A 69,050-nucleotide genomic window follows, 5' to 3' on the forward strand; every position below is an offset into this window, starting at 1 on the left:
CCACTCAGTGGGCCCCTGATGTTAGTAGAAAGCTGCAGAAATTAGAAGGATTTGAGGAAAAATCGCTGTCTGAGTTAATAGAAATTGCCCAGGAGATTTATAACAACAGAGAGGATCCTGGGACTGCCCAGTCTAAAAGATGGCCAAAATTCTTATATCCGCTATGGTAAAACAAAAATATAAAACTGAAAAAGGCAAGAGGCCCAAAAGACCAGAGGGGATACTAGAAGGAAGACCAGCCTAAGCCATGACTAATGTACCTACTGCAAAGAACATGGTTACTGAAAAAATGAATGTCCTCACCAAAAGCAGGTGGCGGCTAAGCCTGTCCTGGTCCTCATGGGGGACATAGACTGACGGGGCCGGGGCTCCATTCTGATAAACCCCCTGGAGCCCAAGGTAACTCTGAGTGTGGGGGACAAACCTGTAGAGTTTGTGAAAGACACTGGAGCCACCAAGGATCAAGCCACATATAAAAGGGCTACTGAGGACTTGCTAACAGAATTAAAACTCAGTCGGGCTACTGTGTTCCGGCTAAAAAGGGTCAGCTTTAGACCCAGACAGCAACCTACCTACAGTATGAACTAAAGAAAGGCAGACAAACCCTCCCCTCCAGTAGAATCAAAGCTGTCCTAAAGATCCCACAGCCCCAAACTAAGAGACAAGTTCGAGAGTTCCTGGGGGCAGTGGGGTATGCAGACTCTGGGTCCCCGAGTTTGCTGAGATAACAAAACCCCTATATGCCAGCATAGGGGGAAAGAGGGACGCTCTGACCTGGGCTGAAAACGAGGCTAAAGCCTTCAAGAGCCTCAAACCGGCGCTTGTGAGTGCCGCTGCGCTGGCCTTGCCCGGTCTGACCGAGCCTTTCCAGTTATATGTTGCTGAAACCGAGGGATGGCCAAAGGGGTCCTAACTCAAAAACTAGGGCCCTGGAACAGACCGGGTGCGTACCTGTCTAAAAGGCTGGACCCTGTAGCATCTGGCTGGCCACGCTGCTTGCGGGCCATTGCCACGACCGCCGTCTTGACAAAAGAAACCTCCAAGCTCATTTTGGGGCAGGACTTGTGTATAATTGCCCCCCAACTCGGTGGGGGCCTTGCTAAAAAGTCCCCCCCGCCCCGGGAGCTGGCCTTCAAACTCCTGCATAACCCAATATCAGGTGCTGGTGCTAGACCCCCCCAGAATCCGGTTCCTAAAGACAGCCTCCCTCAGCCCTGCCACCCTGCTCCCAGAAGATGAGCCGTCGGAGCCACTCCATGGCTGTCTCGAAACGCTCAAGTCTCTCACCAGCCTGCGAGCTGGCCTCACTGACCGCCCGTGGCCGGACCCCGAGGAAGAATTATACACACACGGGAGCAGCTACGTCTCAGAAGGAGCCAGGTGTGCAGGGGCGGCTGTCGTGACTGCAGGCCGGGTTACCCGGGCACAGGCTCTCGGACATGGAACCCCAGCCCAGAAGGCTGAACTCCTAGCCCTGACCCAGCCCCCAGGACGGGGCAGAGCCTTTGCAACGGCACAGGTACGTGGGACACTTCACCAAGAGCGAGGACTGACTCCCCGGTGGCGATAGACAATGCTTTCAGCGACGTGACAGCAAGAAAAGTCACACAAAAACCAGTGGGGACTCTCCTAACTCTCCCTGTTCTGCCAGAACGGCTCCTGCCAAACTCCCCAAACTGCACCAAGGAACAAGTTAAATTAAGAAAAGCCCTGAAGACTGAAACTGATTCAGGAGGTTGGAAAATCCTCCCGGACAATAGGGTCTTAGTCCCTAAACACCTGGGACGAGACCTAATCAGGCAAATACATCAGAGCACCCACCTTGGCAGCACCAAGTTGACCAAACTTCTCCAGAGGGACTACTGCACTCCCCGGCCACATCAGATGGCCCAGCAGGTCACGCCGAGATGTCTCGCCTGCGCACAAGTCAATTCAGGTACAAGGACTAATCCTCCCCCCGGGGACCAGGTCAAGGGGACAAGCCCTGGGGGAACAGTGGAAAGTGGACTGTACAAGAATAAAACTAGACAAATACAGATATCGCTACTTGCTTATAGCCATTGACACCTTCTCTTAGATGGGCAGAAGCTTTTCCTATGACGTCAGAGACGGCACAGGTAGTTGCAAAAAGTTAGTGACTGAAATTGTTCACCGATTTGGCCTCCCACTTGCCCTGGGGTCTGACAATGGCCCGGCGTTCATCGCCCAAACAACTCAATTATTAAATTGCACTGTGCTTATAGGCCTCAGAGTTCAGGACAAACATAAAAGGATAAATAAAATCAAAAAACCATTAAACAAATTAAAGCTGGAGACTGGCGCAGACTGAATAAGCCTCCTTCCCTTTGCCCTACTAAAAACCAGATACACTCCGTATGTTAAAGGCACAACCCCATGTAAAATCATGTTGAGCCGACTAACCCCACTCCCGAGAAAGCTCTACTTCAGGTACAGCCTGGAGACCTCGTCTGGATAAGAAAACTTCCGCCTGCCAGCTTAGAGGCCGGGTGGACTGGACCCCTGCCAGTGGCCCTCACCACACCACAGCCGTGAGGGTTGCCGGAAAGTGCCACTGGATCCACCACACGTGGGTCAAAAGGCGACCCCAGATCAACTCCCCGAGAAACGGATCGCCCGGCCCACCGAGGACCCACTCAAGATAAGACTTTCCAGAGACTCCTCTGGTTCCTCCTAGTTATCTGTTTTAATCCAGCAGAAGACACCCCTCATCAGCCTGTAAACTACACCTAGGTGCTTACAAAGACAATAAATGACACTGTGATAATTAGGCAGGCCCGGAGAGCCTCAGCAAAGGCTGGGCTGGAGCCTGTCCAAGCTCCCGCCCCTCTGCTGCCTCTGAAGACATGTCTCTGAGTGGCCTCCTCCCCCTCTTCTCGGGCTGGGAAAAAAGACTGCCCTTGAAACACAAAATTCCACTCCGTACTTAAAAGATAAATCCCTAGACATTAAGCTAAGCATCTTATTTACTGAAAACATTTATGTGAAGGGCAGGGTGGTGCAGATAGCCAGAAAAAGGTTAAGATAGATTGTGAAATCATTTTTAACAGTATATATTAATATATTTAACAATGCTATAAACACCACAAAAGGGGGGGGGTAAGTTTAAAAGCACTTGTCATCTCTAGCATCCTGTGGAGGACAACACTTTTGTCAGCCATAACAAAACCAGTTATTCCCATTCTGCTGACACCGCTCCTGGGCCCCTGCCTCATTTCTTACGTTAAACAAAGACCTCAAGCTGTCAAATTTATGGGCCTCCAAACCCACTATCAACGTGTCTATGATGTTAATACCAAAGAATCAATGATTTGATTCCTCCTAAAAACCAGTGGGGAATGTTAAAGTCTGAGTTTCGCGCCGAAAAATCAGTAATCTGCCATTCTGCGTCTGTAAACCTGCTTGCTCCTGCTTGCTACCCCCAACGCAGAAATTCCTAAGTGACTAAACACCCATGTTCTGCATAAAATGATTACAGCCCCCACGTTTTGCATGAAGTTATTACGACACTCATGTTTTACGTGAACAAGATATGGCCCAGAGCCCAAACTGCCCAGATCCTGTTACACCACAGATAAGACAATGATATCATGCTTACTCAAGGCTTTTTGTACACGTGCTTGCTGTGTCTTAGTAATTGTCCACCCACAAACTTACAATATAAAACCTTTCTGTTTCGAAGGCTCCCTGCTGCTCTCGGTGCTGCCTTTGGCAGTGCAGAGGGTGGGCGCTGGCCGGCTAATAAAGACTCCTGGTTTGGCTCAACTCGGACTTTAGGTGGTCATTTCTCGCGTCTCAGACCATAACACTGGGTCCATCAGGCACAGGCGGGGCCCTCAGAGTTTCTCGCTGTCGCTATTAGCACTTGGGTGCCGATGACTCTCAGCTGATTTCCTGGCCTCTGACCTTGTCCCAGAGTGACTGCTGCCTCGGTGCCCTTCCGCATGCATAGCTCAGGGTGGCACCTTCTCAACAGGGCACATCCGCAGTGGAGCACCACGCACCCTGTGCTCTCCACGCTGCCGGCTGCACACCTCAGTGATGCCCTCTGTTCTCTGGGGTCCCTGTGCCTTTGGGGGAGACGCTCCAGCAGAGGCCTGTGACACACGCAGCCCTGGTGCCCGTCTCGGCACCAAACGTTCCTGGGAGCTGCAGATGCCAATGACTGAGAACCCACGAGAGCCCCGAGACCCACCTGAACAGACAGCGACTCTGGGCAAAGACTGGTCCTCGGGCTACTATCGCCTCGGGGTGCGGCTGTGAGATCCCCCACCGCAAAGGGCCAGAAACGCCAACTGTGTCAGGCAGGGCTCCTCTCCACGGAGACGCAGCAAAAGGGAGGCAGGGAAGATGTGCAGGGCTCACAGGCAGGGACAGGGAGGAGTGTCTGGGTCCCAGGCACGCAACCGTGTGGCCCGGTGCTTTCCCGTCTCTGGCGGAGGTGAGGGAGCTAGACGCCCACAGGTGCCATTAGCGTGACCGTGCCGTGACACCTCAGGGGAGGACCCCAGGCGCAGCAAGGTGCTTCTCACCACTGCTCGGTCCCCAGGGCCTGCGGGGCGCGGCATATTGTCCGGGCATGTGGGTGCAGGCTCAAGGCAATCCCTCTCTCCAGCAGACAGGATGCTTCTCACTTGCCGGCGTCTGGGAAGCTCGCTGGGCGGTGGTCCAGCCCTCTGCAAGCAGATGCCCGTCTGTATCCGCACGCTGTCCTTGGGACGCCTGTGTGGTCAGACTTCTACAGCCTCGCCACACACAACAGTCACACCCCAGCAGGTAGACAGATGAGGCCGGACTCTCATTAGCAAACGTCCTGTGGAGCCGCCCAGGCCAACCCTCCCCGACTTCTGTGTCCCTGGCAGGTTCTGCCGCCTTTGAGCGTTTCTTGTGAGGAGAAACTCACGTCTGCCTGTCTTCCGTCTGCTTGAATTGTCAGTCATGTCTTTGCTTTTGATCCTAGTTAAATACGGAGGCCACAGGGAAAAGTCTGACTTCACATTCCACACATTATCTGTGCAGCATTCTTACTAAATGACATCTCCCTCTGCTCCTGACTTTCTCTAAACCGTGTCAGACTCCCCGAACTCTCTCAACTGGTCTTTCTCATCCGGCCCAGTTAGGCACCTCACCTGCTCCCAAATGTGAGAGCTGCCCCAGACACGCCTGCTCCCGCCTGCCCTGCCCGTGGCTTCCTGGTGCCACCCCGCTCCGCTCAGCGACGCAGCCCGCAGCCCGCAGACAAACCGCAGTGTCCGCAACGACGCCCGAGTGGAAACCGTGTTTCCTACTCACCGTGGCTGCAGCTAACGTTGGCTTCAGAACTCTCCCGCCAGTTAACTCTGCAGCCCGTGAAATCCCTCGAGAGCCCATCCTGCTCCCAGCTGCTTTCTCTTCTCCAAGGAAACAGCTCTAGGTTCTGCCATCGTCTCTCAAAATATCTCTTGACTCTGAGGGAGCTCCTGGGCTCAGGTGGCCTCTGGGGAGAACGTTCTTCCTTAACAGGAAGGAAATCCTAACACAGGCTACAACATGGACGAACCCCAGGACGTGATGCCAGACACGGAAGAGAAACACCGAGTGCCTCACGCACGAGCGCACCCAGCACGTCAGACTTACGGTCATCGGCGTGGCTGTCGGGGGCTGGGGAGGAAACCGGAGCTGTTATTTACCAGAGCAGAGTTTCGGCTTTGCCAGAGGAGAGGAGACCTGGAGGCGGAGGGTGGGGACGGCTGCACAGCAACGGGAATGTACTTAGTGCCACCGAACCATGCACTTAAAAATGGCTAAAATGAAAAAATTAGTGTTACATCTATTTTACCACAATTTGCAAAAAAAGAAGTAAAAGAAAAAATACTAAGATGCTGGTGTGGAATTTCTCCTCCTTATAACAATGGAGTCAGAGGATGTCACGGCCCAGACTGTGCATGGCCGTGTGGGTGAGCCTGCAGTGGGCCCATCAGTGGTTTGCTTTCGTGGGCTGAGGCTTAGAGGGGCCACAGGAGAAGGAGCGGTTGTCACCCCGTCACCCGTTGACACCTGGCCTGCACAGCCATCGGTTCCGCCCCAGGACAGATGGGCAGGGAGTGGGCTCTGTGCCCTCCTTTCTAGCAAAGCCCTGAAATCCCACGGGCCTGCCAGCCCTGGGCGGGTCGGGTCTGAGCTCACTGTGCACTGGGAATGTACCCAGTGCCTTACATACGTCCTCTGAGTCGGAGCAGTCGTGCAGGGAAACGTGATTGTCCCCACGCATCAGCAGAGCCGCCAGGAAGGCTAAGCAGCTTGGCCAGGCCACCTGCGCCCCCAGGTAGGCGTGTTGGGGAGGAAACTGCGGCCCCCCAACCAGGGCACCCCCCCACCCCCGCCTCTCGTGCATCATCACCCCAGGTGACAGGTGCCTGAGGAAAGGCCGTTTCCTGAAAGGACGCGTCTTGAAAAGGTTGGAAAAAGACCCCACATTTCACGGCATCGTCCACGATAGAATCTAAACATGCTGTGCACTCATTGTTCACCACTGTTTACACGCACCACACTCATTTCAGTCTAGGGGGGGGTCTTATGTTTCTATTGTTATTTTTTCTGTATCCCTCAAGGTTCTGAATCTTGTACGCACTGGGGTTTGCCGCAGCAGGGCTGGGAGAAGACCCCACAGGGGACCCCCCAGGGGACGAGAGTGAGGCCCCCCCTGCAGAGCTCAGATTCCGCGGGTGGACGTTGCAACGGTGGTGCTGGTTTTAACTTAAAAGTTCAACTTTCAATTTCTGCCCTTAGGGAGGGTATGACTGAAGAATAGACTTTTTTTAATCCACAAATGACCTTTTCCTCTGAGAAACCCGCATAAGAATCTGTATTCTTAGCGAGGGAATATTCCCGTGCCATCAATGCTCACGGAGCACCCGACGGATCTCCACCCGCAGACCCCTGGCAGCGCCCGAGGGGCACGATGCTCGTCTACTTCACCGTTTAAGAGCCGGAAAGGCTAACACATGGTGCAAATAGCTCATAAATCAGTGCTTGGAGACACAATAATCTATATGAGCTTCAGAAAAATGAAGCCACGTCACTACCAGCTGCACCCACGGAACAGGAAGCCGCGCGTCTGGGTAGCAGTTGGGGAGCATGGCACTTACCACCGGCAGATGGCCACCAAGGAGAGACCCGCCACGCCGCCGACCAGCAGGGCGCCCAGCGCGATGGACACCCAGGACGCCCGCGGGAGCCGCCCGGAGTCTGGGGCACAGACGAGAGAGACCTGGTCAGTGGAGCCTGTGAGGGCCGCGCCCTGCCTGACTCGGGGACACACCTGCACTGCCCTGTCCGGGTCAACTGAGTAGCTGTGTGACCCTGAGCATGTCGCTCAACCTCTCTGTTCTCCGGTGTCCTCTTCTGTAAAGTGGAGATTAAAACGGTGGTTCCCAGAGAGGCCACACACTGCGGACTCGCGGATGCATGTTTGGACCGCGCCCAGCACACGGCAGGCCCGGCTACGCCGCGGGGAAGCGGGGAACGTTCTGTCTGGAGCCGGGACGGAGGGCTGGAGGGGCTGTCCCGGGGAGGACGGTGTGCGCCCTGGGGACTCCCCCTGGGGCTCCGTTCTGCTGGTTCACCCCGTCGGAGGACGCCCCAAACGCATCTCCGCCCGGAGCCCGAGGAGCAGACGCCCTGCGTCACCCCAGCGGGGGCGTCTTGGGCACCGTCTCTTCCTGCCCCGTCGGGACGGTCATGAACAGGTGACGATCTGCAGCCATTCTGTTCCATTTCACCAAAATCGCCATGGACACCGGGAGGGGGGGCGCCTCACCTACGCAGGTCCTTCCGTCGTCGCCCAGCACGTAGGGGTCGGCGCAGGCGCACCGGAAGCCGCCCTTGGAGTTCCTGCACTGCGCGGAGGGGTGGCAGGGGGGCCGCGCGGGGTCCGCACATTCGTCCACATCTGCAACAAGGCCAGCGCGGCCAGCGAGGGGGCGCTGGGGGCCCGGCAGCCCCCGTCTGTGTGGGGAGCCCCCGCCCGGGAACCAGGCCCGCGTCCGGCCCCCTGTCCTCAGAGAGAGGGGGACGCGCCAGCCGCAAAGCACCGGCCCCGCCGCCCCGCGGTGGCTCTTGGGCCCCAGCCGCCGTCCTCCCCCGGCCACCCCGTCCTCCCGGCCCTGCGTCCCCCCCAGGCCCACCCCGTCCTCCCGGCCCTGCGTCCCCCCCAGGCCCACCCCGTCCTCCCGGCCCTGCGTCCCCCCCAGACCCAGCCCGTCCTCCCGGCCCTGCATCCTCCCCAGGCCCACCCCGTCCTCCCGGCCCTGCGTCCCCCCCAGGCCTCCTGCGTCAAAGTCACTGGCTCCATCTGCGGCCGGGCTCTGACCCCGAGGGCCGCAGCTGCTTTTCCTGCCCAGCTCCAGACAAGCCCTGGGCCTCGCTGGGCTCCACCGGCCTCACTCCGCGCCAGGCCGGGCAGCAGCTCGCGCCCTCAGGGTCTCGGTGGTCCCACCCAGCCCCCCTCAGACCTGGGGTGCCAGCGCCTGCCCAGGAGCCCACACCGCCGGGAGCGAGGGTGGGGGTCCGGCTGCAGCAGCGCGGAGGGACGGAGGCCGCAGGGAGGAGGCGCGGAGGGACGCAGGCCACGGGCGCTCTCGGGGCCAGAACAGGGCTCTTCACTCCGCCCCTCCTCGCAGGGTCCGTCGGGAGCCCGTGGAGTTTGCCGCTGAGGCTGAACGGGCCCAGCTGCGGCTCGATTTTCCGTCCTGGCGCAGCTCATGCGGCCCAGGTGTGCTGAAGGGCTCGCCCCGTGCTCAGGTGAGGACCCCGCCACCTGCCCGGGCCTCCTGACACCTGAAACCTCTGACCTGCTACTTGATTTCTGAGGCTCGTGTTTCCAAATAACTTGCCGCGCAGCTTTTTCTTCAAGCAATGACTATTTTCTGGCCAGTTCAGGACACCAGCCGCAGAATGTCAAAGAAACCAGGCTGCGCATCACTGAACACGTGTTCTATAAACGCAGCGTCCCCATGAAACCCCGTGTGCCGTGCTTTTAGGTGGGCTCTGCCCCCACCACGGGACCCTGGCGTCCCTGTACCCCGAGTCGGAGGGGGGGACTCGCCCAGGGTCTTGGGACAAAGCAAGACTCGGCCCCAGACTCCGGCCCCCAGGGACCCAGGGCACGTGTGACAGGAGCAGCCTCTGTGACCCGTGCGAGTGACACTCGTGGGCCTCGCAGGCCGGCGGGCGGGTCCGCTGCCCACGCTCGTGCTCCCAGGGGGCCGCGTTCCTGGGGTTCCTGCTCCTGAGGGAGGGTCCGCGGCCCGAGCCCCCCACCGGCCCCGCAGGCGCAGATGGGTTTGGCTGTGGGGCTGTGAAGGCCGAGTGACAGCTGAGGACGAGCGCGGGAGAAGGGGCTGCCTGCAGGGTGGGGACGCCGCAGCTGACACGTCACCGTGGCGATGGCAGCGTCACGTGAGAGTGAGTAACGGCGAGGGCACTTCGGGGAGTTGGAGCCGTGTGAGCGTCAGCTGTTGCCAATCTCCTCCCATCACGGCCGTTACTGACACGCCTTGTTCATGGTTAACCGTGTCACGGCCTTTAACAGGCAACGTCTTCCTTCGATGAAACTGGGCCCGGCACCAGCCCGCGTGGGCACAGTGTGAACCAGAGGCTGGAGCTGAGCTGGGGGGAGGAGCCCGCAGCCTGCCCTGGACAGTGGTGCCGTCACCCTCACGCGGAAGAGCCATGTCATCGCCCGTGAAGGCTGCAGCTCTCCTCTTCCTCATGCCCTGGGACGTGAGAGGAGGCCCACGGGGCCCGAGTGGCAGTCCCTGGTCGTAGTGGCCCTGCCACGACCGCTGCTCACGTTTGGTGACACGTCCCTTCCTGGGATTCCCTCCGAGCTCCACCTCACCCCGGCCCTGGAGCTGAGACTCATCCCTCAGAGAGTGTCCTGCGGCTGCCGTGGCAAATCACCGCCCAGCGGTGGCTCGAAACAACGGCAACCTGCCCTTCGCACGCTGGAGGTCTCTAAGCAAATCTGTGCTGACTGCAAACCTCACCTTCCACAGTGACACAAAACATTTATTCACATTCATTCGCTGCACATTCTTGGCAGCAGCTGCTACAAAAGGCCACAGACTCAAGCTTTTCATCTACTTGGAATTCACAACTTCAAAGCTCTCAAATGAGACTTTATTACAATTCATTTGCTAGCTTTGTTTTTTTAATCAGGTTTTTATGTGGATGGATTTTAGAGGATAAGAAGGGTTTGAACAGAGAAAAGAGCAGCAAATCTCATTTGACTTTTGTATTAAAAATTCAGTGAGGCCTGTCGCTTCCTCTCTGACGCTGTGGACGTGTTGATAAGCACATTTCACTGAGGCTCAGCCTGAACACGTGTGTTCACATCAGCTTCGCACGGAAGTGAAGTTTACCCTGATGCTATACTGGCTCTATTTTTTTTCTTGCAATTCTTGATTTAGAAACTTCTAGTGCAGGGAGCAGACACGGCAACAATATTTGTGTACGTAAATGAGTGCATTTATCCCAGCGGCTTTTCCTCACTGAGCTTTTTATCATTTGTTTCTTTTTAAGATATTGTATTTTAACTACAGATGTAGTAAGTCAAAAACTGGAGAGTTGCACAGATGAAAAGTGAATAATCTCGCTCCCTCTGCCCGTCCCACTCCGCCGCGGCAGCGACCGTCCCCGGTCCCAGCACTGCGAGGCCCTCGGGCTCCTGAAGACACTTACAGCTCTAACACGACACATAATACGTTTCACTGCTTTAAAAATCTAAACGATTCTCAGTATACTCAATACGCCGTCACTTGCATCCGTACTTGGTGGCAGGTCACGGACAGTATCCAGGTCAGCGGACAGACCACTCGTCTGTGCAGCGCGAAGGTCCCCAGCGCGGATTCCCAGCCTTGGCCGTGGCTTTCCAGCACCGACTGTGTTAACAACAGGTCTGCGCCTTGTTCTTTGCACTGCACATTAATTACGTAATTTAAATCGGAACACCAATGAGTGACACGTTATTCCCATCCTCATTTTACGTTTGGAAGCACGGATGCGTGCGGAGGCTGCGCATTTGGGGCGGCAGATTAAGGAGCCACTGAGCAGGCCCAGGCACAAGGGCTCGAAGTGGGGAGGCGGAGTTACACGGGGCCCAAGGCGGTCCCGGGCCCTGATGCGCTCGCTGACAGGGTCTCCGGTTGAGTGCTGTCCCGGCTCTGGGGCTGGGGTGGGCTCGAGCGCTGCGGGTCTGACAGGCTCCCAGGTGGCGCTGCCTCTGCCGAGCCCATCCCAGGCTCTCACTCCGGGCGTGGGCCCTGGTGCCCTGGGGAGCACCCAGACTGGCTAGAAATGGTCCTTAGTGCAGCTGATCTTGGCGTTAGGGAGCTGCTGATTTTGGAATGAAAAATCAAGGAAGAAAAAAGACAGGGAGAGGATGGGGGGTGAAAAAAATGTCAGGAAGAGAGAATGACTGTGCTGACATTTGTAAAGTTGAGGAGGCCGGAAGCACACGCCACATTTGGGAGGCCGGGTTGGGCGGTCTCAGTGAGTGAGCACGACAGGTGGGTCTGCACAGACGAACCGCGGGACACGCGGGGTCCCCTCTGCTGGCCCTGTGCAGGTGTCACTCCCCTGCTGCTCGTAGCTGCGGAGCCTCCTGCTTAGAGCCCCGGGGCTGTGAACTCCTGAGACCAGCGGCCACACTGAGGCAGAAGGGATGCAGGTGTGCAAGTGACGTGCACAGCCCAGGGAGGCTCGCGGGACGTAGAGCGTGCAATGTGCCGAACCCGGAGCACACGCCGCCTTTCCCAACCGTGGCCACACGGGAGACCAGGAATCGCGGGGGACGCAGGCCCGTCAGGTGTGCACAGGCCCTAAGCCAAAGCAACACGGAAACTTCCACGTGGTTAGACTCTTGCTATGGAGGGATCAGCTCCAGAGCGGGACAAGCCGGGATAGTAGAGGTGGTGGCTGGATTAATAACAACTATGGACAACAGTGGGGCTCCTGGCACGTGAGGCTTCCGGAAAGTTCTCTGGGAGAAGCGTGCTCTCCGTTGTTCTCTGGGGTGTTGTGTTATCTAACACTGTTCCTTGTCTGTTATCATTCATGACCAAACCCTAAACACAGCTGGAGCAAAAACTAAAAAAGTTCGACGTTCTTTTTATTTCTGCTTGCAAACCAGCTATATTCTTGCCTGAGTTCATCTCTCTCCTCGGACACATCACCTGCTGCCGCTGGTCACGAGTGGCCCAGCCAGGCCCCGAGTCTGACGCCGACCCCTCCTGCAGGCCGCCGTGGGAGGACTGGCCAGCCTTCCGAGTGACTGCTGCCGGAATGTTCCTCTACCACCCCTGCCCCAGGCGGTTCTGGTTCTGCCCTGGGCGTTTTTGAACTAGTTGGCAGACACACACTGCCAGACACCGGGACCTCCCCTTTGGGGGTGTCACCCTGTTTCACAGAGCGGTCCGGTGGGACCCAAGGATGGGGCTCTGCCTCGAGGCCCTGCTGCCTGACACACGTGGCCCCCAGGCGGCCGGGTGACACCCTGGAGGGGAGGGGCTCAGGGCACGTATCTCAGTGTGCCCTGCCAGTGGCCTCCCCCTTCTCCCCTGTCCCCCGAGCATGATGGAGATCCGGAGAGGAGCCCAAGGTCGTGAGGAGGCTGTGGTCACGGGCTTGGAAGTCACCTGCCCGGTGGTGGAGGTGGCCTTACTCAGTGGGTTCCTGTGCCCTCCCCGGGCCTGCAACCCTGTGGGCTGCGATTTGGTGCAATTGTGTCGATGCGTCGTTGTCCAGACAGATGCTCACCTGGGACGTGGCCAACCACGAGGACAGCCCTCTCCCCAGCCCAGAGCACCCTGGGCAGATGACTGGCTCAGAGGCACATTGGTGACAGAGACTCAAGGACATTCATTCTTAATTTATGTCTGAAGCACGCAGACATTCTGTGATTGTCATTAGAACACACACCTGCTGACCGACTGACCTTTGCAGGTGGGGGGCTGGGAGTCCCACCCCCGCTGGGTGCAGGTGATCTGCGCTGGGCCGTGGAGCTGGTACCCGTGGCGGCAGGAGAACACCAGCACGCGCCTCCCGGACTCCTCGCACGGCACGAAGTCCCCGTTGTCCACCTTCCCCGGGAGGCCACACTCGTCTGCGCAACGTGACAGGTCGAAACGCAGTCAGAGCCCCAGAAAGGAAACCATGCACTGGGCGTGGCCAAACTGTCCCCAGAATTCACATTTCCTGCCGACCTCCTGGACCCTGGATTGACTGTGTCCGGAGACGCGGGCTTGGAAGGGGGTTCGCTTGTCCTCTGTCCCCCTGGGCTGCAGTGAGAGTGTGCGAAGGGGTGTGTGTGTAGTGTGTGTATGTGTGTCTGTGTGTACATGTGTGTGTGCTGTGTCTCTGTGTGCCTGTGTGTATGTGTGTACATGTGTGTGTGCTGTGTGTCTCTGTGTGCCTGTGTGCCTGTGTGCCTGTGTGTATGCGTGTGTCTGTGTGTATGTGTGTGTCTGCGTGTACCTGTGTGTGTGCTGTGTCTCTGTGTGCCTGTGTGTGTGTCTGTGTGTACGTGTGTGTCTGTGTGTGCACGTGTGGTGTGCTGTGTGTGTGCCTGTGTGTATGTGTGTCTGTGTGTAGTGTGTGTGTCTGTGTGTGCACATGTGGTGTGCTGTGTGTCTCTGTGTGCCTGTGTGCCTGTGTGTACATGTGTGGTGTGCTGTGTGTCTCTGGGTGCCTATGTGTATGTGTGTGTGTGTGTGTACCTGTGTGTGTGCTGTGTCTGTGTGCCTGTGTGTATGTGTGTCTGTGTGTACCTGTGTGTGTGCTGTGTGTCTCTGTGTGTATGTGTGTGTCTGTGTGTGCACATGTGGTGTGCTGTGTGTCTCTGTGTGCCTGTGTGCCTGTGTGCCTGTGTGTACGTGTGTGTGTCTATGTTAATGTATCAGTACTTGTGAGCGGCCCCCAGCCCCTGGAGAAACGCTGCCCATGAAGAGGACCGTGACTGGCTCTTCAGCTCCTGCGTGGAGCCATCTCACACGCACAGAGCTGGAGCCTGCGTGGTAACAGTGTTTCACTTCGATTGAGATTTGTGAGGTGTAATTCGATCCGCATCGTAAGCACAGAACAAAAATAAAGTCAGAACATCTGCTCTGTTAAACTAAATCCCAAATAACCTTCAAGTTCTGGGTAAGTCGTACCTCTTCCCAGAAGACTTCTTTCCTATAAAACCAAACGCGGGTCCCTGTTTGCAGTTAAAAGCGTGTCATCTCGCCTGCTGCTCCCCCCGGGGCGGCTGCGCAGGGCTGTGCGCGTTTGTGGCGGCCACAGCGCGGCAGGTGCCCTGGATCTGGCTGGACGCCCCACTCCAGCCCCGCCCCCCACGCACAGCGCAGACCCCGCAGCAGGGGGCTGCGGGCTGGAGGCTGGTGCCAGGCTGGGAGTGCACATCCCCCACCCTGAGCACCTGCACGGCAGCACCCAGGTGTCCTTGCCTCGGGGGCCAGGCTGAGTGATGCTCCCCAGACCCCCGATTCCCGCCTCCCTTCAGGAGGACGCAGCCGCAGCCCCCAGAGGACGTGGGCAGGGCGCGGGGGCTCTGTCTGAACAGCCCAGATTTAAAGCCGGTTCCGGGGGAGGTGCACTTCCCTTGTGCGTCCACGCACTGCACTGCCGTGTGAGAAGAGGCGCAAGTCACCTTGAGGAAACGTCTCCCTCCACACGTCCAGGCTCATGCCAGGGATGTTCGCGCAGGACTCAAAGTCCTCGGGGAACTTCCCGACGCGGAAGGCGTCGACGGGCACCCTGGCGAGGCCGGTGTTGTCGCAGATGACCCGCGATAGCGAGTGTTTCCGCAGCTCGCGCCTCTGCGCGTCGGTGAAGACAGGGCCGTGCTCCCACCAGAACCTCCAGAGAGAGGGAGAGAGCAGCGTAGGGGCAGGTGCGCGGGGACCCCCTGGGCGACTCTCTTCCGAGCTCACACTGAACACCCGGCCCCTGCTCTGTGCAGACTCGCCGCCCCTTGGGGGTCGGCCCAGCCGGGGGGCCCCACTGACTACGCGGTGGGGGTGGGTGGTAGAAGGTGCCAGGACACAGAGCAGGCGTGGTGCAGGGCTCCCCAGCGACCGGCCGCGTGCGGGAACAGCGTGGACAGAAGAGGTTCTCGGGCCGTTGTCCTCATGGGCACAGCTGCTGTGCGGCCTCACTGGGCTGCGTGGACAGCGGTGTCAGAAACGGGGAGCGCCGGGGCGCCCACCTGTTCCAGCAGGTGCTGCCCACACTGAAGCCAACGGCCGCCCTGCCCACCCCTGGTGAGGCACAATGATACCAGAGAGAGGCAGAGGGAAAACTGGATGTGTGGGGATTATTAAAAAAGAAAAAGAAAACTTTTTTCCCATAGTTTTTGTCTGTGTGGTTCCCAAATCCCAGCTCGTCACGCGCATGGGCTTCCCCTGCACACGCGGGCAGCGTCAGACAGGGCAGCAGCAGGGAGCAAGGCCAGGGAGCAGGCGGGCCCTGGCGGGCGTCTGTCCCGGACCCCCAGCTGCGGGTCAGTCTCCACCAGGGCGCTGCCAGAGACGGTCTGGAAGCGCAGCTTGTCTTAGTAGCCGCCCGCTTACTCGTGCGATTGGACGGAGGGAAAATCAGCAGTCCTCTCGCTTTTAGGCGCCAAGGCTGTGCTCCGTGCTCTGCGTCCACCGGCCTCTGTAACGGCAGCTGCGCGGCCGAGGAGACTGGCGGAGCCTCCTGCCCGGGTCGCCTGAACGTTGGAACTTGCAGCCAGAATTTGAGCCCAGAGCCGGCCGCTCCTAGCACAACCCGAGTGACAGCCACCCCCACGTAGGAAACGGCAGAGAGCCGGCCCGGGTACCCACCTGTCGCCGTCCCTCAGAGCCTTCATTTGCTTCCCGATGACGCAGGCGAACAGGGGGCCCGTGCGCGCCCCCGGGAGGAAGTTTTCGGCCAGGCCGCCCAGCCAGACGTCGACGTTGTCCGGGTGCTTGTACAGCGCCATTATCTTGTCGGCCACGCTCCCGTCGGCCACGGCCGCGTGCAGGTGGGCGCGGGTCTCCAGCCGGGGCAGCCCGCAGAACTGCCGCCACGCGTTGTAGCCTGCCGGGGAGGAGGCACTGGGGCCGGTCCTTCCCCGAGATCGGGGGTCCAGGCGGCCCCCCGCACTCGCGTCCACCCGAAGCCGCACGTACAGCGCTAGGGTCCCGCGACTCCCCAGCCACGGAGAAGCCACTGCACGGCCCTGTGCCCCGTGGCCTTCACCAGGCTGGAACATTCCGGCAAGACCTCAGGGCTCTTGAAGAGCTTGTTCCTAAACGGGGCGGGAGGGAGGGCAAGATGGCTGCGTCCAGGACGCTAAGGCATCACCGAGCCTGCGCTGGAGTCTCGCCCCGCAGAGCCCCCGTGCCGAGGGGCGTGGCCTGCCGTGCCGAGGGGCGTGGCCTGCCGTGCCGGGGGTGTGGCCTGCCGTGCCGAGGGGCGTGGCCTGCCTCAAGGATGCGCAGGTTCAAGTGCGCTTGCTGGCGGACCCGGTGGGTAACTGGGCTAAGCAGAGCCCTGAGTGAGAGGTTCTCTGAGAAACCGCAGCTGCCGCACAAACCTGCAAGGTGTGGAAAGGGGCCCTGCAGAGCCCTGGAGGACGCGCCTCGCGGCTGTGGGAAGTCCTGGTCACAGCTGGACCTGCCCCCGAGAGGGGTCTAGGACGGCACCGACACTCCGCGGGAAGCACCTTTGAGCTCCAGGACACGGGGACGGGGACCACAGAGCCGCAAGCACGAGCTGAGGAAGCCAGGACAGGTGCTACGGGCTGGCCACACGGTGGACGACTCCGGCGCCCAGAGCAGGGCGGGTGTGAGGCCTTGGGGCAGGGGAGGCAGGGTCGGGGCGAGGGGCTGCCGGCCGAGAAGAGCCGTCGCTCACGCCAGGGGCCAGGCTGGACCGGGGAGCTGGCAGCAGAGTGATCTCCGGGCCCCAGGACAGGGGGCCAGGCGGAGAAGCGGGGGACATTCTACCCACCCCCAGAGCTCCCGGGACACCAGACAGACCTGTCACTGTCTGCCCAGAGGGCTCCTGCTCCCTCCCCGGGGACTGGCTGTTCCTCAGGCCTCTTTATGCCACTGTGTGGTCTAGGGGGGCCGGGCGGCCGCTCGGTTGCGTGAACTACAGTGTTTGGAAGCCCTTTGCTTACAAGCTGGCGGTGGATTTGAGATACGTCGTCCGTTAGGTCTGTCCCTGAACGAACTGGCCGCTCACGGGCCAACGCCCTGCGGACATGGGCCGCGCACGGAAGGGGTCCCCAGACCTGGGAGGGGTCGCCAGACCTGGCAGGCCGTGGTCGCGGCCCCTCTGCAGGTTGATGGACGCCAGGTCCAGGGTGCTGGAGTTGGGCAGCACGAAGAGCCTCTCTGTGAGCTCCTGGTTCATCAGCTGCCCCTGCACCTGCAGCTTGGCCGGGCTTGCGAGGAGGCCTCTCACCAGCGGGTCCAGACCACCTGGAAGACACCACCGGAGGCAAGTGGCTTCCACCGAGCTCTGGAGAGGCAGGAAAGCTACTCCTACAGTGCATTTATCCTTCACAGACGTCTTTGTGTACGTTTGTGAATTCACCCCATGGGACTCCAGTTTCCTGAACATCCTCACTGCCGGTGCTGGTGGACTAACCACCGAGCTGGCTCCATCTAGCGGCTGATGGAGGACGGACCTCGGAACCAAGGGGCCCTTGGAGGGGGGCCGGGAGACACTTGGGGGTTTCATCTTGCTTTTCAGCAGCAGAAACGCTACAGCCAGGGGAACCCTCTGCTGAGCTCTAAGTTCCAGAACAGTAAGAGGAGAGAATCAGCTAAGGGGGGTCAGGGTGCCTGGGAACCCCCGTTCCACCAGCTCCCAAAGTCCTCACAGGAGACGGATCAATTGCCCCTCAGGGGCTGCCCCCCAGGTGGCCTGTGGACCCTCAGTCACGTGCAATGTGACTTAGCCTCAAGGGGCCCCCACGGCACCACCTGGGCAGCACGGCGTGGGGCCCAGTGATGCCAGGCTGAGTCCTGACCTCTCTGACAAGCTCTAGATGGGGCCACAGAGCCCCCTGCCAGCCACTGTGCCCTCACTCGCCACTCCAGAGTCAATCAGCTTTTGAGAGGGGGTCAGAAGCTTCCAGATAGACACACAGAACCAGGAAAAGGAACAGGAAGAAAGCACCAGAGAAGCGTAAGAACAGCCCTTCTGGAAAACGCACCAGGGAATTGGAACGTTTTCTTCCCAACGACTCACTTTGGAAGGTGACCCGACCTCTAACCCTCTAACACTGATGGCGTGGACTGTAGCCACGGAACAAGCATGATGCCTAAAGACACAGCGGTCACGGCAGTGCTTGTCACGCACAGTAACAAACGGAGGTCTCCACGCCCAGGTTTTAGACTTAAGGGTGAAGAGTGAACCTGCACCTGGAATAGTTTACGCAGTGGATTCTGAAGAATTTTAGCAACGTGAGAGAGGGCATTTTTGATGAACAGTTTGGCCTTTTAAAAAGCTCTGAACAAATTTATTTTCCCCACAAGCGTTGATAACGTGGACAGCGCCAGCCCCACGCAGGTGCGCAGAGGGCACACGCACCTGCCCAGCTCCCAGGGCGAGACCGGTCTCGGGAAGGAGGAAGCGTCTGACCACAGACCTGGGGTGCGGCGCTCACCTTCCCGGATGAGTCTCCAGGGGTTGAAGAAGGCGTCCCGCAGGTGCAGCCTGGGGAGGTCGGGGTGCTCCCGGAAGTGAGCGTCGAGCCGCCGCATCAGCGGGTGGACAGCGGCGTGGCCGAAGCGGAAGGCGGCCGTGGAGAACACGTTGGACACGGTGGGGTTCACGGTGGGGTCGTAGCCATCATAGGGACCCACGTGCTGCTCAAAGGCCTCGGGGCCCAGGATCTTGGGGACGTAGTCCCGCAAGGTGATGATCTGTGTGGAAAAGGAGACAGGTGAGCGTCTGAGCGGGGGCAGATTTTCGGCGAAGCCCAGGATGAGGGTTGTGTCACAGCTACAGAGAAGAAGGGACGTCCCTGGGCTGACGTCGCCTCACAGAGGTGTCACAGGAGGGGTCATGCCACCCAGCGAGGGGAACAGGCCAACACGTCCGCGGGCACAGGAACGCCAGCCGGTCCCGGGAAGCCCGGAGCTCTCAGCATTTATGGGACTTGATGGAGCGTGTCAGAGACGGCCCCAGACACCCTCCAGGTGGGGCCTGGGCAGGGCGGGGCGCACCACGTCAGAAACAGAACATTCCCATGACAAACTGTCTTCTCCTCTTCCCCTCCCCCACCTAGGAGCGTTCCACTGACACCCAGACGGAAAACATCCGTAAGAAATCTGGTCACACCAAGGAATCCTGGGCCCAGAGACTCCAGATTGAGACCAACTTGAATCCTAATCCTGCTCCCGTATTTCTTGGCTGTGTGACTAAGAGCTTCATTCGGCCTTCCTGAGCCTCTGTTTTCCTATGTGGAAAAGCCACGTTCAGAGTTTTTGCAGGAATAAAAGACCTGCATAGGTTTGTGTACATAGTCTATTATGCAATATCAGACACGGGTACAGCACAGAGTAAATACACACAGCGTATCAACACGTGGGGTTAGTCGGAGCTGGGAGGCGCCTGCGTGACGGCCCGTGACGTGGCACTAGGCAGGCACATGTGGCCAGTTTGACTGAAGTCTGTGAACGGGGTTTTCTTGCCCTGCAGTGAAGGCCTCGAATTGAACTTCTCGAAAATGTTTTTTGTTCGTTTGTTCCCATAGATACTGAGGAGGTGCGTTTACCAGGCCAGCCACAGACCAGCCCCCGGGACGGGGACGGCTGGTGGCGGAGGTAGCACGTCAGCGGGGACACCTGGGTCCTCCAGGGGCCGGCAACGCTCGCTGGGGCCAGGCGCTGTGTCCCTAGCCGGGTGACCTGCAGCTGGGAGCAGTTTCCTGTCAGTATTATCATATAGCAACAGCGCACTTGATTCCAGGAGCTTTGTGGGGTCAAGTCAGAGCATATGGTGCAGCGTGGAGCTCTGTCAGTGGAAAATCACCGCACAATCAGAGGGTCTTGAAATCACTCTTTGACGCATGGACTCAGGAGAATTGTGTACGAGGATTCGGCTTTTACATTTAACAATGTTTTTTGCAGCCAGAAAAATCAGTGTGAAATTGTTTTGGTGTTTGTGGGGAATATTTTGGTCAATATGCCCCGAGTGAAGTGTAGCAGGAGCGATTCTATCTGGGAATGCGAGTCTTATATTGGCTTCTCAGTTCAGGAAGGCAAGCAGATTGTTTAAAAAATAATGAACGTCATTTATATACTTGTCACACATTCCTTCCAAGTGAGAAAATGCATTTTCTAAGTACATAACTGGGGACTTCTGGGGGACCAAGGTGGCATGAGTTTTTGTTTCCCGGTGTCTGCCTCCAGCTGAGGGGCCCCACCCAGCCCTCATGGTCCCCCCTTCGCCTCTGAGGGCCACACGTGCAGGAGGGGAAGGCTCCATCCAGACGTCCCCAGACTGGACACAGGGGAGGGGAAGGCCCCGTCCAGACGTCCCCAGACTGGACACAGGGGAGGGGAAGGTCCCGTCCAGACGTCCCCAGAGTGGACACACGGGAGGGGAAGGCTCCGTCCAGACGTCCCCAGAGTGGACACATGGGAGGGGAAGGCTCCGTCCAGACGTCCCCAGAGTGGACACAGGGGAGGGGAAGGCCCTGTCCAGACGTCCCCAGAGTGGACACATGGGAGGGGAAGGCCCTGTCCAGACGTCCCCAGAGTGGACACATGGGAGGGGAAGGCTCCGTCCAGACGTTCCCCAGACTGGACACGCGGTAGGGGAAAGCTCTGTCCAGACGTCCCCAGCCTGGCGCTTCAGTCCCCTGTGGGCTCCCCCATGGGTGAGGAGCTCTGCGTCACACACCGGCATTTGCGGAGTTGTGTTCTCAAGGAAGCACCCAGCAACTGGAGGGTCAATGCCAGGTGCGGTGGGGCCACGGGGTGCCCAGAACTCTCTGGCCTGACCGCTGGGTGCCTGGACCTGCAGGCGGGGAGCAGGGGAAGAAGCCTGCTCCACCCACGGCCCTGCGCAAACTCAGGCGAGACTGAACCTCCTCCTCTGTAGAACGGGGTTCGCACCCCCTCCCCCTAGGTCACCATGCACTGAGGGGGGTGTCAGGTGCCCACAGCAGCGGGAACTGTCTGTACAGCCCTCAGTCCTTCATGCGACCCAGTGAGACCAGTAAAGCGGCAACTGTATTTTACAGCTCTAAGTAATTTTCTCCAACATCACGCAGTGAATAAACGGCCAGCTTGAACCCCCATTCAGAATCCTCTGATACAGTATTTAAAGTAGACATAAATGAAGAGAGATTTAAAACAGTCTCTCAGTTTAACTTGCTAATTCAGAAATCTCACATAGAATAAGTACTTTAAAAGTTTTCTCCATTGTTTCCAAAATACACAAATATCAGAATCACTGGTGCCCACTCACCAATGAAGATTGTGGGGATAACTGTTAAATGAGCTAAAATGTGGGAGGCACTTGGAAGGCACGGCTGTGTGGCTGAGCTGCTGTGGCTGCTGCCGGTAGCGTCCTGGATAACCCCGGCCGGCCGGAGAGGCTGGACGGCTTGGACGAGGGGCCCGGGAGGGTCCTCCGGCACCGGGTCAGCCCTCAACCCCAGGAGGGGCCCACGATCCAGCACCCGCCTGTGCAGTGCGCCTAGGCTGACTCTGCGCACCCACAGGGCCCCCGGGGCTTGGCCCGCACCCCCGCGAGCGCGTACCTGATGCAGGGCGCCCACGACCTTGCGCGCCTCCTGGTAGGCGGTGTCCGCGCTCCAGTGCGCGTTGAGGGCCTTGAACGCCGCGGCCAGGCGGTTGTGCTCGCGCAGCCACAGCGTGTGCAGCGCCGTCAGGGAGGGGACCTCGCTGGCGCGGCCTTCCCCGGCCAGGAAGCAGGGAGCGCGGGCAGTGCCGGGGGCGCCGGGCTCTGGCGCGCAGGCCGGGGGCGCAGGGCGCGGCGCGAAGGGCAGGTAGGCGCGGCCCGCGTCCCGGTGGCGCGCGTTGACCCGCAGCAGCCCCTCTGCGCTGGTCCAGTTCCGCAGCTGCCTCTCCGCGGCGGGGGTGCTGCCGTACACCGTGGAGGCGTCGAGGAAGGACGTCAACCCGTTCATCTGCTGTCGCGGGTTTGCCCTGGACAGGTTGCCCAGGAGCGAGCCTTGGTCCCCGGTGCCGCAGGCGGCAGACGAGCGGTAAAAAGGCAGACAGGCGGGGCGTGTCCCCGGGGCGTTCTCGGGGAGCTGTGGGGACAGGGACATCCAGGTCACCTAGGGCTTGCGCCAGAAGGCCATCCCGACCTCTGCGGGGTGGTCCGGCCGCCCCACCCTCCTCGCCTTCTAACCAGGTCTCTTGCCCCTGGGAGGCTGGACCCGGAGCTGGGTGTCCCCTCCTACAGGCCGTCTCCTGCTGGCTCAGACCCTTTCAGACCGACCTCACCTCTTACCCCCGGACCTTCCCTGGCTGCCTGGAATCCCCACACATTTATTTTCTGGCTTTTGGAAGAGCTGACCTCTCCTCCTTCCAACCATCCTGGCTTCCTTTAGGAGCGCAGTGGGCAGAGTTACCGGGTTTGGGGACACTGTCGTTTAGCGGAGAGGCCACTGCGGGGGAGCGCAGAGCCCCTGGTCCCGACCCCCTGGTCCCGACCTAGCTCATCTGCGCTGTGAGAGCTAAATTAAAGCACGTTTGGCTGCATTTCCAGGTTTCCTGTGGCGAGTGAGTCCCACGGGGCTGGGTGTGACCAAGCTCCAGGAATCACAGGGCGCACACGTCCGTCCACCACACCGCCTGACGTGGGTGAGCTCAGGGTGGGCCCTGCCCGGGGCTGGCGCTGGACCTTCCCGTGGGCACCCGTGTCCCACCTATCCTTGTGCCTTTGAGATTTGGGGCGGTAAAGTAGCCTGCCCAAGGTCACAAGGCCATAGTGGTTGGACAGACTCCAGACAAAGGCTCTTGCCTACTGAACAGCACTGTCTTCTCACACGGATACATCATTATTAAGAGTGACGATGAGTAAAACGCTTCTCTGTGAGCAAGACACAGGGCCAGGCACCGAGACCAGTGAGGCAGAGCAGGGGCCCTGGGACAAGTGCGTGGCCACCAGCAGGGTGGGCCACCCACGGCTCCCTGGATCAGACTCCCTGCAGTGCCCCCTGGGTGAGAGGAGCAGAGCTGCTGGTGGGCTCCGTCCACGTGGTGCAGTGAAGGGAACTCGGGCAGAGGCAGAGCAGGCGCCCTCAGCAGTCCAGTTCGGTGAGCGCTAGTCCAGCCGAGGGGGCCCAGGGGGCCGGGGAGGTTTCATTCTATGCTTTTCTGCCTGACCTTTTAAATGGCATTTATTAGTTTCATAAAGAAAATAAACACATTAAAAACTACCTGTATAGGGAAACACGGGTTTTGGTTCTCACAGGTCAGCTGGCAGTCGACTCCCCCCCAGAAGGCGGCTCTGCTGGTGCTCTGAGGCGTGAACGCGACGTCGTGATCAATATACTGTCCCCAGGCCGTCAGCAGATCCGAGTACCGCTCGTCTTCTGTGACAGCCTCATTCGGAGCTTGGATGACTTGTCTGGTCACCTCCCGTACCTGGGTGGGAAGAGACCGTGGGTCAGGACGCAAGAAGGCCGCCTGGCAACAGGAGGTGACACCTGGGACCGCACATTTCTCCGCGTGGGTCACGCGACCGTGGGTGCTCAGAGACCTGTTCCCCGTGGTTACGGTGAGAATAACCTGCCCTTTGGGTCAGACACGCCAGGACCTGGGTCCCTGACCCTGACTCGTGGGATCTGAGGGCCTGTTGGTTAACGGCTCTCAGCCTCAGTTTCCTCATCTGTAAAAGGATATCAAGGTGCTCTCAGGGTTGTGGTGACGAGAAACGGTCCCTGGCGCGGTGGGCAGAGCCCGGCCACGGAGGGTTGTTCTGAGGCCTCCTAACCTAGTGGAGTCTGCCTGGCTGGATTTCCAAGTGGTCTGGGATCAGCAACTCCTATTTTTTCCCCGATTCCTTCCTTTTCCTGGTGGGAAGTAACTGTTATTTCGTGCCCGTCTCACCATCGTGATTTGGGAACAGACAACCGTCTCCTGGTTTCACAGATCCAGGTGGAGAGGAATCTTGTCTAGGAAGGCTCATGCCCGCAGCCTCCCCATCCCTGACTGAGACGATCTCGACAGGGAGCTTGGGTTGGGTTTTGGACACTGAATTGACGCTGTAATGGGGTGGGATTTGGGGGGTGCTTGAGATGGGGTGAATGTGTTTTCATGGGGAACAGATATGAATATTTGGGGATCAGAGGCCCCCAAAGATGTCCGTGCCCTAATACTTGGAGCCTACAGGCGTGATTACATGAAGACTGAGATGGGAGATTACCCTGGACTGCTGGGTGTGTCCGCTCTAATCACAGGGGTCCCTAAGGTTGGAGGCCCTTTCCCGGCTGCGGCCAGGGGAGCTGTGAGTGTGGAGGGGGCAGGAAGATGCCAGGCCGCTGGCTTTAAAGGGGGCCCTGGGCCATGGCGCATGGGCATCTCTAGAAGCGGCAAAGGCACATGGCTCTCCCCAGAGCCGTGGGGGGAGCAAGGCCCTGCCAGCACCCCGATCTGAGCCCAGTGAGACCCACACTAGACTTTGGATCTGCAGAATGGGAAGATGGTAAATTTGTGTTGCTCTAAGCCACTAAATTTGGAGGGATTCGTGGCAGCGGGAGTAGGAAGCTAACACAGTCCACATCGAAAGGTACTTGGGCTATGATTTGTTTAAACAGTTGAATAATCTGAGCAAATATGGGTTTATAGGATCATAGCCTCATAATAGAGTCAAAAAATCTCAGGAGTTGAACTGGTTCGGTGTCCAGCACAAGGTATGAGATGCTATCACCCTGTGTGAGGGACGCTCCGATCAAGGCCACGAACTCGCCGCGTGCTAAGGGCGGCACGGACGGGACCTGACACCAGTCTCCAGCCACACGCCCTGATCCCCACCAGCTCTGGGAGCGCAGGGTCCTCTCGCCAAACAGCCATCTGGGAAGGTTGCCTGAGTGGTGGGTGGAGCTAGTCCAGAACGTTCTTTGGGCTGAACAGAGCCACTGCTTTCTTTCTGGAGAATTCCATTACTAAATACAGGATAAGGGCAAACAGACTGGTTTATCCATCGGAGTGGATGGTCAAGTTGGGACCACATAGACCAGCAGATTGGGTCTGACTGTCTCATAAGAAATTCACCTCTGGGAGTAAAGTGATCATCTTCCCTCTACATAAATGAGCACGTTCGTTATTGATAACTAAAAACGCTCTTTGGCTGCGCCTGGCCTACCTGAGGATACAGGAATTTATCTGAACGTACTGAGTGACCGTCAAGCTCGGAGCTGTGAGAGTTGCATGAAGTGTAGCTGAGTCTACACTGCTCCACTCGCCACGTTCAGCCTCCCGGGGGCTCCTAGGCCGCCGCAGAGACCCCGCCCCACCCCGGGGAGGTGCAGGTCTGGGGGGGGGGGTGCAGAGCACAGCGCGGTGCCCGGCACGTCCACGAGACCTCAGGAAAGGTCGGTTTCCGCCGGCACCAGGATGCGTGTTGGCACACGGGGACCAATTCCAGCGTGTGGCAGCCCGAGGTACCCACCGGCGGCAGCGGGAACCCGCTGTAGAGGAAGCCGCGGTTCCAGCCCCTGGGCTGACTGAAGCCATCTTCGTAGACGGGAGGCAGCCACCGCACCAGGGCCGTGTTGGAGGCGCCCCAGCGGGGGTGCTCTCTGTGGAGACGAACGTGTGCAGGTGTGTGAGCCGGGAGGAGAGGGACGTGGCAAATCCCCGTATGAGCACCATTCTCAGGGGACATAAGCCAGTGGCTTCCCTGAGACCTTAGGCTTGAAGACCACCCACTCTGGGGCAGGTGGACTCAGCTGGTTCCAGGGGACCCCGAGCCGGCACCGTCTGTCTGGGCTGTGCTGCCCCCCGGGGCGCCCCCACGGCCCCCTCCCTGTAGCTCTCTCCCACTTTTTCTTCAAAGCCAGTCTGTCGCCTTTCTAGAATGTACCGGGCACTTCTCTGGAGGAAAGAAACTTCTGAGGCTTCAAACATAGAGAACATTTGAAATATTGTAGTATTTCCACATCCTTTAATCAAAGCACCATAAGCCAGGACGGCTAGTCCTCTCTCCTGGTGCCAGGCACTGTGGACTTTGTGACATTCTGAATTCTAAAGAAAAGGGAAATTCTAAACTTCCAGCTTTGAGGGAGCTTGAGCGTAGAGCTCAGGACTGACGATGGGAGACCCAGGCCGCTGTGTTTGCCAGGCGTGGCTGCCCAGGTAGGGGCACATGGGCGCACTCTTTCAGCTCCTGGGAATCCAGTCCAGCCTCTTCCAGCTGGCCCGTCCGCACTGTGTCTGCCATGAGGGGCTCGCCCGGCAGGTGGCCCTGGGTGGCCGCACCCTCCCCGGCTCCCACCGTCCTGCTCTGGCCCCGCCAGCCCCCAGCCCCGGTGCAGCAGGCAGAGCTGACCTGGCCTCACGCACACGCGGGGAGGGCTGGGCTGGGAACGCGGAGAAGGAAATTGACAACAGGACAAGTGACGGGGAAATCCCAGCAGAGAACGCGGCAGAAGGTGGCAGGTGGGACCCTGTTACCGGGCACTGGGTGGGGCTCTGGTGCAGAGGCTTCGGGGCTGAGATCAGCACTACCAGAGTGGGGTCACCATGAGCCCCTGGGACAGAGCTTCCTGGTGGAGGGGCCAGAAGAACTCAGGCCTGCGGGGCCGGGGGAGCCTGGAGCACCAGTGACAGAGGGGGACCCCGTACGGCAGGGTCAGGCATGAGGCAGAGAGGAGGCCTCGGGACAGCCAAGGGCAGAGCTCGCTCTGGGTGCAACAAGGGCCGGGGGGGGGGGGGCGGTGGGGGGCGGTGGGCCCAGCAGGGAGCGTGACTATCTGGAGGCAGCAGGTAGGTTAGTAGTGGGGGAGGGCTGCGTCACGCAGGGCTGACTCGTGTGACTTCAGCTGAGGTTGGCAGTGCCAGTGGAGAGGATGTGTGTCCAGGGCGGGAATGAGCTGAGCACCTTTGACGCCTCTGAAATGAGTGGGTTGGGGGTGGGGACGGGGAGGACGACGCCTGAGTGTTTGGCCTGAGCGTCCCTCAGATGGACAGTGGGGCCGTTCCGTGGGTTTGCGGGATTGGAGAGGGTGACGGGTGGCGTGGATGGCACAGAGGAGGGTGTTGCTGCTGGGAATGAGAGTTCCGGGAGGGCCACGCTGTGCTCGAGGCGCCCACCAGGGATGAGGGGGGCAAAGCCCGTCCCCCGAGCGGGGAAGGGGCTCCCGGGGGGAGGAGAGGCTCACACAGTGTGGCCCTCGCGACGGCGGCTAAGCGTGCTCCATCCCACGTCCCGAGAAGGCCAGGAAGCCCCAGGCAGTACCTGTTGTTGCAGGCCCCCGTGATGAGCCGGTACCTGCCGGCCAGGCACGAGTCTGGGCACTTTGGCGGCAGCATGTGGGGGAGGCACCCGGACACATTCGCGATGACAGTCAGCAGATCTTCTGAGAAGACGTCTGAGAATGAAATGAAACCATAGACTCTCTCTCTGTGATCACGGATCTCCCAATGAATGTTCCACTCCAGTCTTACAAGTGGCCCCGGCACCTGAATCTGGGGTGTGTGTGACCTAAATCATTCTTTTGCCCAAGTCTCCCTTCTCCCTGTCAATCAACTGCTCTCTAACGTAATTCCCTGAGCTTCCGTATTGCTGGGATGTGGTTTTTACAACTCATTTTTGCTTTGTGATCTTTCAGAAAAGCAACCTCAGCACTGCCATCCCCAGGGGACAGCCCGGCAAGCCGCGTCTCCGAGCCGTCACCGACGCTCACAGGACGCGGCAGGGTTAACTTATCGCAGCTGCGCAGTGAGGCCTCGGAGCCCAGCAAAGGCCCCGGGTCTGCGGAAGGGAGGGAGTGCCCAGTGCCTCCCCCCCACCCCGGGTCAAACCCTGCTTCCTGCCAGACAGGGTGCCGGCACCCGCACAAAGTGTCCACACTGTGCCCATCCTCTACGAAACACTTCGTTTTTCCTTTGTACTGATTTTTGGTTCCCTTCTTGCAAATCTTTCTAGATTAGTCCCCAGAAAATAGTCTCCCTCCTTCATTTATTTATTTTTTTGCCCATTCTGTCACTATTCATATGTTATTCAACAGATCGAAGTGCGGGCAGTGTTGTTGTCCATCAGTAGAAGTAGTTATCAATTACTTCTCCAAGACGGTCTGTGTACGTCTTTGAAGATGACGCCCTACGACTGCGATGACCCAGACGCCAGTGCAATTGAGACGTCCGGCGGGAGAACACCCGGGGAGGAGAGGCGTCCGTGTGCAGGCAGGAGAGAAACAACACAAGCCTCTCAGCGACGAATGTTCACGGAACAACCTCGATGTGCATGACTCTTCAGGAACAGCTCAAGGAACCTCCGGCTGTGACCTGCTCTCAGTTACCAGAGGACAATGCGTGTTCCTCAAACAGGCGAGTAAGCGTGAACCGTCACAACAGGGAAACGCCCAGCAGTGACCACAGCTGCGTAGTGACAAGCCCGTGCTGGAAGCAGCCTGGGCGCAGGTCCTGCTTGGTGCTGAAGCAGTGAGGACTCTGCCCTGTTCCTGTCACTTTCCTTACGTTCTAAATAAACCCTCCAGATGGGCCATGCTCAGGCCAGGCACCAGCCGGGCCCCGCATCCGCGTGTTCTCCCTGAGTGCCTGCACCCCCGGCCTCGGCGGGCAGCACCGCGACCAGGTGGGAGCCGGGAAGACCCCGTCGTCCCCACCGGCAGCGGCCGTTCCACAGGAGTCCCAGCTCGTGCCACGAGGGACAGTGGACCAACAGTCCTCGGAAGCATCGCTCAGCCTCGTGGTTGGAAGCAAAGCCATTTCAAATGAACCTTCGGTTGCTAAAAAATCAATTAAACTTAACTGTTAAGTTTAGGATCTGAGGATTCTGGTTAATCCTGGTTTTGCCAAGTTTGTCTTATTCTGAAAGTGAGGTAAAGAGCACTAATTAACCTAGAGCTAGTTAGAAACAGAACTCAGAGATGGAGTAGCTCATGGCACTGCATGGAAAACACCCTGATAAATTCATTAGGAAGAAACCTGCTCTCTAGCTCCCCGTCACAACACGCCTTGTGCCTGCATTCACCGTCATCGCAGCACCTTACGGCCACAGGGTGCTCTAGACGGAGCAAAACGTGCCCCTTGTTATGTTTTGGTCTTGCGGTTGCTGTCTGAGCAAGCCACCACCGTTACCGTCCTCGCTTTGCAGACAAATCGGGTCTCCAAGACTCCGGGGAACCCCGTAAGGCCGTGGTTCCCCAGCGGGAAGCCGAGACTTGCGTTTGGTCCTCTGCTCCCGCGACACACGTCCCCCATGCAAGCTCACGTCCTGGAAGGGCTCCATGACGGGCTCCCCAAGTTTTAGCCAGGTAGGGGCTATGGGAAAATCCCTAAATTATTTCATAGCATAAAACAGGATGTTTAACTTATCAAGCTGGTTTTCCAGATTTGGTTTGAATAGCAGAGGAGCAGCTATTTTCCAGACTAACAAAATCCAGATACCGCGACTGACTGGGAAGCATCTTACAGAACTGCAGCTTCCGTGCCCTGAGGGAGCTGGAACTACACCCCGCGCGGGGTCAAGTAGGAAGCGTCCCCAAACCAGCCCCCCGAGGGGAGTCGGCAAGTCCTTGCCGGGGCTGCGGCTCCCACGCACGAGGCGCTTACCGGTCGGACGGCGCGACTGCCGGACTCTCATCGCCTGTATCGAGGTTTCCATGATCTCCGCTGCCCGGGAAACGGCGCCGCTCGTGGGCTCAGGCACTTTGGAGAGAGACAGAAGCTGCGCCGGGGAAAGGACTTCCCTTTTTCTGAGGTTTCTGCAGCACAAACAGGAGAAGTAAAGTTAGTTATTTATTCACGGTTGCTTTGGTACTTAATGACTAATTAATTAGGAGGGTTTTATTGAGTAACTACTACGTTGCAGTCTATGTGCCGGGCCCGTGTGGTGTGTGGGGTGGAGCCCACACTGCCCCGTCCACACGGCTGCTGGGCGTGGCAGACGGGGTGGGAAACTGTGAATAATGCTCAGTATTGAACGGGGAAGAAAACGGCTAATATTTGCCCTTGTAAAACTTCCATATCTGAACTCCTTTGGTTTTCACACCAGTTGCTGAGAGAGGCCATCCGTCCCATCCAAACCTGGGCACAATTTCTTTCTGTCCCAGCCGGGGAGACAGGGGACCGGAGCGCACAGCCCCGTCCAGGTCTCACAAGCCCAGGCTGCAGGTGACCCGGCTCAGAACCTCGCCCTTCTGCTCCAACGCAGAGAACCGGCCACAGCAGCGGAGCAACGGCGCTGCCTACAGTAAGAGCCACAAACTCGCCCATGGAACATGATCCTGCCTCACCTGCCGGCGTCCTGTCCTCTCCCACAGGTGCCTGCCTGGCCCTGCTGGATTCTCCGCAGCTCCCCCTGCAGGGAACCGACCTGACTACTAGCATGTGAGGACCTGGGGTCCCTGGACTGGCGGGACAGAGGGGACCTTTGCAACGACACTTCCAGCACCCTCTCGGCTCAGAGCATTGCCTGAGTACCTGCGGCTTGGCCTCACCAAGGACAGAGTCAGCCTCGCCGTCCTCTCCTGAAGGTGCACACCCAAGTCCCAAGGAGGAGTTGGCCACGTTGGGACAGTGAGGTTGCCGTGGGCCAGGCCCAGGCAGAGAGACAGAGTGACCACAGAGGACTGCGCTCTGGGGGCTCCAGATGCTTGCACGGGACACCTGCCCAGGCTGCGTCACCTGCAGGGCGGGGCCTCTCCAGGTGAGGACCATGGCAGGTGTGCCAGTGCGGACCCGGGTACAGTACGAGCCAGCGGGAAAATCCCCTTCCTGATGTGAGTTGGACACGGGGGGTAGAGGGCTCAGAGTGACATCACTGTGGCTTTGGGGAAAAATGACCTCATCGTTCTTTTCAGTTCTGCTAGCTGTAATTAAATGAATTATTTATGTTTCATTTATTATTAATAATCCCAAACACAAAGTGATTACTGAGTGAAAATAGTGTTGGTGCTGTGGTAAGCACTCACCTTTATTCCTCCTGTAGTTGACAATGTTGTATTGTGCATTAAAAATTTGCTAAGAGAGATTTTTACTTGTACCACAAACAAAAGGGCAACTATGGCAGGTGATGAATGTGTGAGTTTTGTCTAACTGTAGTCATCATCCCAACATGCGTATGTAGAAATATATCAGACCATCGTTTGCACACCCGAATACATACAATGAAATACATTTTGAAAACCATTATGAGATAACTGCTACAACTGTGCTCATTTTACAGATGAGGAGATTAGTTAACTAAACGTTAACGAGCCTTGCCAGGCCCCCATGGCCGGGATCCTACCCTGCGCTCGGCCGGGGGCTTCCACCTTCCCTCCTCTCGCCTGCCGCCCCTGCCACCTCCCACCACGGCCCGCCCCCCCACCTGGTTTCTCAGGCGACAGCCCCCGAGATGGCGTGGTCCTCAGGACTCTGCTGACGCCCCCTCACTCGTCCCTCCAGACCAGGTCCCCAGGAGCCCAGCCTGCGGCGCACAGCCTGTGCCAGCATGTGGCCAGGCGCCTGCGTCAGCCTCCGGCGAGAGGCCGCGCTGTTCACCTGCCACCGTCACTCCAAGTTCACCCGACTCGGCATCCCGGGCCGGACCGCAGCTTCCGAACACGAGTAAGGCATTAAGAAATGACAGATGCTCCTATTTGCAGCAAATTATCTGATTTTGAGCTCAAATTTGGGGAACTTTGACTCCAACTGGCTTAGTGTTCTTAGTGTGAAGAGCCAGGGAGGGAGCCGTGCCCAAGATCTGTGTCCCCATCAATGGTCTGAAAGTCTCAGGCTTGAGAACACGCCCCGCAGCATTTGGAGAACACGCCCCCCACCCCACCCCACCCCCCGCGGCGATGGGAGAACACGCCCCGCAGCGATTGGAGAACACGCCCCGCAGCGATTGGAGAACACGCCCCCCGCCCCCCGCAGCGATTGGAGAACACGCCCCACGGCGATGGGAGAACACGCCCCCCGCCCCTCCACCCCCTCCCCCCCCCCCCCCCCCCCCCCCGCAGCTGTGGGAGAACACGCCCCGCAGAGCTGTCTGGGTGAAACAGCGAGGCTCCCACAGCTGTTCAATCCACCCCCCCGGCAGTGTCTGGACCACTTCCACTGGCTGTAAACACACCCACACGGCACCCACTCTAGGTACAGATATTCCGGGTCAAACACATTCTGGAACTCAAGAAAATTGCGAGTACCGGAAACGGCTGCCGAAGGCGGCAAAGGAGCAGAGTCACTGCTGAGCACACGCGCCGGCACCCCTGAGGCTGCTGCGGCTGGACCCTGATTCAGACCAGGGGGGCAGCTGGGCCGGGGTCCCCTCTTCCCCGGGACCCGCCGCCCCTGGTGTGAACGCGCCCGTCCCGGCTGACACGACCAGGGAGAAAGGGAGGGAGACGGCGCGGCCACACCCTGGGCTGAAGTGGGACGTAGCCACTGTGCTCGTTACGCTGCCAGAGAGACAAATCCAGCCACGAAAGAGTCATTACGGTTTAGACTTTGTTGTAAAAGCAGCTCCGTGAAGGTTTGACTCATTTAGGGGTTGGCTCCCCAGTCAAGCAGGGATGGTCGTGGCGAGGCCCGTCAGGGGTGGGGGGCGGCGTGAGGTCGGGGGTCTTTGCTCCCCACGGCAGCTCGGTCCAGCACGCGCATCTGCACCCTCTGCCCCCTGCCCCCGCCCGGGCTCTCCCGGGCCCCGCCTCCTCCATCCACACCTGGCCAGGTGGCCCAGCCAGGACCCACAGGTGATCCTGCCCCCGGGGCCACCCTGGCGGGGTCTGGGTGTCACAGGTGAACCAGAGCCCCACCGCCCCAAACTCTGTCCTGCTGGCCCCGTCCTGCTGGCTACTGTCACCTGTGATCTGTCCTGCCCCTGGGGTGCGAACCCTTAGCCTCCCGTAGGTTTGTGTCTGGGCTCCACTCTCTGCCTCCTGGTGCGATGACAATATCGACCTTGGAGCCCCCAGTCGGCCTCGACCCCTGGCCAGGCTGTAGGAGGACAGAATCTCCCCAGACGGCTCCAGGCCCAGGAGGAGTCTGTGGAGCCGCTACCGTGTCCTGCCGTGGGGGCTTAGCCTGGGCCAAGCGCAAACGTCCCCCCAGAGACGTGAGGAGAAAGTGCCTTTCGGAGGGGACCCTGGTGGGTTGGGAGATTTGTTCACTGGCTGCATCTGGGACTCAGGACAGCTGACACGGCTGAGGTGGCACCGGGTTTACCCCACCTGCTGCCGGGCCGGGTAGGTAGTCGCCGTACCTATCCCCCCTCCCCGTGTCACAGTGTCCCCACCCCTCCTTCCCCCTGTGTCAGTGTCCCCACCCCTCCTTCCCCATGTCACAGTGTCCCCACCCCTCCTTCCCCCTGTATCACGGTGTCCCCACCCCCCTTCCCCCTTTGTCACAGGCAACCCCATCCCCCCTTCCCCATGTCACAGTGTCCCCAACCCCCTTCCCCCTGTGTCACAGTGTCCTCACCCCCCTTCCCCCTGTGTCACGCGTCCCCATCCCTTCCTTCCCCCTGTGTCACGGTGGCCCCACCCCCTCCTTCCCCCTGTGTCACTCGTCCCCACCCCTCCTTCCCCCTGTGTCACGGTGTCCCCACCCCCTCTCACCTCTCCAGCGTGCGGCGGATGGCACCGTCCACCAGGAGCCTGCTCTGCTCCACGACGCTGATGACGTCAGAGTCCTCGGTCTTCCCTGGGGAGGAACACCCCACAGTCACACACTGCTGACACCCCAGTGCTCTGTCACTCTTAGCTCTATCCGCCAGGTCCGGCTTGAGGCCGTGGCAGCCATGGGACTTCGGTGGCTGGCAGACCACGAGGTCCTGGGGAGATTGTTCAACTCCACGCGCCTCCCCGTCCCCGGCACAAGGGGCCTTAGTCCCGCCTGGCAGAGCTGCCTGCGGGCCGGGTGGGGACTCGCCCAGACCCCTTCCGGGGATTCTGGATACTTCTTTTCTGAATATTTTAGTTGCCTAAATTAGTAATAAAGTTCATAATCATATTCACCTATTTGTACATTTAACAAAAGATAAATTATTCAAATATACCAGCGATTTCCAGTGGAAACACTCTGTGTTATTTGTTTTAGTACCTGGAATGTTTAGCAGGTTAAGGTCCCATTTCCAGGTTAAAGTGTGAGTGACAGAAAGTGGCAAGTGCGTCTGTGAGGCCCAGAGTGACTTGAGTTGCTGAACTAACTTCCGTGTAGTCAATACTTCATCAAAGGAAACACACTTATTTCTAAATATAAAGAGAGTGTCAGAATGTTTTTGAGCGTTACACATCTATATAGAAATTAAACTATTTTTAAAAGGTAGGTTTAGTTGTCTTTAGAATCAAGTATCACAGCAAATTCCAGAAAATAAGCTGACGAGTACGCCTGGCATTGCTGGCTGTCTGACAGCCTCTGTGCTACATTTATAACTATTAGTGGTCATTTCACGCGAGCAGGCACAGAGCTCGCCGCACTGTTAGACAGTGGGAGGCCCTGCAGACCCCCAGCCCCCGAGGGCTGAGACCCCAGCAGGCGCCTTGGCCTCCCAGCACCCAGCCTGGCACCCACAGATGTCACCCCGGAGAGGCGCCTGGGGATGTGCAGAGCTTCAGCCCTGAGCGCCTTCGACACCCCTCCCTGCCCCAGCCACCGGCCACACTGTCCCTTCTACTCTAGTATCTCCGCCGTGCTCCAGCGGGTCTTGGCCACCCAGTTTCATAAAGTGCAGTATGACAGAGTGAGGAGAGAATCTGTCACGGGTCATCTCTTGGGGATCTGGGACGAAGCCACTGAGTGCTTGGGGCGGAGGGTCCCCTCCTCAGGCCTGGCAGAGAGGATCAAGGTCGTGTCCCCTGGAGTGAACACCCGTGGGCAAGGGCTGGGAGGGAGCAGCCAGGTGCAGCCTGGGTCCAGCGCCACCACCTGGCGTGGGGTTGCGGTTGGGGTCTGCACCGGGGACCCCGTTCCCACCAGTGTGCGCGGCTCAGGAGAGGGGGGGTGGCAGAGCCATGCGGGGAGAAGGAGCCCGGAGAGGAGGCGAAACCCCGGGCATGGCAGGACCAGCCAGGGAGACGACTCCAGGGACCATCCACCAGGGATGCAGGGGAAAGACCCTCAGACCTCACGCACAGGGAACCCCACCCCCAAACACGAAAGCTCGGGCTCTAACACGCTTGGGATGGTCGTTCATTTCACTCTCATTCCCCTCCAGACGCTTTGCAGCTGCCGAAACAGCCCAACTCACATTTCCTTTCCTGAGGTCAGCCACGGTGCCTTGCTTTCCAAATGTGATCACGACCGTGCGCTTGGACCTCTGGGCGTCACGTGTCCTTGCGTGGCAGAGCGGTCACAGGCCAGGGCGCTGGAGCTAGACCCGCATTCGGTTCCCACCTCTGAAACCACAGCGCTGAGCGACTTGCAAATCACTTAACCTTGCTCCGTTTCTCGCCTCTGAGCACAGTTACTGCCAAGGACTGTTCCAAGGAGAGGTTTGCGCAACGCTTGGCACAGGGTCTAACTAACCCTGCCTGCTCCCGGGATGGCGGGGCTCTCGTCTTCCGCCCGTGCTGGGCTCGGGCCCCCTCCCCTGCGAGCATTGCCCACGTGCGTTCTCGGCTCTCCTGGTCCTTCCTCCTCTCGGCCTGGCCCAGACACATACCGTCAACTCGCACCTTCTCCTGGATGGTCCTGGTCCTCGGGGCCCCGGCCGAGCCTGTGGCCTTAGGTATCGCCGGCAAAGCAGGTCCTCGAGCAGGACACGGCAAGGTTCTCCCCTCGCCTTCCCCGTGGTGGGTCCATCTCCCCGTAAGCCTCTCGGGAAGGGTGAGCGTTACGGCTGCCTGCGTAGAAGGTGGTGCCACGCTGATGGCCACCCCGTCCTTCCCTGCGCTGTCACCGGTGACCTTGCTGAGCCGAAGGTTACTCCTGCCTGTGTCTTTACTGAAGCACCTGAAACTCCTGGCGCCCACGGAGCTTGTCCAGGCGCCGCATACGGAATCTCGACCTTCACAACTTCACCAGGACCTATTTGCATATTTCGGCGGCTCCAGACATCAAGCCCAGTTTCTCTCTCACCTTCTGGGACATTCAACCTCGGAGCTCCAGCTCCCGTCTCCTCCTCGTGAAATCTTCACACTCGTTCTCTGCAGGCACCAGAGGGACGTCAGCCCGCATGTTTGCGGCGCCTGTGCACGCGGACCCGTCACCACGGTTCCCTGGGGCCGGGCGCGTTGTCTCCCTGGTCCTCCCTGCGCTGCTCAGATCAAACGCGGGTTTTTAGCAGATGCTTGGGAATTATTCAAGCACCAACTGATTTAATGTAGAGAAATGTGTTTCTCTCTCCCCAGCGCCCTCGGAAATGGCAATTGCTAAAGAGATCTTGTTATTGACCTATACTGACACTAATATACTGTTATTTAAGCTTAACCGATCACATATTGCCCATTCTCTGGTTCTTGTCTTATTAAAACATTTTACTGAGTTTTAAAAAATAGTTTCATAGACCAGCAGATCATTATAGACTAGAAGATCATTATTCTTTTAAATTTTATGAAGGAAGTACATATATATTTTGTATTGAAAAGTTTCTCCCACAAAAACATAGTTCTCGTCTACGACGGTCTCACATCTCTGCTGGAACTGAGCGGATCTTGGCTGTTGAAGGAAGTTGCTTCTTGGCAGAACAGAGATGGCCGACGTCCACCGTAGGGGAGGAGTCTTCTCTCCTGCCCATCTTAGACGAGCTCTCTGGGCTGTGCACACCCGACTGGCAGAGACAGAGTGGCAGGAGACACCAGGGCAGTTTATTAAGATGTGCGTCGTGCCTAAGACGGGAGCCTGGAGGTGAGTAATTCCAAGGGTGGTTAGAACTGGGACGCCCGTCCCATCTTAACCAAAGGATGACACATTCTAGGCACCGGGCAAGACAGAGAAAAGCACCTTGCGGGCCTGGGGTGACAGCGGGGAGAGGAACACAGGAGGGACCTGGGGAAGACAGGGCTGCGGAGTGCAGTCTGCCGCCCGGTCCCCAGGCTGGGCAGGGCCTGCAGCTCCCTGGCGAGGAGCCCCTGTCCTTCCTGGCCGAGAGAGCAGCGGGCTCTTCTGTCAGTTTGTGTCCTGCTTTTAGGCACACAGGGGAGGGCAGAGAGCGTTTCTTGTATCCGCTTCCTGCCAGCTGCCACAGCTCAAAATGGTTCTCCTGCTCCCGGGGGGTGTCGGGGCCGCAGGTTCTGAACCCGGCACGGCACCCACAGTCCCAAATCACGTTCTTCCTCCCATGGTCTCTGCCATGGTGCAGAGCAGCCCCAGCGGTGGGCGAGAGGCCGTCCGTAGTGGATGCCTCACAGACTCAGAGATTTTGAAACTAACCCTTTTATCTTTTCAGAACTGAAAACTAAACTCTAGAGAGACACGAGCCTCAATCACTTGATCTGGGGACACCCCTGCCCCCAGCTCTCCGTGTGGGGTGTGTCCCCCCAGATGGCTGCAGCTCTGGTAGGGTGCACTGGCCCCCCGGAAGTTCTCCTTCATGCATATTCATATTGCATACAAAAGGGCTGGAATTCAGGGAGGCATTGTGCAAAAAATGCTATATTCAGAAAGAATAAGGAAGTTACCTTGTTCCAAAGAGTGTTACCTTGTTCCCAAAGTGACACACACATGCAGGAAAGCCAGAACCTTCCTTCTCCAAGCCGAGCCCTGCGCGAGGCCCTGCGTTTTGCCGGACCAGCCTGCGCCCTCGGGCTGCGCGCGGACCTGTGCTTTGCTCACTTCGGTGGTCCCTGCTTGCTGAAGCCCAGAGAGCTGGAACGGAGCCTGCCAACTTTCCTTTTTAGACAAATCACTCATAGGCCATCTTCCCAAATTTCCCAGTCTGCAGGCAGAGCCTCTGTCCCTGCTGTTCTCTGGCGTCCTGTTTTCTTTGAATGTTCCTCCAACTCACAGAGCATTTGCCATAAAGATAACTGCACACGAATCTTGATTTTGCACAAACGCTAGATGCACCTCAGCCTGTCGGCGATGGGTACTTGGGGTTCCGTGACAAACAGTCTATGCAGGATTCTTGAGAAGGGATTTATACCACATTTTTCTTACTCCTACAATGGTCATATTTTGGGGGGGAATGAAATATTTTTCCATTTTCAAATATTTTGGTTACAGTAGTTTCAGATGAAGTGTATTTCTCGTTGAGCTTTGGCTCTCGGGGGATCCTACTCTGGAACTTTCTACTGAACAAGAATTTCTCCCGCCCGACACAAGTCTAAGTGTGTGCGGAGGCCTCTCTTTGGTACCCGCACGTTTCTACAACTTTCAGGCTGGTTGGCGAGACCTGAACTGTGCGTCCAGGACCGGTATTTTCCACCGAGTACTTATCCGGATTCAGTACGAGGGCGGCCGTTTCTCTGCCGAGAGCTGGGTGTGAGGTGAGTCTGAGCACAGCTCTGCCCCCCCCACATCTCCCGGCCTCTGCTTTCTGATCTGTACAACAGGCGCCTGGACCTCGCTAAAAACGGGCGCCACGCAGAGGGACCCCCGAGGAGCACCGACCACTTAGCGATCGTCGTGGCCCAGCCCAGCCCGGCCCGGCGCCGGTGGCCGTGTCATTGCCTGTGGGTTTGCTCTGCACGGCAGGTAGGGAATGACCACTGGTTTTGCTTCACAGTCTGTGAGCACAAGTGACACAAATCCAAACACACACAGAATTACTTAGTGTCCGTTTCCAGATGAATTTAAAACTGGAAAAAAAAAAATCTCAAAGAATGTAAAATTGAAACACTGTAGGACAAATAATGTTTTCTTAATAAGTAATTTACAAAGTAAGCAAGTAGTGGGTCAGCTTCAAAATAGTCTAATGAACAGTAAAATGTGTTCCAAAGTGCATTGTTATCAACTGCTGTATTTGCATTACTTATATATTTACTGAAAGTTTAAGCAAAAAAAAAAAAAAAGCAAAAGAAAAGCAAAGACGTTGATATATGATTATTTTAACCACTATATCTCAGTAGCTTTCTTAACCTAATTTCACATGGTAGCACACTGATTCCAGAAATTATATCACAAAGGTTATTTAATAAAAAATGATTTTGTAGGAAAGAAACAAAGATACTCCCATTGAAATTTTTATTTCAAATATATGAGCAGGAACAAATGGACATTTCCTATTGTGTACCCAGAGGAAAATCTGTTCTCTTGCAGAAAGAATTATGCAATATCAGTATTTTACCCCTTCTAAACTTAAGAATTGCAATGTTTCCTTGGGAAACATAACAAAACATACCCTACAGGGTCCTACCTGACTCTCAAAGCTACCACTGGGCTCTCTACTTTGGTAATTTTGAAAGGTAAATTTATAAGGTGAAAAGACCATGTTTTCTTTGCCACCTACCCCAGAGGAGTTCCTTGCCTCTCCAGATGAAAGGGAAGAGAACTTCAGTGCAGGCCACGACGAGTGTGACAGCGAGGACCACAACCGCTCTCATCCTGAAAGTAAAACCAGGAGACAGCGTGAGCGGTGAGGGCAGGAGGAGCCGCTTTTCCGGCTCTGGTTGGCGAGAACCCGCTGACGGCCTCGCTCCGCCTGCGCCGCGGTGCTGGTGCCCAGGGCTGGGGAGAGTCCGGGCCCTGGGGCTGGGCGGGCTTCAGGTGTCCCAGGGATTTGAACATAGATTTTTCATATCTTATCACCAAAATAGCTCAGTAACAGCTTATTTTAATTTATGATAATGTCAAACAGTGTGAAATTACTGAGAATAATTACTAGGAATAAAAGACATATATTTCCCCTAATATATCCATGTGGCAAAAGGTGCATCATATTAGGAATTTAGCCCTTATGAAGAGGATAACCAAAGCCCTAAATGCCTCCTGAATTCTCACAGCATTCTCATGCTTATAAAATGATTTCAGAGTTACCGAGTTGTTAAGACACAGCAGAAGATTCAATCATTTCTACTCTCAAAATCTCTGTTTTCTTAATCTCAGCCTTCCTGCAGCTATTTCGGAAGCGCTCATGTTGCTGAGCAGGGCGGCACCAACGAGAACATTCTGACAGGACCACGGCTCAGAGACGCTGCTCCGGGGACCGACCCACGCACCCCGGGGCGTCTGAGCTGAGCTCCCTGGAGGCACAGCAATGACCAGTGGTCAGCGTGGCTGAGCCATACAGCCCAAATGGTGGCCTCTCTCGGACGACTTTACAAGTTTCAATGATGGTTTTCTCTTAGAAAATGGGAAAATAAAAAATTTTACAACCTGACCTCTTTTCTCTTCTCAGCCGGGGACTTGAGTTTGTGCTGTTGGACACCTTATCGGTGGCGGAAAATCTTGTGAAATGTGAGCTGCGACTGTTGTCCAGGGACGTGGCTGCCCCTTATAACCAGCTCCACGCTCTGATGCCCAGTGAAGACGCCCGGGAGGGGACCAGCTCCATCCTCTGCAGAACAGAATGTTCCCAGGACATTGTTGTGTTTGCACCAAGCTTCTTGCGTGTCCCCACTGTTGACACCACGTCATTTGGGTCCACGTGAGGTCCAGCCTCTGGCCACGTGATTTAGGAAGAAAAGGAAAGAAAATTTGTGTGTGGAGAAAAAAGAAAACAACAAAAACCAACCCTCATAACACTGACGTTTCCTGCCCCTTCCTGTCCTCAGCTGGACGCTGGGCCGAGGCCACTGGCCAGGCGCTGCCCAGGGCCACGGAGGACTCACAGGCAGCTCTGGGTGGGCTGTTTGCTGCCCTGAGCCCTCAGTGTGCTCCTTGCTGGAAGGAGAATGAAATGTGTTTTCCAGTTTGCTGGGGTGAAGGATGAACACGGTCCAGGACGTGTTCACACCCGCCAGGGAGTCCCCACTCCGTCCTCGTGGAGCCATCTCGAGGCACCACCAGGCTGAGAGCCCGAGAGGAGGGTCCGCAGGCTACATTCCCAAAGGCAGGAGACAGAGGTCCTCACAGTCAACCTACGTTCAGGTTACGTCCCTGACCACAAAAATGATCAAACTGCCATCTGCCTTCAGTGGTTCGTTCGGGCCGACGCAACGTTGTCGTAAGAACTTTCATTCCAGGCAACGTGCTAAGTGGAGACTATTTCTTCCCCATTAAGGAAAAAGTGAGCAAGAAGCCCCAGAGAAGACAAAATCTCTGCAGGACCCCCGAGACAATGTCAGTGGTGAGGCAGGTCTGGGTTCTAGATGGTTCTTGGACCCCTAAGAGGGTACAAATGTTTTCATGGTTTTTGGGGAGGGCCCTGCCCAGGTGGGCTCGCTGTCGTGAGGAGGGACGTCCCTCCCTGCTGGGGGACAGCAGTGACCGTCTGTCCCCAGTGCACGGTGAGCACTGGGTGGGGCTGGCACCTGCATTCCCCATGTGCCCCCAGGGTCACCCTGACCACAGTCCCAAGCCTGACCCCAGGCCGGCCCGTCCTCCTGCCCCAGACCCCACAGCCAGGCCTGGGCAGCCCCCCTGGCCACTCACAGGTCCCTTCCCCAGTGTTGAGACTCGGGAGGGAGGAATCCGAGGAGAGAGGAAGAGGCGTCCACGGCAGCAAGAGGAACTCAGGCCAGAACACTGGCCAAAGATCGCACAGCAGCCTGGCAGATAAACACGGGCACCCAGATAAACTTGATCTTCACGTCATCAGTGGACGGTTTTTGCATATATGTACGTCCCATGTGATATTTAGGATACACTTTTACCAAAAAAACCAAATCGTCCATTGTTGTTGAGAAGTTCGGTTTTAGCAGGAATCCTGCGTGTTTATTTGCTCAGTCTGGCAACTGCCCACAGCCAGCGGCAGAGCTGAGAGCCCCTGCCAGCCCCCCAGGTGCCGCAGGACGACGGGTCCAGGTTCCAGTGACAGCCCTCCCTGCGCCCACCGGGCACCCTGGCCCTGGGAGCAGCGGGGGGCTCGCTTGGCCCTGGCTGCACCACCCCAGAGCCCACGGCTGGGGCTCTGAGGGCAGCGGGGTCTGCTGCACTGGCCTCCTGTTCCCCCAAGACCACGCGGCCGGGAGTTCTCCCCTTCCTGGCTCAGAGTGCGCTGCTCTCTGCTCATCTAGGGCTTTCTGTGCAAAGCGCCTCCTCATTCAACTCTCCAGCTCTTCAGGGACGGCGGCCGGCAAGACGGAGCAGGACCCTGCGGCTCTGCTGAGGCCCAGACTCACCCCCGTGTAGCCCCCGACCAAGCATGGCTGCCGCGGCCCACGTCTGCGTGTGTCTCTCCCCCTGGGGATCCTGAGACCCCGTGAGGACGCCTGTGCAGTCCCCATGGGTCTCTGGCTTTCCTCGTGCCCTCCCTGGAAGCTCGGGGGCAGGAGCTGGAGTGGGGTGAGTGCCTGCCCCTGACTCCGTGCCGGGGCAGAGGCCCTGGGTGGGCACCCACGGAGTCCCCCCCCCCGGACAGCCACACACGGCACCAGGGCAAGTGTGGGTCCCCAGCTGTTTTGTGTGGTTGCTGGGAGATTTCCAATCAGGAATACAACGAGGCGTTTCGTGGGGGTTGGAAGTGAAGGAGAGCAGGAGGGGAGGGTGGGCACAGGCAGGAGGGGAAGGGGGCACAGGGAGGAGGGGAGGGTGGGCACAGGCAGGAGGGGAGTGTGACTGTACCATGGGGACGCTGGACGTCTTATGTTACAAAGTCAATGTTCTACTTCTGAATCTCGGTGCCTCTGAGAACCCACCTGTGCACATCACCCGCCAAACGCGTCCCTGAGCACAGGGGCTGTGAGGGGGTCCTGCGGCTCTCTGGCCCGGCTGCGGCGGGCAGGGTGAGCGCCCGTCCCGCAGCTTCCCGGACTCGCGCTGGGACTGCACACACACGCCACGTTCTAGCTCCGTCACGCCAGACCTGGTGCGTTCCCACGTGCAGCCCTTTGCCGTTAATCACTGACCCACGGAACCAGCTGACTCTGCTGACCGAGGGTTAATCAAGACGCCACGTAACGCCTGGGACGTCAGAGCTTCCACGGAGGGTGGGGGGGGGCGAGACGCCCTCCAAGCAGGGCAGGACGCGGGCGGGTTCGCCGCCAGCGCGGTGGGCGGTCCGGGTCCGTCAACCACGGGCTACTTCACAGGGAGCGAAGCTGACGACAGCAGGGACTTGGGGGCTCTGATTTAATGATGAACTCAGTGAAAACCTGCACGTCGGTTAGGAGCACACGCAGCCTCGGCCGTCAGCCCAGTGACCCAGGGCAGCGCGAAGGTGCCGGCCACCAGGGCTCTGCGCGCAGTGCCAAGGGTCTGGCGTGTCTGCGTGGTCGAGTGGCCGCCTGTGGTTTGGAAAAAGAACACGCCGTGACTTTGGCGTCAGACGGCTCAAAGAGCGGTCGCGCCTTTCGGCTGCTCTGTGAAGTGTGAAGAGTCCCTGGTTCCCCTGAAGGGGCCTTCCAGCACTTTCCACATTGTGGAATCACACTGTGCCAAATGTTCATAAATAAATTGCATGTTCAATCAGGTTCAGTAACATAGACTAAGATAATTTCCAAAATAACACATTTTCACTTTTACTAGTACTTCATCAGTGAGAACATTTTCTGTGTTTATTGTTCAAATGGGAAATAAAGTACACACACACAAAAAAGGAACAGAGGGAAACGGGTTCATGTTAGTTAGATAACGGCTGTTATTTTCCAAGGACATGCCCCACACAGCCAGACCCCACAGGCCTACGTGCAGAGGTGTGAGTCCGAATGTCCTTTCCTCGGAGATGGAGGTGGCCCTGTGGTGCGAGGGCTCCAGGTGACAGCGGCCTGGGCTCCCTGCCAGCTCCCTACTGTGGATGGCGGGACAGAGGGACGGTGGCTTCAACGGTGGCCGAGTCCCTGCAAACCTCCCCTTCTCCACCCGAGAGTGAGACCAAAGCCCCAGTAAGGGGGTGAGCTGGTGAGTTTTCCGTAAAAGCTGCTACAGAGACATGCAGGTGGCTCTTGCTACTTTCTCATTAAAATTCAAAACTGAGAAGAGTTTAGAAATACCTGCACATTCCAAATAAAACTAAAATCATTTCTGACCTGGCCCCCACCCCCCAGAAGAGCCTGGGCCTGGTAGAAGGAAATGCTGAGACCACCTGAGGGTCTGTTTCCCAATAACGCAACAATCAGTCATTGTCTCCCCGGGAAGAGCAGGGCCGGTGTCCGGGGACGTGGCCTCACCGCGTGAGTCTGCGGCAGGTTCAGGATGCCGGGCGTGGCCACCGACGGGGTGGGCTGAGGTGCGTGGGACGCAACTGGGAGTGCGGTCCGCCTGCTTCATTTTTTAAGAAAAGACTTTTGCTGTCTCTTAACTTTAAACAGTGCACCTTTCAGAAAGAATCGAATACGTGTACAAATACAAACTTTAGTATCAAATCTTCCCGGGAAAATATTCTTTTCATTATTATCCAGTGAAGGCAAATTTTTTAAAACTACATTTTTTTCATAAAAACCAACAAAAATCTTCAGTTTCTTCCCTCCTTTGTGCAAAGGAAACTTATTTTTGAGTGGGCTTAGGCTTTGTGGTATAAGGGAACAAAATGAGCATCTGTTCAATTTGGAGATCAAAATATCCACACCACACGAGAAGCTGGAGGAAGGGAAATTTCTAATTTTATCTTTTCTGTCGGTGAATATTTTATAAAATTCTAACTCCCATTTCCAGTTCCATGCTAATGGGAAGTCTGAGTGTGAGCACGAACTCCTGCGCAGAGCGGTGTGGTCTGACGCTCCGGGATCACTGTTCACGTGGGAGACCATTATTTTAAAATTCACTTGATATGTTCTGCTCCTTGCCGGAGTCTTCCATGGAAGCCATTAAAATGTTAATAAGAATTTTAGTTATAATATATATTACATACACATACATAGATATATATCCTTTAAAAAGGAGGATATATTTTCAGACACATAAAACCACTGATTATAAATATTTGATATATTAAAATATTTCCTTCCTCCTAAACATCAGATAAACAAGGGGTGGGGATGGAGCTGGGAATAACTGCTGAAATCTTCGTCGCCTCGTGGAACATCAGACCCTTAGTGTTTGCACATTTGGTTACCTGTTTATTTTCTCATATTCCTGTACGTTATGGGTGGACGGCTTTATGTCATCCTTTATTTGAAGCCGTGGCAGATAAGTACGTAATAATCTTGACTTTTCCTAACTAGTCTGTATTCCTAAAGAAAATACAAGGAACTCCAGTAAATTGCTTTTATAATAATAGCAAAAATATAAAGTGTCCCTTCTTAGAAGTCGGAGACAATATGAGAAACAAGGAAACTAAGTTACAAGCTATATTTGATGACTTTGGAAAATAACTAAAATTTACATTTAAATGATATGCCATTCAATATTATAAATTATATAAAATTAAAGTATAAATACTTAATATTAAAATCAAATAGTTAAAGTTGGTTTCCTTGTCCTGCGTATGCCAACGGGCCCCTCCTTTCTCAGACGGTCCCACTCTGCTGCCCACCTGGGAACAAGGGGAGGTGACACCCACCCCCGGGGGGGACCCTCCCTCCTTGAGGAGAAACAGGCTGAGCTCTCGGTATTTTCTGCTGCGTATTTTGTGGAAATAAAGTCTGGGTTCCACAAAGTGGCCAGTGGGGTGCGCAGTGTCCACGCAGCGTGTGGTCTGGAAACTAGTGATATATTTTATTGGTATCACAACTATAGGCTCATTATAAAACCACACAAAGTTGCACGATTGTGCAGGAAAGAATCATTTCTTGAGAAAATAATTTACTCTTTCGGCACTCAGCAGAAGCAACCTTCAGCTGCTGTGCGTGTGTTTTCCTGCGATGCTCCGGCTGCCACGAACCGGGCTCCCCCGAGGCCACCTTGGCTGCGAGGAAGGCGTGCACGCAGTGCAGCACGGCTGTCGGGTCCTGGAACTCGAGCTCCTGCAAGAAAAACATGCAATGACGTGTGCTTATTGTCATTACTGGGAAAGTGCATTACAAAAATATTTAGCAGATTTCTGTACTTTGTGAACTCAAAGAAAGTAAAAATGCACATGAAAGGAGTAAGTAGAAGGCAGAGCATTGGGATAACAATTGGCTACACGCATAAATATCCTGCTTTACTGGAATTAACACGCTGGCGGTTCGATCCTCCCCCTCGTGCCCGCGGGGCGGGTGCAGGGACAGGCGCCCCCGACCTGGCCCCCCGCAGGGCGGATTTCAGGCTCCGGCACCTGTGGGACCTGCCCGCGCCCTGCGGATGAAGAGCCACGTCATCCGTCACGCAGCAGAGCCACCACTGCGTGCCAGCTCCGGTGCCACATGCGTGCTGTTATGACAAAGGCCATTCTCCCAGGAACGGCCACCAGCTCTGCGGCGCTGAACGCGCATGCGCGGCCAGTCCCAGCACAGCCGGAGTCCCGGCGGCATCCTGTCACCATGGCAACAGGGGGCGTGAGCGAGGATGCTTCGGGGCGGAGTCTCCGTGAGAGACCGGGATGTCCCCACCAGGAAAAGAAAGAAAAAACACGCCTGAAATAAACTGATACTTAACTGTCCCATTTTAAAGATCCCAGTGTTTAAAATCAAAAGTGACCCACAAAGCGTTCTTTCCACAAACTTCTCCGCACAACAGCCCCAGGCGAAACCAACGAACAAGGCAACATGACCCTTTACGCTGAGATAGAAGTTGAACTGTTTTTAGAAGTTATTCTGTTATTGGGAAAAATAATCTTGTGCCACTGCTGTGGCTTTTGCGCAGGTGACAGTGTTAGCAGAGCCGGTTGTGACAGTTCTTGTTTTCAGGCAAATATACGTGAGGACCCCCAGCCCCCCACTCAGCTTTGTCGGGTTTCACACGGCGGCTCCACCAGGGCCCCAGCGACTGTCACAGCCGTTATGTTGAAGCGTGACGGTGTCGACACAGCAGCCGTCCCTACTTTGCCGACAGTAACGGTTGTGCCTTTTAACAAGGTCTTTGTTCGAGTGTGTTGGAGAAGCGGAGACCGAGGAAGGCCGGTGGCTCTTGCTATCGGGACTCGGCCCCTCAGCGCCTCAGCCGTGTGATTGTCCCCAGCGTGGCCGGCAGGCTGGTTCCCAAGCTGCTCTGACTTTGCACATGTGAGTTGTGTTGGACAAACATTCTCCACGTCGCGGCGGAGCCACCGGAACCTTGTGCTGCGCGCTCTGCGGGACAAACCACGGTAATGAAAACGTCCCCACGACTGGTGGAGCACAAAGCATGTCACTGGTGCAGTCATGAAGTTACAGGCTGTTAAAAACAATTCACACACGTGTTCAAAGCTTCGTGTAGGATGATGGAAACTGAGTCCCGTGTCCGAGGCCCAGCAGCACCTCTGGAAAAGCCCTGAGCCCCGACCAAAGGACCCGGGGACTCGGTTTACCTCGCAGGGCTGTGGTTGGGCTGATGGGTTGGTGGCCGCTCGTGGGGTGGTGGAAACAGCGCTGGAGGCAGCACTGGCCTTCGATGTGTCCCTGAGGCCAGCGCCTGTGACACCATCCCCAGCAGGACTCGTGAAGTAAGGCAGGAAGCGGCTGGGACAGGCGTGGCAGGGGCTGCGTCCCGGACGGGCATCCGAGGGTCTGCCGCGGAGACTCCGCCCTCGCCTTGTGGTGGCTCCTTTCCCACAGGCACTAAAAGAAAAACCACCCGGACCCTTGCTGAGTGAGCAGTCTCCTCACCTGTGCAGGCCGCTGTACCTGCGGAGGTGCCATCGGACGGCCTGTGCTCACTGCTCTGTCTGGAGGGGAGAGGGGATAAATCCCCCAGGGACAGGTTTCATTCAGGAAAAGGAAATGAAAACGGTTTTGCTCTTCCGGTTAGATACGTACAAAGCCAATAGACAAGTGAGGACCTTCCCCTCCCTGGGGGCCCGCGGGCCCTCTGGACAGAGCAGGATCTCGCCCTAAACCCTCTGGAACTCCGGCCCCCCTTCCCACTAAAGACGGGCTGGTGGGAAGAGCAGACCCCACAGGGAATTCTCCGGAGCAGCTGGGCTGTGACCCAGGCTTCAGCACGACCTCACCTCCAAAGACTGGGAGGGAGGCCGTGTCCAGCGCAGCCCCTGGCTGGAGCCAGAAGCCCCCGGGGGCCCCCCCTCCCCCCACGGTCTGGGGGGAACACAATGGCAAAGATTCCGGATCCTGCAAATCCAAGAACATGGATTCTCCCTGCAGCCTCCAGGGGGAGCCAGCCCTGCTGACACCTTGCTTCTAGCCCCAAGAAAAAAGTTCCCGGAGAACTGGAATATGACAATCGTGTGTTTATGAGCCACTAAAGCTGTGTTAACCTGCTACAGTGGCAGAAGGAAACTAATACTGGTAACTTCTAGAGATTATTCAAGGTGCATTTTTCTCTATGACGACAGATGGGATAGAATTCTTTTCTAGGCCCATACATGGGCGAGAGTGAAGATAAATTACCATTTTTGGTTGGAGAAATTGAGTTTTTGTTTGTCTGTGTGGTAATACTGTAAGTGGGAGACAGATACGGAAACAGTAAAATGTTTCTCGTGTGACCAGAGAAAGTTCTCATCCTCGAGGAGGAAAAGAAAAATACAAAGAAATAAAAAAAAGGTAAGTTACGTGAGCACATGACCAAAAAGGACAGTGAGTTTGTTGATGGGCTAGGAGCGGACTAGGTGTCAGCGATTTAAGGATATTTGTGTAAAAGTGTCGTCTTTCTCAGTAAAAGAAACTATAATATGTGCTTATGAATAATATTCTCTTCAAATCTCATCTTCCTTATCCACAGAAATTACAGTGATTAAATGGATTAAAAAAACAAGAGTCGACTGTATGTTGTGTACAAGAGACTCATTTTAGGTTAAAAGACGTCCACAGGCAAAAGTGAAGTGATGAAATAAGATATTCTGTGCAAACAAACCGTAAATAAAAGACAGCGGGTGGGAATGATTACGTCAGACAAAATAGACTTCGAGTCGGAAACTGTCGCAAGAGACAGAGACGGGCATTTTATAATGATAAACTCGTTAATCCACAGGAAGATACAGCAACTATAAATATATATGCACCCAACATCAAAGCACCTGAATACAGATTGAACATCCCAATCCAAAAATCTGAAATCCTAAATGCTACAAAATCTAAAACTTTTTGAGCACCAACATGATGCCACAAGTTTTGCTGCTTTCTGATGGTTCAATTGTATCCAGACTTTTTTTTCATGCACAAAATTTTAAATATGTTGTGTGAAATTACCTTCAGGCTTTGTGTATAAGGTGTATATGAAACATAAATACCTTTTGTGTTTAGACTTGGGTCCCAGCCCTAAGATATCGCATTATGTATATGCAAATATTTCAAAATCCAACATAAAAAAAAAACCCCTAAAATCTGAAACACTTCTGCTCCCAAGAATTCTGGATAAGGAACATCCATCCTGCATGTAAAGCAAACCTCACCGAAACTGAAGGTGGAAACATGTAGCAGCTCAGCCAGAGCAGAAGGTTCCAGTGCCTTCCCTTCAACCAGACGGAAGATCAGCACGAAGACAAAAGCCCTGAACGATGTTGCCGACGGAACCGGTGCTGCGCGGAACCCCCGTCTCACCCCCGCAGGACGTGGGTTCCTGCCAAGGGTGGGTCACGTGCTGAGCCACAGAACAAGTCTTAACAGACACAGGGCTGAAACCGTGTCCGGGACGGGACTGGACACAGGCGCCCCGGCTCCCTCAGCCCCCCGGCTCCCTCAGGCCCCCCGACCCCAGCGACTTCCACTGCCCGGTCATTTCCTCCGCAGTCTCTGTCCAAACGCCCTCGATTTTTATAAAGTCTTTAAACATTTAATGGTGGCTGAGACAAGCATTTGAAATATGATCTACATCTTGGCACAATTTTTTACTGTTGAGGGCTTTGAATCTTGAACTTTCCCTTAATTAGGTAGAACTTTCAGGAATCTGCGAGGCCCCTACGCGGTGCTTGTCAAATGGGAGCAATGAGGTCACCCAGGACTTGCGCAATCATTTCCCCTCCCCACTGTTCACGCTCGTGTGCCCCGTCTGTCACACGAGTGACACTTTCAATCAACATGTACTGTCCACACTGCCCACGCGTCCTCAGTAAATCTCCTCCAGCGGAAATCACATCTCTTTACAGCTCTATCCACGTTTCCACATTTGTCAAAGAGTGTCTCTGAGATGACGGACCCCACCGACAAACAGTAGCCATCCTGGGTCCTCAGTTTCCTCAACTGTCATCTCCTGACCCCACGGAAAAGGGGAAAGATGCAAAGTCCTCCCGCCCGCCGTGGCCCTCGGGCAGACGCACCGCGGAGCAACCACCCTCAGCCGCTCAGCTCCCGGCGGATTCAAGGGCGCTAAATAAATGAGTGACTATCTGGAATAAATGAACATGCTTGGTAACTTGCCTTAGAAAATGCCCCCAAATACAGGTGGAACATGACAGGCATCAGGGATAATCGTGCCCCAGAACTCAATCCAACTTGCTGTTCTGCAGAGAACTCAGACTTCCCTGTTTCCGTAATGCAGTGGTTGGGACCTCGGGATGGAGAGGGACACTCGGGCATTCAGAGCTCGGTCCTGCCACCCGCGGACGCTGTGGCCAGAAGCGCTGCTGGAACCTGCACTCTGGGGCGGCAGAGCCCCCACCTGGGGCAGCTGCGTGGTACTGGGGGGACCGACTCCCACCCAGGCACGGCCGAGCCCCCAGTGGTTCATGTACGGCTGGAAAATCTGGAAGTTTCCTGTCTGGCTCCCCTGGGTGGGTGTGACACAGACCGGCCAGGGCACCTGGAGGCCGTGGGTGTCTCTGCGGTGACATCTTTGTCTGAGAAGCAGGGACCCCCGCGGGAGCCCTCAGCGCTGCTGTGGTGGTCACATGAGGGGCTGGAGAAGCATCCGTGCCCAGCAGATGTGGCCTTGTCCCTCTTTGTCACATCAGTGGGGCATCCTCCACTTCAAAGCTAAAAAGTAAAATAAAAAAAAAGCAGGTGCCCTCAGGGACCTCATCCTTAGCCCATGGCTCACTGTTCTGCTCGCTGGGACGTCAGACCCTGGGCTCCATAAGGTCGCCAGGTGACTGAACGTCCAAGAATAAACTCACGAGTTTTACGCAGAACAGCCCTGCAGAGAAAGCATCTCCTGGGAGCTTCTTGGACGTTCAGATGCTCAGGCTCACCCCGACGTAGCAAGTTCCACCTGTGCTTGTCCCTGTGAGCACGGCGCACAGCTGCCGAGGACGCCTGGAGAAGGCACGGGTGACGGTGCCCAGGGAGCTCAGGGCAGGGGGAGGGCAGAGGGGCCAGCGCCCGAAACACCAACCCAAGTTACACGCGCTACACGGACTGAGCAGACGACGGCTTTGACTGTGACCTGGAGTCTGCAGCGACCCTTGGGCCACTGAAGGATTCTGACAGCCGGGCCAGGTGGGGACGCAGGAGCCAGGACACAGAAACAAGCGTGAGTGACGGGTACAGAAAGCAGGTGGCAGCCACGCGGGGCTACGCCCGAGAAGTCAGGGAGGGGACTGTGCTGCGGGGGGAGGAGGACGCTGCCCAGAGCCGCGGGCGCTCTGAGGATTGGACCTTCCCGTGCACGGAAGATGAGCCAGGACAGACAGAATCAGGGCTGGGGACACGGGACACGGCCCGTCATGGGACAGGAGGGAGAGACTGAGTGCAGGATGCTCCTGAGGAGGGCGCGGGGGTCCAGGGGAGTGTGAGGGCTTGACCCAGGGTGCCACGGCAGAGGGACCGGGGCAGAGCAGCCGCAGCTGGGACTGGTGTCCCTGGTGCCACCGGAAGCAACCAGGGAGGGAGAGAAACGAATCCGGGCGTTGCTAGCCGGGCAGGCTGTGGCCTGGTGCGCAGGTGGGGGCGCAGGGGCTCTGTCCGAGCCCGGGAGCTTCCGGTCCCATCTGGGACCCACCGGGTCAGCCGCCCTAGCGCTTCTACCCAGTTCCGAGGCTTCGGGTTGGAGCCAAAGACCCACTTTCCCCTAATGTGTCTCTGTGATCCGTGGAGGCTACTCTGTGATTTCCCCCCTGACACTGTTTCTTGGGGCTGGAAAATCTCTGTGGCTCACAGCTTTGCACCACGTTCTCCCCGTCAGCAAGAAACAGAATTATAGCCTCATAAATTGCATTTATACTGAAGCTCAGCATCACTGCCTTGCCAGGATGTTAAAAAAAATCTGGCTCTTCCAAACAGCTCCAAATCCATCACTTTTGCCTCTTCTCGCCCCAGAGACACATCTGGAAGATGAAGGTCTGCTCTCTGAAAAGCCGTCTTCACAGAGCATCGTCCTTGCCGTCTGCGACAGTAACACAGACCCGTCCTCAGGAGGCCCTGGGGCTGCATTTTTCTGCTCCTCTAAATATTTTATTTGGAAATTTCCAAGTCTGACAAAGACAAATAGCTCCTATACTTATTGTTCAAACAAGGTCAATTTCCAGAAGAGATGGTTAGAATTTCACTCGTTCTGAGCTTAATATTAAAGAGAAAACGTAATAAATATATTAGGGAAAGACGTTTGCAGATTATTTTAGCTTACAAACAATTAACAGAAACATGGAAGACAGGCACCAATTCACATCAGTCATGTATGAAGCCACTCGAAATATTATTCGATTTCACAAATCTACTCATTATAGCCCACTGGACTTTCTTTTCTTTTTTTTCCCCAATGACAAAAGCTGAAAAGATAATTTTGTCTATCTTTTTAATAAGCATGTTGGCACTTGTACTTCCATTTTCTCATCTAAGAAATACAACACTAAGAATCACTTTTCCCTTTCATCGATATTAATCATGTTTCTTTGAACCAAAATCTCGAGGCTTCTTCGCTCAGGTCACTGGGGCCAGGGAGTGACCACATGCTTGTGTGTCAGAGCACACGCGTGGAAACTGCACATGTGGAAACTGCACACGTGGAAACCACACACGTGCTCGTCTCAGAGCACACACATGGAAACTGCACATGTGGAAACTGCATATGTGTTCGTGTCTCAGAGCACAGGCGTGGAAACTGTACATGTGGAAACTGCACACATGGAAACCACACACGTGCCCGTGTCTCAGAGCACACACATGGAAACTGCACACATGCTTGTCTCAGAGCACACACATGGAAACTGCACACGTGGAAACTGCACACGTGGGAACTGCACACGTGGAAACCGCACACGTGCTCGTGTCTCAGAGCGCACGCACAGAAACTGCACACGTGCTCGCGTGTCAGAGCACACACATGGAAACTGCAGCTGCCCCTCCTTGCGGGTGAAACTCGTTATTTATAAATCGCCAACCCCCGGCAAGAACGACCATAGACATTAATAAAATGGACCATAATAAACAAATGGTGACTCTAGGCAGCCTTCTTAAGGTGCAGAGAAAGCTTGAACTTCAGCGAATGTTCCAGCGCGTGGCCGGGCAGCGGTGCTGCGGGTGACGTCCCGTCACACAGGAACGCCGGCCACCATCCTGCCGCACGTCTGGAAGTTCCCTAACGTGGTCCCCCCAGCTCCGCCTTCCAGGCAGAGCCACCTTCTCTCTCGGCCAAGTCTCTCCTGTGTTCAGGGTCCCTTGGCAATTGCTCATGAGGGCGGGGCCCTCCCAAATGGGATTAGTGTCCTTATATGAGGGCCCAGGGAGCCCCCAACATGCGAGGACACGGTGAGAAGATCCTTTCTTGTCCCTCAGCCAGGAGAGAGGCCCGAGGGGTCATGCCAAATCACCCAAAACTGAAGAAACAGGAAAATGTGGCCCACACCCCAGAGAAGAATCTCCTCTCAGCGTGGCCCTGGGACGCCCCAGTGCTGCAGTCAGAAGCAAGATCACGACCACGCTTGAGCTCGGTGGCAGTGACCGGGGATTGAGTGGGGATTTGCTGTGTCACTCTAAAGTGTGTTGGCTGTCGCAGGGACAGGTGTCAGCCAAAATTTTATCTCTGCGAGAACAGACAGTCAAATTTTATGAAGAACAGAATCAGTAATGTGAATTATTGAAAGATATCTATACAAATTCAGCAGTTCTGTGTGATAAAATGTCAAATCAAAATGACTTGAACATTTCTTTGCGAGGTAAAACTAAGTCTATATATGATATATGGCAAAAAAAAAAAAAAAAAATCCAGGCATTTCAAAAAAAGCTATCTTTTTTCAAAACACTTCTTCCAAAGGAAATTAGAGATGAATTTTCCCCAGGCAGCAAAGGCCACTGACGAGCAGGGCGATACATGTGAATCCGTGAAGCATGTGCAGCTGCTGCAGACCTAGGACGTGGTCTGTGGCAGCCGGGGCCAAGCCCAGCCTCTGCCCTCACTCGCTCGGCAGCCAGCTGAGTGTTCTGCAGCCCTGGGAAGCCGGGCACATGCTCAGCCCTCGTGCCAGAAGAGAGAAGAAAAAGGAGACAGAAAAAGATATTAGAAGAAATAACGCTGAAAAATTATTATAAGAACATGCATAATTTAAAGAATCAAGAAGTTTTTCAAACCACAAGCATTATTAATAGAAGGAAAACTATTTCTAGGCACACGGTCCAGCTGCTGAAACCAAGATAAAGGGAGCATCTTGAAAACAGAGGAAACTGGCACGTATCTGCTTGGAAACGATGATTACGGGCCGCCGTGTTCCCGTCGGAAACCACGGCAGACAGAGACAGTGATCATCTCTAAGGTGTTGAGAGAAAAGAGAAAAAAGTTTGCAGTAGGCAATCTGCAGCAAAAGCATTCTTCCAGAAGGCAAAAGCATTTTCAGATACAGAAAACTAAGAGCATTCATCACCGACAGAGCCGAGCTGCGTGACGCGCTGAAGGAACTTCTCCGTCTGCGGAAAGCGCGCAGCATCACAGCGCCGGGCTCGGAAGGGCCACAGCGCCCGGCTCAGAAGGGCCACGGCGCCAGGCTCGGAAGGGTCACAGCGCCGGGCTGGGAACGCGGGCGCGGCCCAAGGACGCCTCCCTCACATTGTTGCATTGTGCGTATGAGTTTAATTGTAAGATACACTTTACTGCATTTGTTTCATCGAATTTTCTCACGGTGCTTACAGCGCGTGCAGGTCAGGTTCAGCCAACAACAAAACTGCGGCCACCAAAGTGGAGCGGCGTCTGCGCGGGGACCGGCCGGCGGAACGGGTAGAAAGGTCGTCAACAGCCTGATTCTGACTAAAGTGGCAACGCAGCCACGTGGGGAAAAGGAAACGTTTTTCCCTAAGTAGTGCTAGAATAATTAGAAAACCATATGAGAAAAAATGAACTTCGACCCTAATTCACACATTTCACAAAAGTTAACATGGGATGGACCATAGGCCTAAAGTGTAAAATCTAAAACATTTAAAGATTTAAGGGAAAATATAGGATCTTTTTGGTATAGGTACGCAAAGGTTTCTTAGGCCATAGAAAAAATAATCATAAAAGAAAAAAAAGTGATAATTAGCTTTATGAAAATTAGAAATATTTGCTCATTAAAAACTCTGAGAAAATAGACGAGCAGGTTCCTGAGGAGAAAACATTCACAAAGCAAGTATCTAGAAAATGACTGGTCACCCTCTAACATTAGAATAGAGAAATTGTTTTAAGAATCCACACACCCATTCTCAAAGGAGAGTCATTGTCAGCATTTCTGTGTTAATTAGTCCGTGACAGGTCCTCCCTGCGGGCTGGTTTCCTGTGACACCACGGCCGTCACCGACTCTGTACAGTAGATACGTGTTTCAACATTAAAACAAAAGCATCTTGTCCTGCGCAATCTCTTTCAGTATCTTGATTGCAATGTTTGTGTTGAACAGTATGATTTTTAGAACTGAGTATTTAAACATACTCACCGTGACAGTGGGTATGTTTAAATATTTTTACCTTTTTAAAAAAAATTTCAATCTTAAGGGGGTACAGATGTTTTTGATACATGGCTTGAGTCAGGGTGATAAATGTGCCCAACACCCAAATGGTGCTAACTGTGCCTGTTAGGTGGGTTTTTGCCCCCCTCCCCCCACTGCTTGATTTCCAATGACTTTTATTAACGCTTCCCTGTGTGTGTGCACTTCTGTGCCCTTCGTCCAACTTATTCGAGTACACGTGGTGTTTGTTTTTCCTTCTTGAGATACTTTGCTTAGGAATGCTCTCCAGTTCCTTCCAAATTGCTGAGAAAGGCATTAATTCATTCTTTTTTATGGCTGAGTGGTACTCCATGGTATATGTCTAAATTTTTAAAATATTCCTCAAAATGATGTTATGGTTGTATATTTGGCAGTTACATGTATTGCTTTTATTTCTGTTTGGAAAAGTAATCTTTGCTTAATGCAGAAAACTTTGGAACAGAAGGTTGCTCTGTGTATCCTGCCTGGCGTCACCTTTCTCCCCTGCCTTGAGGAAGAAATCCAGGGACTGGAGTTGGTCACCAGCAGGAAAGAGTGTGACCAGAAATGACAGGAAAATAGACACAATGGAAGAAAAGTGGGCAGTGGATACTACGAACAGAAAAACCGGCCCAAAGAAATCTAGTAAATAGAGCAACTAAAAAGCTTAGAAATAAGTACAATTAAATATCTGAAGAGAGAACCACAGCTATTTATCGGTAGCTTGGTACAAAGAGGACAAAGTCCCGTCTCTGGTGATGCACAGACATGACCGTCTAACACGAACATGCGAAATCACAGGAGGGAGAACCGTGGACACAAGCGAAACCCTCGCACAGGCGGAGAGATGAAGCCAGTGATCTTCCCGAACTTGACAACAGCACAGAGGGTATTTTGAGAGGATGTTTAAGAAAAACAGAGTAGAGGAAGCCTTACTGTCTACCTAACAGGCTTTCGTGAGGTCAATACAGAGAGACTGGAAAAGGGAAAATTATCAATGAAGAAAAAACGTTTCCAGTCAGAAGCAAACCATGATCTTTCATATCGAAATGATGTAATGCATGTTAAGGAGCATGAATAAAAAACAACCACACTGTATCACCAAAGGAAACGAAAGAACGTCCACCCACTAGATTTTTTAATAGAATTATTAAACTACTATTACAAAAGCACGTACATGTACTAAAATTATATATTAATTCATCATTTTATAATAAATAGAATAATATTCTCAAAGGTGGGATAAAATTCTTCAATAAAAAGGAAAAGAGATATATTATTATTGCAACGGTAAAAAAAGAAATTAGCCGCAAGTACATTTATTTTATAAGTGAGAAATAATCCCCAATCAATTTTTATATTTTTCTATCCATTTCTGAAGGAGGCGAAGCACAAGGAGGCCTGGTCAATCTCTAAGGATGAGCACGAGTATCCCTAAGCTGACCAGCAGAGGGCGCACCGGCCTCTGCCCTGCAGGGTGGGGGTGCAGAACTGTCCGGGTCCGCAGGGTCCCGGGGTGGCGGGGGTGGCGGGGGGACACTCTCCGGGTCCTAACGGTCCTCTGTCCAAGTCCCACAGGGTCCTAGGCGGGGACACTGTCCGGGTCGTGCAGTTTTCCGGGGGAGGACACTGTCCACGTCCCGCAGGGCCCTGCGGGGTTACTGACTTAAGTCCCGCAGGGTCGCGGGGAGGACACTGTCCCCCGCGAAGCTCCGGCCCCTCGGTCCCCGCCTGGACTCGCGGGCGACCTCGCACAGCGTGCCCGAGAAGCCCACCGCGTCTGCCCGCTTCTCAGTCACAAGAACCAATGGCGCCCTCCACCTGCCGGGGGGGAGAGAGCAAACCCTACGTACAACCCTATCAATTTTACCATCCTCGCAGTAAAATCCTGAACATGGCATAACCCGCACCTAAAAACACGTCACGGAACTATCGCGAGAGGGAGGACCGCGTGTCTCGCGAGGGCGGCTGATGTCGCGAGAGCAGAGACCGAGGCCTTCCTCCTTGGAGCCCGGCCAGGCGGGTGTGCGGCTGCTGCGAGGGCGGCTCTCCGACATCATGCCGTCCCCGTTCTCCGTGAGTTCGTTCCCAGTCAGCATTCCCGCCGTCATCACGGTAATTCGCAGCCTGCGCAGTCCCCACTTCGGGCTTCGGCTGCGTTGTGGACACGCTGGGGAGCCGATTGGGGCTGGGAGGGGGCGGGCCCTACTGGGCGGGGCCTGGGCTGCGTGCGCGCGGCGTGGGCGTGGCTTGGGCGGCGGCGCTGGCGTGCGTGGTGCCGGCTGGGCCGTGCCGGGCGGAGCTCGGGCCGCGTGGGCGCGGCCTAAGGCGGGGCTAGGGCCGTGCGGGCGCGACTTGGGCTCTGTGGGTGTGGCTTAGGGTGGTCGGGAGAGCGCCGAGCGGGCGCTCGTGGGCGGGGGCTGGTGGGCGTGGCTGTGTCGAGCCTCCGAGCGTGGCACAAGGGTTGGGTGGGGCGTGGGGGGCGGAGTTTGGGCCCTGGGGGCGGGGATGGAGGTCCTGTGGGGAGGAGCTTGGGCCCTGGGGGCGGGGTTGGAGGTCGTGCAGGGAGGATCTTGGCCCCTGGGGGCGGGGCTGGAGGTCGTGCAGGGAGGAGCTTGGACCATGTGGGCAGGGCGTGCATGCTGGGCCTGGGCCTACTTGTTGGGGCCTGCAGGGGCTGGTGAGCTTGGGGTCTGGAGGGGAGGTGGGGAGACCTCTGTGCTGTGTCCTGGGCATCTGGCAGTGGCCTGGTGGCGCCAGACAGCTGTCCTCGGGCCCCCGCGTCCCTGTGGCCACCCAGGGGTGGTGTGGCCTGCTGGGGTGTGGTAAGTGCCCTGTGCCCATTTGGGCTCTTGGTCCATGTGCTGATGGGCAGCGATGAGCTTGTCCTTTATTGCCCTGCCTGGCTCTGGGGAGGCCACCTGTGCACTTCCTGCAGGTGTGCTGACCTGCATAGAGCGGCCGACTCTCAAGTCCCAAAAGGCTCTGCAGGGCTCCTCTCATCCAGTGCGGGGTCAAGGGAGAGGGCTGGGGACAGGGGCGATTGTAAAGTGACCATCCATCGGGAGGGCTGAGCTTCCAAAGCACATGAGCTTCACTAGGGGACTGAGTGTCAGGAGGGGACTGAGAGGAGGGGACTTAAGCATCAGGGGGGGACTGAGTGTCAGGAGGTGACCTCAGTGTCAGGTGGGGACTTCAGTGTCAGGAGGGGACTTTAGTGTCAGGTGGGGATTGAGAGGAGGGGACTTCAGTGTCAGGAGGGGACTGAGTGTCAGGAGGGGACTGAGTGTTAGGAGGTGACCTCAGTGTCAGGTGGGGACTTCAGTGTCAGGAGGGGACATCAGTGTCAGGTGGGGATGGAGTAGTGGGGACTGAGCTTCAAGGGAAGAGTGCCAGGAGGGCACTGGGTACCTGGTGGCACTGGGCACAGATGGCCCTGAGCTGGCTGGTGGACATGGCCCTCCTGTGAAGTAGGAGCCTGGGAGGACAGCACTGCTGAGGGCTGGGTGCGTTTCGGAAAGTTTGGGGGAAAGTCAACACGTGCAGGTTAGGATGGCTCAGGTGCCCAAGGCTGTCAGAACTGGTCCAAGGAGCTGGAAATGGCATTTCTTCTTGCTGCTCTGGGGCCGGTCAGTGGAGGTGAGGGTGACGCGCCCGTGGTGTGTCCTCCCAGCAGACAGACTGGACCGAGCCGTGGCTGGTGGGGCTTGCCGTCTTCCACGTGCTCTGCCTGCTCCTCACCTGTGTCTCCTCCCAGAGCTACAGACTGCAGATTGGGCATTTCCTGTGCCTCGGTGAGTAAACAGCACAGAAACGCTACAGCGCCGATCACTGTGTGCGTGGAAGTGTGTGTGCACGTCCGTCTGCGCCTTCCCAGCGGGTGAGTGTCCTTACAAGACCTCCCAGCCCTGCTGCCTGTGTTCGCTTTGAATTTTAAGGCACTCCACAGCGTTAGAGTGTCTGCCTCACGTTATATCAGAAATAGAAATTACGTCTCGCGTCACGCTCTGGGTGGCCTGTTACTGTGGTATCGAGTGTTCTGTGGCAAGCATGTGTGGCCTTACTCTGTCATGACTGATGATCGCCCATCTGCAGTTAACGCGCGATTCCTGCCTTTGCAGTGCTCTTGGTCTACTGTGCGGAGTACATCAATGAAGTGGCCGCCATGAACTGGAGGTAACCAGCTGCCTGCGCCGTGGGCTGGGGCGAGGAGCCACCCACGGGGGTGTCACGGGGGACACGGGACTCGCAGGGAGACAGATGCTGCGGCACCTCGTGTCCTTGTTCAGGCGCCTCGTCAGCCGTCGTGAGGACGGGACGCTCTTGGCTGCGCACACAGCTGAGCCGGGCTGGCGAGCGGTAACCACGCAGTGAGGGAGGACAGACCGGGCCAGTTAAGGGAGTTTTAGTTGCAGAATAAATAAGGCGGCATTTTAGGGAGAACTCGGAGCACGCAGTGGTCAGAGCGGGGCAGTGCCCTGGACGGCTGCGTGGACTCCTGCTCACCGGGCACCCTCTGGCCGGACGTCCCGGGAGGGGCCGGGCTGCCTGCGCCGTGGCCGTGGGCCCTGTGGTTGGCGCCTGCCTCCCTCCCGCAGCTCAGCACCCGCTTCGCAGTCAGGCCAGCCCCAGCGAGCTCAGCCCGACCCAGATGCCTGCTTCACCACGTCCCCAGCCCTCCCGGACCCCGCAGCAGAGACCTCTTGGCTCCCTCCTGCTCCCCACCCCATGGACCAGCTGGCCCAGTGCCTCAGCACCTGGCCCTACGTGAGCCACGCACAGCCATGCAAGGTGTCCGCCACCGTGGTCTCTGCCCTTTCCAAGACGTTTGCTGGAGACCACCCACCCAGCACGACCCCGTCCCCCTGCAGCCCCAGCCCTTCTGTGCTCAGCCAATGGAGCAGAAAGGGACGATCTTGTCGTCCTTCCTGATGACTCTCCCCTCCCTCCACACGGCCCTCCTGGCCCTCTCGGACACAGCTGTGGCCCCCCCGCCCTCTGCGTCGTCCCCCAGCCGAGCCTCACCTGCCCCGCACCTCAGTGGGACCAGACGGACGCCAGGTCCTCCCTGGGCTCTGTCTCACCGGGCGCTCATGAGGCAGAAGGCCCTCGTCCTCGGCCTGGTGACCTCCACGCCCACCTGCGATTCCTTCTCCGTCCTCCCTGTGTTGGGCTTATCAGGAAGGTGACAGGCGTCCCCTCCCTGCAGCCTCCAGGGACCCCCGGTGCCCACGGCCACGGCCAGCCCTTCCCTGTCGCACCTGGGTCGCCAGGTGTCGGGGGTGCCTGGACTGTCCCTGGGTCGTGTGACGAGCATCTTGCAGTTCGGGTGTTTCAAGCAGACTCCCCTGCACCCCCCCAGAGTGTCGGCTCCGTCTCTCGGCGGCTCCCTCCAGTTCCTAGGGCAGAGACGTCACATCCCTGTCCTCTCCCTTGCCCACCTGGCTCCCGTCCTCATGACACTGGCCCTCAGGCATCCCGATGGGACTGCCCCACGATGGTCCAGTGTCCCCAGGTCACTCAGGGCTAAAGTAGAATCTTTCAGTGACACCCCCAGCCCTTGGGGACCGGGTCGTTGCCGTCCTTCCTGGCTCTGTCCTGTCAGCCACCACTGCTGCCCCTGCGGCCCCCACACGGCCTCCTGCTCTCTGCCCTCCGGCCGCGAGCTCAACAGAGCGGGACTTTGTCTTCCCGCTGCTGTGACCCGGTGCCCATGGCTGCCGAGGCTGAGCGGGTTGTGACTTGTCACTGGCTGCTGAGCCAGTGAGGCCTGAGTGCGAGTCCTGCCTCTGCCCCTGCCGCCTCCCCCCTGGGAAGTGGGAGACCCGTTGCCTTTCCAGGTCTCTCCTCCCGTGAAGAGATGGTGGCGCCTGGCGGTGCCAAGCGCGCGGGTGTGGTGTGGGCCGGAGCCGCTGCCCTGACTGCACAGGCCTTGAGGACGTCGGGGCGTTGGCATCTTACTGCCGACGTCACGTCCGCTGTGACCCAGGGGCCCCTTGCCCTAGGGAGGTCCTCGGGTCACTGCTGCTTCCGCCAGCGTCCCCCGTCCCTGTCCCCGTTTCTTGTCCCGTGACCCATGTGTCTTCATGACCAGCGTCACACCTGGGACAAGCCGGTGGCGATGACAGTGCTGAGGGCCAGGCGGTTCCGCCTCGCCTACAGCAGGTCTTTCCAAAAGGTGAGCAGAGAGGTCACTGGAAACTTGTTTTGCCAAGTAATTTCTTTGTTTTTTCTCAAAACAGGTTATTTTCGAAATACCAGTATTTTGACTCGAGGGGGATGTTCATTTCTATCGTGTTCTCGGCGCCGCTGCTGCTCAACGCCATGGTCATTGTGGTGCGTGCCCTGCGCCCCGTCCCAGTCTGCCCCGCCGCGCTTTCCCTTCTCACGTGTGCTCACGGCCATCCGCAGGTCTTCTCACATGTGCTCACGGCCGTCCGCAGGTCCTGTGGGTGCGCCGGACGCTGGGCGCCATGGCCGACCTGAAGCGCGCACAGGAGAGCAGGAGAGAGAGGAGGAGGAGGAGGAAGGAGGAGTGAGGAAGGTGATGCCATCGCCCCGTCCTGGGAGTGTCGGTTCCGTCCGTGTCCGGTGCCCGCGGGGCAGGCGTCCTTCGCGCTGACTCCGGTCTGACGTGCGGCCCTTTGTCTCCACCTCGCGGTGCTGCCCGGCTGCAGGTGCTGTCACGGCTGACCTGGCCTGCGGGTCTGCGGGCCCTGGGCCCTGTCAGTGCCGGGTCTCCGGTGAGGCCGTGGGAACCGTCTCCCGGCAGAGTTTCCTGACCTGGAGTTTGGTTTGCGGACGTCCACGTCGTGTATGGAATCGGAATGAATTGTAAATGTCCAGTGAATGTTAAACCTGTGAAGGTAATAAACGGCCACCCACCCGCACCCCGTGCCCTGCTCGTGCCGTGTGTCGCAGGTTCTCAGCGCGGGGGCGTTGCCTTCCGGGAGAGTCGGGGGACGCTGTTGGTCGGGGTGGGGGGGCCTTGCATCTGGTGGGTGGAGCCCGGGGCGTGAAACCCGCAGCGCACAGGACACACCACAGGGGAGGCCGCCCCGAGACCCCTGAGCGAATCTGGAAAACAGACAGGACTCCTGACCCTAGCGAACCGGCTGCCCTGAGGCTGCGGCACGGAACACGCGTGTGAGGAACGCGAAGCAGAGTGGAAGCCGTAGCCAGGAGTCCGTGGGAAGGCTGTGTTGCGTGAGCTTTTGATTTTGCGTCTCAGGACGCAATATTCAGCAAGGCGTTTCCGTGGCAGCGCAGAGCGGGGTCTGTTCGCCGCCGCCTGGGTGCTCAGCAACACAGTGCTCTCCGTTTCGTTAGGAATTTTTTTATTCACATGAGTTTATTTGTAAATAAACAATTTATATAAACAATCCAAAAAGTTGTAGAACAAGAACAATTTAAAAAGTCATTTAGCACATTCCCTGGACCAAAAACTCTCTCACGCCCTCCTTCCCTCCCCCTGCCCTGCTGTTCCATTCCGTCCCCTGGCTCCGTGCTTTATTTTTTGATTCTGACCTTTTGTTTTCCGTTTTGCACGAGAGGTGTGTATTTAAACACCAGAAGCTGCCCTCGAAGGGGAAGATACGCAGGATCCATCCCACGTGGCCCTTGGGAGTCACCCAGCCCCGCTGCGTGAGGACAGGTTTGCCCGCGGAGCAGCCCGGTGGGGAAAGAAGGACTTTGTCCTTGGTTTATGCAGTGATATGTTCAGGGAGCTGATTTTAACCCGGAGCCGAGTTGGGAAGGTGAACCGTCGCTCTGCGACACCCGCTTCATGACGCGGCTCCTACCCAGTGCGCCCTTGTTCCCGTCAGGTCCGCAGCTCCAGAGAGGCAGATACTCAGAGACCGGTTGTTCTAAAACGTGTTGATGAGGGAGATGACGTTGTGCACTGCACCGACAGCGCGCCTAGCTGTGCATCTCTGAGATTTACCAACTCTGGATGCTCAGTGGAGTTACGGCTTCCAGAGAGTTCACTGCTTTGCAAGTTAGTTTCACAGGAAACGCAAATGGGCCACCACGTCTGAAGGCACAGAACAAACCGGGGGGCTGTGGGCGCCCGCATTGTCAGTGTAACGTGCTCACCCTCTGTGTGCTGTGTGGACTGTCCACACGCGGGCCTCTGGCTGAGTCTCAGCCTCCCTGTGTGACGGCATCGCTGGCTTTGCCTGAACTCCACGTCAGTGACTTACATTGACGTAAAACGTGACGTGGGCTGTTGGTTTTCATTGTGTGTGTGTGTGCGCATTATATTTTGTTTTCACAGAAACAAACTTCACTTTATTTTTAACTGTTCAGTGAGTTCACACTCAGTGCCTTAAATTGCAGTGTTAACAAGTGTCTTGATGTTCTGTCCTCACGCTGGGGAAAATCCTACGCGCCCAGGTCACCTGCAGACAGTTGGTCATTTATGCAAGTGGGCAGGTGCCGCCCCACGCTGAAGAGTCAGGGTGGACGGGAGGTGCCGTGTCCAACCCCCGTAGGCACGGAAGGGTTCCCAGGCCGCCTCCCACTCTGTTGATGTAAAGCACATGTTTCTGCTCTCTGTTTGTGCACAAAGAGGAAAGGAGATTTATGATTAGAAATATTTTGCACATTCTAGACCTGTGACACCTTGAATGTATTGATTGCTACACAATAAACTATATCTTTAATAGTATATAGTATGTTTTTCCCCCTAAATTGCGTATTTGTTTTGAATCTTCCTGGAAGTGGAAACAGGAGCACCTGGAACGCCCCCGGGGTCCCTCACCACCTGGCGCTCAGCTTCCCGGGCCGGGGACCTTGGCTGCGTCACGGCCGGGGAGGAACGCTCAGGCGCAGACGTGCGTGTCAGATGGGAAAGCAGGATGCAGACCCGAGCGGCAGGGAGCTGTTAGCAGCTTCTCTCCCTTCACAGAAGGGGACGTGAGAAGCAAAGCAGGTCGGGTTTGTTGAGCAGAGGTGGGGGGGGGGGGCTGCAGTGGTGTGGGGTTCTGGGTCGTGGCCTTTCTGTGGGCTGTGGTGGCCTCTTACTGATATGAACTAAGAGAGACAGAATTAGAAATGAAGATTCATTAGCATTATTAGAAATAAATATTCATTAGCATTTACTCTGTGCACGAACCCGGGAGGTGTGTAAGCAGGGAGTCCTGAGCAAGGCCTGCGCTGAGGAGGCGCTGAAGGTGGAGAGGAAGACGGGAGGGAAGCGTGGGCTTGTCGGGCGCCCTTGGCAACGGGAGAGGAGCCCGCGTCCACCTGAGGTAGGTCCAGGAGGACGGCAGAGAGAGAGAGGCAGTGTTTGAAAATAAATGAGTTTAAAAAATTCATAGGCCAGGCGCGGTGGCTCATGCCTATAATCCTAGCACTCTGGGAGGCCGAGGCAGGTGGATCGCTCGAGGTCAGGAGTTGGAGACCAGCCTGAGCAAGAGCGAGACCCCATCTCTACTAAAAATAGAAAGAAATTATCTGGCCAACTAAAAATATATATAGAAAAAATTAGCCAGGCATGGTGGCACATGCCTGTAGTCCCAGCTACTCAGGAGGCTGAGGCAGGAGGATCGCTTAAGCCCAGGAGTGTGAGGTTGCTGTGAGCCAGGCTGACGCCACGGCACTCACTCTAGCCCGGGCAACAGAGTGAGACTCTGTCTCAAAAAAAAAAAAAAAAAAAATTCATAATTGATTATAACAGCACACTGTCTAGCAAGCAAAATAAATACAAGACAAAGCTGCATCTGGACACATTGTATCAGTAAACTGCAAAATAACTAGAATAAAGGTAAAATATTTAACACAGAAAACATTGAAACTAACAAGAATGACAATTGTACATGGACTGTCAACCACCAAAAGCTGTAATAAAAGTTAAAAGAAGGTCAGAAGCATACCTTAAAAATAGTGGTAGAAAACAGTTGTCAACCTAGACACGGTGTCCTGGGAAACTGTTTCATGAATAAGGACAAGTTAAAAACATTCGGGTGAAGAAGGCTGAGGGGTTTCTCCTCACAGACCCCTGGATGGACCAAGGGACACCCTTTGTGTCCGGGTCAGGGTGGGGAGCTCTGGGGGTGCCGGAGGGACGGTCCCGTGGGGCAAGTCCAAACAGGCGTGCAGAAAACAGCCGCGGGAATGGCGCGGTATAACGAGCACAGGAGGCAAAGAGAGCGGCGTGGAAAGCGGGGCGGCGGGTACCCCAACTCCGGAGCAGGCGGCGCAGTCAGTGTGTGAGGTCCGTGTGCTTCAAACCCCCTGGCAGGAGCCCAAGGACGTCGCCAAGGGCGGAGCCGCGTGTTGAAGCCCCACCCCCTGCGTGACTGCATCGGAGGTGGGCCCGGGGGCCACCAGGGAAACCCAGGCGGGCGGGGGCCCTGTCGGAAGGGACAGCAGAGGGCACCTGTGGGTGCTGGCGTGTGCTCACGTGTGCTGGCATGTGATCACGTGTGCTCACGTGTGCTCTCTCGCTCACCCACCTGTGAGGACGCAGGAGAAACCCTCACCAGGAAACAAATTGGCGGGGACCCCCCTCGGGAACTCCCAGCTCCGTGGCCGTGTCCGGTCCGAGGTGTTTTGCTCGGCAGCCTGAGCTACGACAGGTTGTAATGGACGTTAGGCTTTGTTCAGTGACCACTGAGGACAGGTGACTGGATTTACAACGGCCAAATACGTAGGGAGAGGAAAAAAGATTAAAAAAAAAAAAAAAGCAATCCAAAGTGCAGTGAGAAGGGAGAGAAACTTCAAATCCATCCATACATAAAGTAAAACTTTTAAACTGAAATTGAAAAATAAACACACACACGAAACCCAGTCCATTCTCCAAGTTTATAGTGATGCACTTGACCCCCACGTCAGACGGGGCCGGCGTGGAAGGAGCACACCGGCACGGCTGTGCACGCAGCGGGGGGTTTGCGGCGGGAAGAGCGTCGTGCGGTTCAAATCCCGCAACTTTAGAAGCGACCAGCAGAAACCGTCCACAGGCCAGGCACGCCGCGCGGCAGGGACTGCCTGACCGATTAAACGGAAGAACCACAGCGGCGTCTCCCAAACGCGAGGCGCCCGGGCCCCACCGCGGCCAGGTGGGCGGGTGGTCTCACGCCGTCTCCTCTACGCCGCCCGCCACGCCTCGTCCCTGCTGCGTGAGCAATCGCGTGGTTTCCTCGGGCCGTGTGTCCCGTGTGTTTAATGGTCTGACAGCGTTCTGCTGGCGACAGGGCGGGGTTCATTTTTTTGTTGTGCTCTGGGACCGCGTGTGCCACACGTGCTCGTCTGTGGCCCGAAGGCCGCCCTGCAGAGCCGCAGCATCTGACAACGCCCTTTGCCTGTTCAGAGCACGCCCCTGGCGTCCCAGCAACTTAGAATAAAACCCCTGTCGGCACGACAGTCGGCAAGACCCTGAAGGCTTTTCCCAGGCCCTGAAGCCCCCTCCCCAGTGAGCAAGTGGACCTGGCAGGAGAGGGACGTGGCAGGGGGTCTCCCAGTCTTTTCCAGGCCAGACAGCAGCGCTGCGCTTGGAACCCCCCTTGAGAGACGCAAACAGGAGGGGCGTGGAAGCCGCAGGAGGCAGCTGGGCCGGGTCTCCGGGACCCGGGGACCGAGGGGCCCAGCAGAAGGCCTGGCTGGGTGGTCTCAGCAAAGATGTCGTCTTACAGAACCTGGCACCCTCTAGGAACCGCGTAAAGTAGCGACGTGGAGTCTCTGCCCAGCCTCAGCAGAGGAGGCCGTGAGGTCCAGTCACAGGTGTGGACCACGTGTCCACCGGAACCCTCAGGAGTGTCTCAGTCCCCTGCTGAGTCCTCAGGTCACCCCCAGGGCAGCACAGGAGGACACTCTGTGGCTCTTCTGGACCGAATCCCCTTGTTCCTCAGTTTCCCCCAAGTGCTGAACGCAGGCCCCTGTCTGGGAGCAGGGACGACAGCCTGTGTGGGGCACCTGGCGTCCCTTCTGGTCAGACGTAGCCCAGGGCTGAGGCAGCCACCAGGAGTCGCCCCTGCAGAGCCGTGTGGGCTCTGTCCTGTCTGCTGTCCCATCCGCTTCCCGTCCCCTGTCCCATCCGCTTCCCGTCCCCTGTCCCGTCCCCTGTCCCATCCGCTTCCCGTCCCCTGTCCCGTCCCCTGTCCCGTCCCCTGTCCCGTCCCCTGTCCCGTCCCCTGTCCCGTCCGCTGTCCCGTCCCCTGTCCCGTCCCCTGTCCCGTCCGCTGTCCCGTCCCCTGTCCCGTCCGCTGTCCCGTCCGCTTCCCGTCCACTGTCCCGTCCCCTGTCCCGTCCCCTGTCCCGTCCCCTGTCCCGTCCCCTGTCCCGTCCGCTGTCCCGTCCCCTGTCCCGTCCCCTGTCCCGTCCCCTGTCCCGTCCGCTGTCCCGTCCGCTGTCCCGTCCCCTGTCCCGTCCCCTGTCCCGTCCCCTGTCCCGTCCGCTGTCCCGTCCCCTGTCCCGTCCGCTGTCCCGTCCCCTGTCCCGTCCGCTGTCCCGTCCCCTGTCCCGTCCCCTGTCCCGTCCCCTGTCCCGTCCGCTTCCCGTCCCCTGTCCCGTCCCCTGTCCCGTCCCCTGTCCCGTCCCCTGTCCCGTCCGCTGTCCCGTCCCCTGTCCCGTCCCCTGTCCCGTCCCCTGTCCCGTCCGCTGTCCCGTCCCCTGTCCCGTCCGCTGTCCCGTCCGCTTCCCGTCCACTGTCCCGTCCCCTGTCCCGTCCCCTGTCCCGTCCCCTGTCCCGTCCGCTGTCCCGTCCCCTGTCCCGTCCGCTTCCCGTCCCCTGTCCCGTCCGCTGTCCCGTCCGCTGTCCCGTCCGCTGTCCCGTCCGCTTCCCGTCCCCTGTCCCGTCCCCTGTCCCGTCCCCTGTCCCGTCCGCTGTCCCGTCCCCTGTCCCGTCCCCTGTCCCGTCCGCTGTCCCGTCCGCTGTCCCGTCCCCTGTCCCGTCCGCTTCCCGTCCCCTGTCCCGTCCCCTGTCCCGTCCCCTGTCCCGTCCCCTGTCCCGTCCGCTGTCCCGTCCGCTGTCCCGTCCCCTGTCCCGTCCGCTGTCCCGTCCCCTGTCCCGTCCCCTGTCCCGTCCCCTGTCCCGTCCCCTGTCCCGTCCGCTGTCCCCTCC

General features: G+C 56.8%; 2 protein-coding genes and 1 long non-coding RNA gene across 5 annotated transcripts in view; 2 read left to right on the forward strand and 1 right to left on the reverse strand.

Moving 5' to 3' along the window:
• The window catches only part of LOC138399798 (uncharacterized), a 10,121-nt gene extending 9,406 nt beyond the window's left edge, over positions 1-715 (forward strand). The window contains exon 4 of the long non-coding RNA XR_011236190.1: positions 1-715. This exon is cut by the window's left edge and continues 259 nt beyond it. This is a non-coding gene — a long non-coding RNA (uncharacterized lncRNA).
• Positions 716-7,141: 6,426 nt separating this feature from the next.
• Positions 7,142-39,679, reverse strand: TPO (thyroid peroxidase). 3 transcript variants are annotated; one of them, XM_069494469.1, is made up of 14 exons: positions 39,586-39,679; positions 33,815-33,899; positions 29,826-29,977; positions 27,487-27,619; positions 25,699-25,828; positions 23,466-23,672; positions 21,815-22,330; positions 18,707-18,965; positions 17,343-17,513; positions 15,885-16,122; positions 14,708-14,916; positions 12,995-13,162; positions 7,817-7,948; positions 7,142-7,245 (listed from the first exon to the last, which is right to left on the reverse strand). In XM_069494469.1, the coding sequence occupies exons 1-14, from the start codon at positions 39,677-39,679 to the stop codon at positions 7,142-7,144; spliced, it is 2,598 nt and encodes an 865-aa protein (XP_069350570.1). The 3 variants fall into 3 exon arrangements, with proteins under 3 accessions (XP_069350570.1, XP_069350573.1, XP_069350571.1); XM_069494472.1 differs by lacking the exon at positions 21,815-22,330; XM_069494470.1 differs by lacking the exon at positions 17,343-17,513.
• An 18,332-nt stretch (positions 39,680-58,011) lies between these two features.
• On the forward strand, positions 58,012-63,222 carry TMEM18 (transmembrane protein 18). Its single transcript, XM_069494401.1, has 5 exons — positions 58,012-58,102; positions 59,661-59,781; positions 60,109-60,163; positions 62,230-62,323; positions 62,431-63,222. Exons 1-5 carry the CDS (start codon positions 58,046-58,048, stop codon positions 62,524-62,526), a joined length of 423 nt encoding a protein of 140 aa, XP_069350502.1. The 5' UTR covers positions 58,012-58,045; the 3' UTR covers positions 62,527-63,222.
• The last annotated feature ends 5,828 nt before the right edge of the window (positions 63,223-69,050 follow it).

This window comes from Eulemur rufifrons, chromosome 19, assembly GCF_041146395.1.
Source record: "Eulemur rufifrons isolate Redbay chromosome 19, OSU_ERuf_1, whole genome shotgun sequence".
NCBI classification, from domain to species: Eukaryota; Metazoa; Chordata; class Mammalia; order Primates; family Lemuridae; genus Eulemur; species Eulemur rufifrons.

What these genes read in the sequence shown, in the direction of transcription:
- TPO (XM_069494469.1), bottom strand. Translation starts at nt 39,679, where the DNA reads ATGAGAGCGGTTGTGGTCCTCGCTGTCACACTCGTCGTGGCCTGCACT. An exon ending in ATCCGCCGCACGCTGGAGAG is followed by an intron (nt 29,978 to 33,814) that starts GTGAGAGGGGGT and finishes TTTGTGCTGCAG; the next exon opens with AAACCTCAGAAAAAGGGAAG. An exon ending in CCGCGACCACGGCCTGCCAG is followed by an intron (nt 16,123 to 17,342) that starts GTCTGGCGACCC and finishes CCTCCCCGGCAG; the next exon opens with GCTACAACGCGTGGCGGCAG.
- TMEM18 (XM_069494401.1), top strand. Translation starts at nt 58,046, where the DNA reads ATGCCGTCCCCGTTCTCCGTGAGTTCGTTCCCAGTCAGCATTCCCGCC. An exon ending in GCATTCCCGCCGTCATCACG is followed by an intron (nt 58,103 to 59,660) that starts GTAATTCGCAGC and finishes GTGTCCTCCCAG; the next exon opens with CAGACAGACTGGACCGAGCC. An exon ending in GTGGCCGCCATGAACTGGAG is followed by an intron (nt 60,164 to 62,229) that starts GTAACCAGCTGC and finishes TTCTCAAAACAG; the next exon opens with GTTATTTTCGAAATACCAGT.